This window comes from Xenopus laevis, chromosome 4S (genome assembly GCF_017654675.1).
Source record: "Xenopus laevis strain J_2021 chromosome 4S, Xenopus_laevis_v10.1, whole genome shotgun sequence".
Taxonomy (NCBI): Eukaryota; Metazoa; Chordata; class Amphibia; order Anura; family Pipidae; genus Xenopus; species Xenopus laevis.
The window spans coordinates 41,061,916-41,134,004 of NC_054378.1; the positions used below are offsets into that span (position 1 = coordinate 41,061,916).

Sequence of the window (72,089 nt, forward strand, 5' to 3'; positions counted from 1 at the left end):
CCTTATGCAACAAAGAGCAGGAGTCAATCTAAACCCATCTGACCCCATCTCCTGCCTAAATAAGTTGGGTTGCCATTGGTGCCTTAGTATAAGTCATTCTAACCGGAACATGTATTTTTAAGGAATGTTTATATCGACTAGTTCTGATACCAAAGCAAATGAATTCACATTTTCTTTTTTTATTATAATTTTTTATCTCTGCAAACACATTTATATGATTTTACATTTTGATATAAGGCAATACAGGTATGGGATCCGGTATCCAGAAAGCACAGAATTATGGAAAGGCAGTCTCCCATAGACTCCATTTTATCAAAATAATCCATTTTTAAAATAATAAAAAATAGCTTGTAATTGATCCAGCTTTTTGGGTTTATTTAATATTTACATGATTTTCTAATAGACTTAAGATATGAAGACCCAAATTACAGAAATATCTGTTATCCTGAAACCCCCAGGCCCCCAGCATTCTGGATAACAGGTCTGATACCTGTTATCATAACTATAGGTATGTTATGGCTTTTTTATTGTTGGCATAAAATGCATTAAGCCAACACAAAATTCTTCCACTTGCCCACTTGTGCCACAACCCCTTGCTCTCTTGTTCTGGCAAATGATTTGTCGCCAAATCAATATCCTAAGTGGAATTACAGACTTCTGGAAAAAAGCATTATTAGCATTTATTTTAAGGTCCAAATAAACTGGAGATCACAGTCTGACATCTTCCCTTGAAAAACCTTATCAAACATTTTGTTCTGCTCTTCAGTGAAATGTTGTTGCCAGTCTCCCACAACACCTGTAACAGAGAATATTACAGTAATGTTTCCACAAAGCATCCTTCAAAACATAAATTGTATGGCAGGGGTTGTTCACCTTCCATACATTTAAAGGGGTTGTTCACCTTCTTATCAGTTCAGTTGTTTTCAGATTTTTCACCAGAAATACAGACTTTTTTCAATTACTTTCCATTTTTTATTTTTTACTGTTAACGAACACAGGAATTCTGCTCATTGAAACTAATGTATCAATTTAGAATAAAGTCGGCGACCCCACCTCCCAAAGCTGCTTCAGCTTTAAATAAATTAACTATAAACTAATAATAAATAAGAATAGCTACTAAATAAATAATAGAAACACATTTGCAAACAGAAATTAGAAAGTAATTGAAAAAAGTATTTATTTCTGCTAAACTATCTGAAACCATCTGAATTGAAAGGTGAACAACCCCTTTAACCTAGTTTGTAACAAATCTATATAAGATACATCTGATCTCTCATTAGCTCTCTATGGAAAGAAAATATAGGGTTATACACCAGGTTTGCTCAGCTTTAGTAGGGTAGTAATTCATAGTAACAATCAGCAGATAGCATATTTAGTCTAAGAACAAGCATTTAATTGTGGCTTTTGTGTTATTTAGCTTTTTATTGAGCAGCTCTCCAGTTTGCAATATCAGCAGCCTGGTTGTTAGGTCTAAATTACTCTGCCAACCATGCATTGATTTGAATAAGAGACTGGAATATGAATAGGAGAGGGCCTGAATAGAAAGATAAGTACTAAAAGTAGCAATAGCAAATATATTTGTAGCCTTACAGAGCATTTGTTTTTAGATGGTTTTAGTGAACCCCATTGAAAAGTTGAAAAAAGTCAGAAGACAAATAAGGCAAATAATTCAAAAACTATAAAAAAGAAACAATGGAGGCCAAATTAAAGTGAAATTTTACTTAGAATTAGCCATTTCATAATATACTAAAAGTTAACTTAAAGAAGACCCACCCCTTCAATATCGTTTGCTGTACCTGGGCAGTCATTGTGCCTTTTCTTACATACGGTGGTTCATTTCTTAATTCACAGGCCCTCCTTTCCCCCTAAATTTGACCTGTGTTCCACTACTGTTCTTCCCTCCAGTGCTGGGCTAGGACAGCCGGGCGCCCGAGGATGCCTAGCCAACACCCACGTGCGCATGCAAACAGTTCAAGGAAACTCATATTTCTCTGCTTATGATCAGTTCCCATACCACACTGAATGCTTCAGAGCCAGCACAGGTGTTGTTATTCTTCCCTCCCTGAACATCTCAGCCATGAGCAGCACCCTTCCTGTGTCCCTACCAAAACACCTTATCTGTTATCTGCTCTCTTGTTATTCTCCCTATCATACAACCCATGATATGCCTGGATTCCTAATATTTGTAGGATACAAAGGTCAATTTCCACCATCAGAAATAGTATCCTGCTCTTTCACATTTCTGCCTGAAAAGCTCAGATTGGACCAGCTTGCTTCTTCTGTACTCCACTGAGCCCTGTTGTCAACAACTGCTCTCCAGCCTGGTGTCCCTGCTATAACCCCTTCCTTATCTGTTACCTGCTCTCTTCTGGTTTATATTCAAAGTCTGCCCTCCATATCCAAACAGCTTCATTAACTGGTTGCCTCCCTGGCAGTACAATTCATGAAATGGAAAAAATATCTATACCAGAACGTCCATTGTTACACTACAAGATAGCTGCAGGACAGCAAGCAAGTAGTTAGCAGGTAAATTCTCTCTCTCATAGCCCTATAGTGTTGCCCATAAACTGGTGACTTAAAGGATATCAGCAATATGGTGGTTGAAAGGAGAGGCTGTGTCCATGCTGGATTTTGCTTGAGGATGCTAATGTTACTATCAGTATTTGATGTGAATTGAAACATAAGTCTGATGCTAATGCCAATTTAATGGCAGTAAGGAAAGGTAGTCAAACTTGACTCCCAGTGATACTGTGGGTTTAGTGAAAGATCTAGATAACCCCATATTGGATATGAGTATGAGTGTACTTACACTGAGGGTATCTCACAAAACTAGCAGTCAGCAATAGTAATCAAGCTTTTAGACATAATCTACCTTTTCTCATAAATTTGCTCTGGGTATGGTCCATAATCTCACTAGGAATAAGGGTGTAATTCACCATGGAATTTTGACTCATGACAGCAAACTTGCAGTGCAGCTCAACCTTGTCTACTTCCTTGGAGTACATGGGAGTTCCCAGGAAATGACACAGCTTCTTAATGGATCTTCTCAAGTCCTGCATAAAGAAGAAAATAAAATGAGTAGTGAAGCAGAAACGTAGAAAGTCTTGGAAAAGCTTTAAAAATGTTTTGTTTTACATTACACCCCACGCAGTAGAAATCTCTTAAAGACCTTATTATGAGATAAGCAGGGGGTGGTGCAGATAAACTCCTGGGCCACATTTTCTGTATAAAAAATAATAGTTTCTAGTGTTGAGGAAAACATGTAATCCTGAAGAAAATAAACCTTTTTGCTCAAGTATTTATGGAATGAAATGAATACACAGAAAAGCAGGCTGGGCAGGATTGTCTTTCCACTTTGGGTCTGTAAGATTATGGACTATATAGGAGGCAATTGAGCACCATTAAGTAAATTTATCAACATTTACTCATAGTAATGGTTTATTCTTGATAATAAATGTCATAGAACATTTATTTTTTCTGTGTGCACTCTTTTTCATATGCTTGGCTAAAGTCACAAGTTATAACATATCTGAGTTCCCAGAGAGATGGAAACTGATAGGGAGTATAAGGATCCATCTGCACATACCATATCTGTTTAATGCATGCAAAAATATCTGGAAAAAAATATAAGGGCAAAACATTACATGAATGTTACAGCAAACACATAACTACCACCATACCTTCTGCATGTCTTCATATGTTATGTAGAAGAAATCCAGGGTCTGGCTGATGCTGTGCCAGCCCTTCACATGTTCAAACCAAGAGCCATAATATACTGTGGGGCAAATCAGAGAAAATCAAAGCTACTTCATATACCACATACTGCACAAGTTTATACTACTTGCAAAAAATTACAAAAGCTATACCCTATGTAGTAAATTGTATGCATACATATATGAAAACTCTAGAAACTCCCATGTTTTTGTTACATTTTTATGTCTTCTTTTAGGGATGCACCAAATCCACAATTTTAGGATTCAGCTGAATAACAAATCCACCACAAAAGATTTGTCCAAATCCCAAAACAACTCCAAACCTCAAATGAATAATCTGAGGCTTTATAAATGCATGTTTTTATTATTAATTATTAATAATACTAATGATAGCAACCCAAGTTTGCAAATGCAAATTGGCAAAGTCACAGAAAAAATGTCAGCAATCTACAATCTAAAGTCTGGATCCTGCAAAACAAAAGCTTGGATTTGCCTGTATCCCAAGCTGAATCTGGGATTTGTTGCATCCCTAGTCTCTGTATTGTACTGCCATTACATTACATTTTTGCATGTATGACAAGTAAGGCATATCTTCCAGCTGAATAAGTTAAAGGGGCTGTCATTTTTAGAGAGAATGTATTCAAAAGATTTGAGAAGTAAGAAAGGTTTGAGAAATTGAGAATCATTCCAGATAAATAAGTTAAAGGTTTTTATAGAGAAAAGGTATTCAAAATGTATTCAAAAGAAATTGAGAATTATAGATCACTATATCTAATGTAGTACCATTTCCCACCTGCTTTCAATGCCATATTCTTCCACGGATAGCATGAGAACACAATGCAAATCGGCACAAAAACATTGATGTTTTTGATGAAAAACTTTTCAATAAAGCATCTCTAAGAAATGACATACATTTAAAACATTTTAATTGAAGCTCTGCCAAATATATCTGGTCTTGGGCAAAACTGAAATGAGAAAAACTGACCCTAACACAGCCAGCCCAAATCCCTCCAGCCTCCCTGTGACTCAGATCCACAGCTTATGTCATAAAGGTGTTGTCACCAAGCACCACCACCAGCAAAACAAATCCCTCCAGTAGATCTTCTTGTAATCAAAACTCACCCAACCCTGAGATCCATGGATTGTGGGCAAACCTGAACACCACATGAATATTAGTGAGTTTTAAGAAACAAAAATAGTAGCAGTTTGTTATTGTAATAACAAAAATAACAGAAAGACCAGGAAGAGCTTGTGACTGTGTTTATGTTTTCTGCCTTAGTACAACATTAACATTTGTATCTCTAACCTTTTCCCTCTAGAAACTGATCCAGGAATTCTGGAAAGGGTTGAGGGTTTGGTAGGAATCTGGCCATCTTATGGAAGAAGTAGTAGGAAACAGCCACATCTTTGGGATTCCTTGCAACATAAATTACCTGAATGAAAGCAGAGAACAAATATTGGAGAATCTCCTGCATTGCAATCACTGATGAATTCTTAAAGACCATTAACATTTCTAACATAACCAGGATCTCATGAAGGTAAGGTGCTGATTGTGTCAGCATGATTGGAGCTATGAAGTGTTTTTAAAACCTTCCAGGGAGATCCTTCATGAAATCTTTGCTGATTTTGATAAACAGATTATGCTGATTGGAGCAACCAATTCCAGGGTATTTATTCCAGAAAGATCTTGGTTACAAGTCATTCTGAATTGAGAAAGCCATTCAGATGACTAGAGAAACATCTTCAAGAAAACACAGCAAGTCCAGTTGATTTGACCTTGATTTGACTTAGTAATACAAAATTCTACAACTAGTATAGATATTGGTATGTATATATATATATATATATATATATATATATATATATATATATATATATATATATATATATATATAGTCCTGCAGTGTGACAGCACTCCAAGGAATTACAAACAAAAAGAAGTTGATGCAAAGGAGGTTTTATTAAATCCGACGTTTCAGCTCCATCTTGGAGCTTTCATCAGGGAAAGAAACAGAACATAGTGTCCAGGGGAGAGTTTTAAAACCGCCGTTTTGGCGCCAAAAGCTGTTGCTAGGCAACCAAAATAACAACATAGGTATGTGCGGGGAAAATGTAGCTCAATGTTCCCCATTATAGACCTATTCCTGAATCGCATTGTGCCCACTTTCCCAAGTTCATACATCCGCCTGTTCTTTAGTGCAGCATTCTGACACAGAAACAGCGCTACTGAGTGGGCGTGTCCAACGCCCCGTCCATGGTACTGTAGAGGTGGGCGGTTACTATGACCCGAGGTCTAGTGGGCGGAACGGCCGGTGCTCTGTTTTCATACACGCCCCCCATTGCCTAGCGCAAAGCACCTAGCAACGCTAGGAGTTTTCCTGTCTGCGTAATCTGCAGACAGGTTGCGCCGCCTCTCTGTCCAGCACCTGTAAGCTAGACGCTAAGCGTTGCTAGGTGCTTTGCGCTAGGCAATGGGGGGCGTGTATGAAAACAGAGCACCGGCCGTTCCGCCCACTAGACCTCGGGTCATAGTAACCGCCCACCTCTACAGTACCATGGACGGGGCATTGGACACGCCCACTCAGTAGCGCTGTTTCTGTGTCAGAATGCTGCACTAAAGAACAGGCGGATGTATGAACTTGGGAAAGTGGGCACAATGCGATTCAGGAATAGGTCTATAATGGGGAACATTGAGCTACATTTTCCCCGCACATACCTATGTTGTTATTTTGGTTGCCTAGCAACAGCTTTTGGCGCCAAAACGGCGGTTTTAAAACTCTCCCCTGGACACTATGTTCTGTTTCTTTCCCTGATGAAAGCTCCAAGATGGAGCTGAAACGTCGGATTTAATAAAACCTCCTTTGCATCAACTTCTTTTTGTTTGTAATTCCTTGGAGTGCTGTCACACTGCAGGACTATACATTGATTTTTTCGACTAGCACCCAGGTTAAGTTTTTGGCTGAAGGTGTGCGTCCATACGAACTGTATATATATATATATATATATATATATACTGTAGTATGAGTATATATGAGAGTGTGGGTTGGAGGGGTTGGCGTTCGTGTGCGTGTATGTATGTATTTACACTAGACTTCAAACAAAACTTAACAGCTGTTATATTCTCTGACAGTTTCTCTTTAAGCTGTATTTGATTTAATTTTTGCTTCTCTTCAGCATGAAATTTAAAATGTGTTATTTAGTTGTTGGAGAGCATAGTTCCCAGCAACTAGAAAGCAATATTCTTTTCAAGTTAAGTGTATTTTGTAGTTAATGTCACTATATGGCAGCAAACCCTATAATTGACAATAGATGGGAATGCCAGTGGAAAGTTTCTAGGATTGGAAGACCCAAAGTTACAGAATATTAACATGGCAGTTGGTATAGAGGAAGAGCTTTTTTGATGACTACCATGACTACGAATGCACTGAATACACTTTCAGCCAAATAGAAAATCCACCAAGAAAGATTTTGCTAAATCTCGAACCAAATCCAAACCATAATTTGCATGTGCAAATAAGCAAAAACCAAGTAAAAAAATATAGCGACTAAAATAAAGTTACAAAAATAAAATTCAATGCTGTTGTCACATGGTCTAAACCCAAGTAATTTTACTTGTCCAAATTTTTTAGCAGGGCAAAACTATAGTGCGTAAAAAATAAAACTGCCACCTTCTGTTGTTGATTGATTTTAAAGCTCCAGATTTTGTTCAGCTCAGGTTAGAAAACTGAGCTGTAAGCAGCTGGGAATTGTACATGTTCCAAAAAAGTACAGAACATGGGGGAAATACACTGCTGGAAAGCACCTTCAATAGCCTCTAGCAGCTCTTCCATGGGTGGCAGAAAGCCACACATTAAATAACCAGGTAAACAAAAACAGTAACAGAACAGAAATTACACTCCCAGAGATGGCAACTATAGTACTATAATAGCGTCCGCTTGGGTTCCTGCGGCACACTTCCAAAAAATGTGGTGAATGTGCACAGCGATTCAACATAGGGAAATATTTACTGTTTGTGTGCAATATTTAAAAAAAGGGAATGCCTTCGAATTACTGGAGTCCAGGCAACGGGGTCCAAAATCAAGGGAAATCCATAGGAGCTGACAGGTTTGCATGTCTGAACTTTATGGAAACTTACTTTTGCTTTAGACTTTTGCAATGCCGGTGCAAGCACATCACTGGGAAGGTGGGTGGTAATGATTCTGGGGCCGTTCCCTTCTATAATTAAATCTTTAAAGTATATATGCTCAAGCCAGGGTGTACGCCTCCAGTTAGGAACAGTTATAGCAATTTCTTCATCCCCTCCACTGTAAATCAAAGTCAAAATCTCCTGCATCCAGGTGGTGCCTAAAATATACAAAGACAAATGCTACAGTAAGCATCATGATAAAATATGAATAACTATATGCACCTGCTCATGAAAATTATGTTTTAGTTGCCTTTTAAAAAGGAGAAGGAAAGGTTAAAACTAAGTAAGCTTTATCAGAAAGGACCCCCTGCAAAAAAAATTTCAGGGCCCCCTCTGCACAAGATAGTGGGAGAATTTCATGTATCATATCCCCAGGACTCATAGAAGGATGGCACAGTAGCAATTCCATGTATAAATATCCCAGTACTATAGAAGGATGGCACAGTAGCAATTTCACATATAAATACCCCAGAACTATAGAAGGATGGTAAAGTGTCAATTTCACATTTACATACCCCAGAACTATAGAAAGATGACACAGTTGCAATTTTACATATAAATACCCCAGAATTATAGAAGGATTGCAAAGTGCCAATTTCAAATACTAATACCCCAGAACTATAGAAGGATGGCATAGTCTCAATTTCACTTATAAACACCCCAGAACTATAGAAGGATGGTAAAGTGTCAATTTCACATATAAATACCCCAGAACTGCAAAAGGATAGCAAAGTTTAAATTTCACATATATATTCCCCAGAACTATAGAAGGATGGAAACGTGTCAATTTCACATATAAATACCCCAGAACTATAGAAGGATGGTAGTGTCAATTTCACATATAAATACCCCAGAACTATAGAAGGGTACCAAAGTGTCAATTTCCCATATGTCTCTGTAAAGGCTATGAGCAAACTTATGAGCTGTTACTGCAGAAGTTAGACCATGCCCAATAGAAACAGCTAAGCATCTATTTTAGCTCTTCTTCTAAACCTCTTCCTATAAACCTCATTGTTCTGAAAAAAAGCCACTGATGCAATTTCATTTATAATGCCCATAAAACACTTGAATGAATGCAATTTCATGTATACCCCCAGAACTCATATCAAGATAGCACGGTAGCAATTCTATGTATAAATACCCCCAGAACTTATATCAAGATGACACTGTGGAGGATGCATACATAATAACCTCAGCACATATATTAAAATAAATATCACATTTTCAATGGGTTAAAAATTAGAAAGGTTAATGACAGCAATGAAATAGTTCAAGAAAAGTCCAAGTCCTTACCAGGTATCTCCCTGTGCTGAGACGGAAGGAGGGGGTGGCATTGAGCCACCAATTTGCCTTTTACCAAGTCCTTAACCCATACAGAGCCAGTGTGGGCGCGAAATTCAAATTAGTCAGTGCAGCGAGTCTATCACTGCTTGGCGCTTCTGCTGTTCTTGTTCCTGCCCCCGCTCTTCCCCCTCCTCTCCCCCCCCCCTTGCTCTATCCGATGCAGCCTGGAGTCCTGGACACTGGAAGTTCAAAAGCAGGAGACTCTCTGACTGAAGATGTGATCGGTGCCAGACCACCATCATCAATAACTGTGTGCGCTCTTAAATAAAAAAAAATGTGTGCGGTACAAAACATTTACCTTGCTTCCCACGCTGCACACAGTGATTGATGATGATAGTCTGGCACCGATCTTCAGTCAGAGAGTCTCCTGCTGTTGAACTTCCAGTGTGGGGTTAGGAAGTGGTACAAAAACTCACAGCTTGTAGTAGCTACCTTCATGTTTCGGGGCCCCGGGGGGCACAGGTCCGATTGGACGAAATTGGCCTAAGTCCGTTCCCTGCCTGTTGCGCATATTACTGAGGAAGCAGGCCCTGCCAGGCCCCCGCGACTACGGGGTCTGCTCCCATGGTAGTTACGCCACTGCACCAGTAAATCCTCAAAGTAATGCTGCTCAGAATCCTCAAAAGAAACACTGCATTTCTTTCCTTCTATTGTGTACACATGGGCTTCTGTGTCAGACTTCCTGTTTTTAGCATAAACCTCCAGGGCAGGGCTTGAACATGCTCAGTTTGCTCCTCTCCCTCCTCATCTCCCTGATGTAATATAATCCCAGAGCTATGAGCGAGCAGGGAGAGACTCAGGCAGGAAGTGATGTCACACCAAGCTAATATGACAGCTGCTATTCTAAACAAACAGAGACAGTGTCTAGAGCTGTTTATTCTGGTATGGTAACACATTCTACAGAATAAATACAGTGTTATAGCTTGCACTATTGTGGCTAATATATTGGCAATAAACTCTTTCTGTAGCTTTCCTTCATTTTTAATGGGTTTTTGTAAATGGTATACACAGCGTCATACTAAGGGCCCACTGGAGAACCTGACCTCTAGGGCATTATAAGGTTACCCTTTGCTGCACATGAATGATTTATAATGTATATATAGCCAGTTTGTTGAGGTGAAAATTATCCCATATAGTTTTATTGGAATGAAGTCTGAGCTATAAGCTAGGACGCAAGGATTCTGGGAAGGATGAGTGATGGTATTAATTAATTTATGAACACCTATTTGTTTTGGAATTTTCAGTTTGGGATTTTAATAACTATTTAGTTGTTAAGGTACAATTTACCCTAGCAACCAGGCAGTGGTTTTAATGTGAAACTGGAACATGAATAGGAGAAGACAATCAAAAAAAACAATAAAGTAACAATAAAATTATAGTTTCACAGAGGAATCGTTTTTTTTAACTGTCGGGGTCTGTTCTGTCATGTAAATTAGAAATAATTACCAATTAGCCATGTATTCAGAGCATTACATTTTATATTGAGTATATTGTAAGTATGTAACTGACAGTAGTCCAAAGCATGCACTGCAAATCAACACAGTAGGGGGCACATTTACTATTGGTCGAATATCGAGGGTTAATTAACCCGAATTTACAGCATTTACTTTGATCGAATGATCGAAAGAAAAATTGTTCCATCGAACGATTAAATCCTTTGAATCGAACAATTTTAATCCATCGATCGAACGATTTTTTCTTCGATCATAAATTACTTAGAAAGCCTATGGGGACCTTCCCCATAGGCTAACATTGGTGCTCGGTAGGTTTTAGGCGGTGAAGTAGGTAGTCAAAGTTTTTTTTAAAGAGACAGTACTTCGACTATCGAATGGTCGAATAGTCGAACGATTTTTAGTTCGAATCGTTTGATTCAAAGTCGTAGTCGAAGGTCAAAGTAGCCAATTCGATTGTCAAAGTAGCCAAAAAAAAACTTTAAAAATAGAATTTTTTTTTTATTCTAATCCTTCTCACTAGAGCTAAGTAAATGTGCCCCTAGAACATGGGGAGCTACCAGAGGCATGTTTGGAGGCACGAATCTTCACTGCTAAAAAATGGTCTACTAAAACAGCATGTACTATTTATATAAAATCTTTCATAATGCATTTACTGCTTCTATTCTAATTTTCAGAAAAGAAAGTGTACCAGTGGCAGCCACATCACAAACAGGCACTCTATCAAAAATGCAATTTGTCCTCTTTAAGGTATGAGATTTCTCTAAAAGGAGGGAGTTCTTTCTGAAGGTATATTTTTTAGACAAAATGAACATGTTTTATTTGGATTGTTTTAAGATACAGTAACCTTGTGCATGACTATGCTGTCAATCACATACAGAAACACACGAATGGACCTGCCTGTGGGTATGTTTGGGGAAAAACTCTGCTCTTTTGTGTCATTTACTGCTGTATAAACATTGAATAGTATGGTATTTTAGGGGAATACCTGTTTGACCATAAAACTATATGTATGTTTACGCTTGGATTACATAGGCAGGAATTTTTTATCTACCCTGTTCTTATTTTTTTTAATAAAAAAAATACGAGGCAGATAAAATAAGATTAGCTTGTTTTATTCTTTTGCAAATTTGCTTGTTACCTGAGCTTCAGTCTGCTGCTCTGTTCACTGTAAACATAGGGATGACAGAATTCTACGGTTGCCATCTGGTCAGTTAAAATTATGCTTAATGCCAATGAAATAAATAGCAAAGAAATATAAAAAAAATATTGGAAGGCCTCTGGTTCCTAAAAGTTAGCCAGGGTAAATGTTACTGCTATGTTTTTAAATATCCATGCCCAGACCTAATTGGAGCTGACCAAATTTTGACTAACAAACAGGGGTCTGAGCACTAAAAGTCTCAAGACCCGCTATAGTACAACTGCTCCAACATCACTGATTCAAGGCATTTTGAACACTCACTCTGGTAGTGATGCAACTCAAACTCTAAAAATTTGTGTCAAAACACTAGCACATTTTTGCATCCGTTATGCAATAGTGGCAGGTGCATCTTGAGTACAGCTACAATTACTCTGCATTATGTGTTTAAAAAAACATGGTGATTTTAGTAAGTAAGGTTGAAAAACGACATACGTCCACCAAGTTCAACCTTTTAACTTTTTTTTAACCTGCCTAACTGCCAGTTGATCCAGAGGAAGGAAAAAAATTCATCTGAAGCCTCTCCAATTTGCCTCAGAGGAGGTAAACAATTCCTTCCTGACTCCAAAATGGCAATCGGACTAGTCCCTGGATCAACTTGTACTATGAGCTATCTCCCATAACCCTGTATTCCCTCACTTGCTAAAAAGCCATCCAACCCCTTCTTAAAGCTATCTAATGTATCAGCCTGTACAACTGATTCATGGAGAGAATTCCACATCTTCACAGCTCTCACTGTAAAAAACCCCTTCTGAATATTTAGGTGAAACTTCTTTTCTTCACAAAACCTTGTGTCAGCTGAAAAGACCTACTGATAAATAAAGAATTATAAATATTATTATATGATCCCCTTCTTGCTTTTAAACAGGTGACCAGTATATGCTACCTGGTAATTGGTTGCTATTGGTTACTGCACAGGCAAATTTTGTGTCTTTTATGACATAGACTCACTAATTACATTATAGTAAGTTGGCTAATGTAGTGCTGATAAGCAAGATTCTCAATCTTAGTCTAGCCTCTTTGGCAAGCTATGTTGCAAACTAAGTGTTTCCTTCCCTTTTTGATAAAATAAATGAGAAGTATTGCTTTACCGTTATTGGCTAAAGAAATATACAACACATTTCATTTGCTGCGGTTTCTGACTTTTAGAACTAAGCAGCTATCTGATTAGAGTACTTTGGTAAAGCAAATCTGACCGATAATTTCTGTACTACCAAATCCTATATAATATTTTTATGAGGTTAATGATTAATGATGGTTAATGATCTTTAAGGGATTTAGAAAGGGGGGGGTGACATCAGGAGGTTTGTTCACCTGGGACCCACTTGCTGGATGGAGTGAATGGGGCTAGAGAGCCTTAGATAGAAACCCATAGTAGGAAAAGAAGATTGGACTACCTAATATTAGGCTAGAGCATGTAATGTAGAACCACTGTGAACATATTATGCAGGTTGTACTGTGAATAGTACTCTGGACAATTGCTAGTGAGCATTTTATCAACAATAAAATTGCAAGATTAGCTCTTGCATGCTGACAGCTTCTCTCTATGGGGCAAATTCACTAAGATTCGTAGTTGCGCCAGGCGTAACTTTGCCGCACTTCGCCAGGCGTAGTTTCGCCAGCGCTTCGCAAATTCACTAAAATCCGAAGTTGCGCTCTGGGGTAGCGTAAGGTTGCGAAGTTGCGCTAGCGTTGATTCGCTAAGCGAAGCGAAGTTACTCTAGCGATGGTTAATTTGCATACGGCGCCAAATTCAAATTTCAATGGAGGAATACATATCAGCACTACAAATGCCTAGAAAACCTTCAAAACATCAAATAAAAATTTTATTTTGCCCTACACATGTTCCCACTGTATAGGTTAGTTGCCATGAGTCAGGAAATGTAGGGGGGAAGGAGGGGAGCCCCAAAAAAATTTGCGATCTTTTTCAGCCTATCACCCATAATGTAGAAAACACGCCAGCTTTTTTTTGGACTTAGAAAAAATTTTGACTTTTTTTGAAGCAATCCCTATCTACTCTATTGCGCTTCGCCTGGTCTGAGGTGGCGAAGGAAGTCTAGCGTAAAAGGTAGCGTTCAGTACACTGCGCGCGTTAGTGAATTTGCGTAGTTACGTCCGTAGCGATAATTCGCCAGGCGTAAGGGTGCAAAGTAACACTAGCGAATCTACGCCAGCGTTCGTTATTGAATTTGCGCAGTAACGAAAATGCCAAACGCTAGCGAAGTAACGCTAGCGTTCGGCGCTTCGGCGCTTATTGAATTTGCCCCTATGAGTTATTTCATCTTGATGGAGGCCATTTCTTTTGACTGCATTTCCATGTTGGATGACCGCTCGGGGCAAATTCACTAAGCGCCGAAGCGCCGAACGCTAGCGTTACTTCGCTAGCGTTTGTCATTTTCGTTACTGCGCAAATTCACTAACGAAGTGTTACTTCGCACCCTTACGCCTGGCGAAGTTTCGCTAGCGACGTAACTACGCAAATTCACTAACGCGCGCAGTGTACTGAACGCTACCTTTTACGCTAGACTTCCTTCGCCACCTCAGACCTGGCGAAGCACAATAGAGTAGATAGGGATTGTTTCAAAAAAAGTCAAAATTTTTTCTAAGTCCCAAAAAACGCTGGCATGTTTTCTACATTATGGGTGATAGGCTGAAAAAGATCGAAAAATTTTTGGGGGCTCCCCTCCTTCCCCCCTACATTTCCTGACTCATGGCAACTTTCCTAGGCAGTGGGCACATGTGTAGGGCAAAATAAAAATTTTATTTGCTGATTTGAAGGTTTTCTAGGCATTTGTAGTGCTGATATGTATTCCTCCCTTGAAATTTGAATTTGGCACCGTATGCAAATTAGCCTTCGCTAGCGTAACTTCGCTTTACTTAGCGAATCAACGCTAGCGCAACTTCGCAACCTTACGCTACCCCTGAGCGCAACTTCGGATTTTAGTGAATTTGCGAAGCGCTGGCGAAACTACGCCTGGCGAAGTGCGGCAAAGTGCGGCGAAGTTACGCCTGGCGCAACTACGAATCTTAGTGAATTTGCCCCCTAGTGTGCACCAGAACTTAATCATCTAAACTGCTCATTATGATACCTAACAAACAATCATACCATTGAACAAAATAGGATAATAAATATTATTTTTAATTAATATATAACAATATGAGCAGTGGATGACATGATAACCAGACAATAAAGCTCATCTAAATTACTGTGTGATTATCAGTCCATGAAGTAGGAACACTAAACAGCATTAAAGAAAACTGAAAACCATATTTCGACTGCAGGTCAATGTACAGTACGTAATAAACCAGAAAGCTTTGGAACCAGGCCTACTTTTCTGTACTGCATGCCAGTTTAAAATAAGCTGTCTATATTATTCTTTCTTGCCACAATCTTTAGGATCCTTTTTATACCGTGCCAATTGCTTAGAAAGTCTTGGAGTGACTGATACGAATGATAAATGATCTCTGCAAAATGTTGCAAAATATGTAGGTTCAATATAAACGATGAATTAAGAGGAAGATTATAATAATAGTATAAGACAATAATTATAACAATGACACACCCCACGAGAAACAGGCCCTGTCTGAACAGGTTTAGAATTTTGCAATTTGTTTGGCTTTACTATTTGATTTATCTCATTATAGTGCTAGTGTGTTAGGCAGGCTTCATTGAAATGGTGGGTCATCAGGGATGGAGGAAGATTTGTACGAAGGAAGCAGTTTTTGGCAAAAGTTTGTTTTGATCCCCATTGAGAACATAAAGTTGCTAAGGTTACAGTGTACAGCACAAATGTGAGGATTTTGCCACTGCATCATTCCAGCTCACACAAAACACCCATTAGTTTCCACATAGACCTCAAAAATGTCAGCATTTCAGTTTTTCCAAATCGTTTTGTGTGACATATCAGTCCCTACTCTACAGGTGGCGTGTTTTTACTGGTAACCTTCCTCATTGATTGGTACAATGATTTTATTTCCTCTTTGTAAAATACACTTGTTTATACAGAATGCAATGTGGCTGGTTCTTATTTTGGAAAGAAACAAGGAAATATAGCCTTGGGTTTATTTTTAACATTATAGGCTACTTTTGTTTTATCGTGTCTGATGCCAAATATGGTCTGGATTAAGGACAGATCTTGTTTCTGAGCAGCAGTATATAGGATATACTGTATAAAGTGCAGTACAAATTAGATGGTCAACTCAGGTGCTACAGAGGAGCTAATTTGGTTAATAAGAACGTACTTGAATAATTTTAACAGAGCAACAAAACCATCTGGAATGCAATATTTAGGCTTTATGTCAAAGTAGCAGCAGCTGCTGTCATGTTTGGGGAACAAGGGGCCCAACTAGGCTGAATACTGAAGATGAAGAAGAAGATGTGGCTGTACAGAAAAGTGCAATTAGGGCATGTCTACTGTTCTGTCTAATAAACAGTACTTGTGCCCTAAATCCAAAGTATTATACTATATAATTGGCTGCATTTATCCAGGTTGCATTGTAACGTAAGTTTAATCTGGATAACTGAACAGCCACTGTGTTGTTTTTATTAAACTCCATATTGTTTCACCCCAATATATATATATATATATATATATATATATATATATATATATATATATATATATATATATATATATATATATATATATATATATATATATATATATATATATATATATATATATATACTGTATTAGCACTTTATATCATGAGAAAAAATTATTCTATAAAAACACAAATCTGTGAATTATGAAGTTACACTATAAGTACAAGAGAGCTAAAGGTACATACAGTCATATGAAAAAAAATTGGGAACCCCAAATTCTTTGGAGTTTTGTTTATCATTGGCTGAGCTTTCAAAGTAGCAACTTCCTTTTAATATATAACTTTATTATTTTTCTTGTGTCTTTTTGTAAAACTGGTTGAACTGGAACGACCAGAACTATCAAGTTGTAGCTGGCACTTGGCTGTGTGTATCTGCCTTAAATTAAACCTTTTTTTAAACAGTTTTTATAATATTTCTGAAAGGGTTGGGGGTACAGAAAATAAAGGGGAAGGAAGCTTTAATATGATGCGGTCAGTGATATTTTAATTTTGGTAACAGCAGGACAAGATGCGACCCTGAGATTCTGATTCTTTTCCCCATAGAATGCTGTCTTTGCAGAGATTCTCTAAGTGCTAAGCAAGATGGCAACGGAATACCTAGTATAAAACCTTATATTCTTTACAAAGGCTTGTTAAAAATGGTTGCAAAAGTGCTCATAGGTTGTACACAATACTTTTTTGCAGTATTTTGTTCCTCTTTATGTTTTAAGTGCTCATTTAAGTAACAAGCAGAGTGATATCAGAATAATATCAGAGTAATGTTTTTTTTTATTTTGCTAAGGAGAGTCTAAGGGGGTTATTTACTAAAATTCAAATTTATCTCATATTTTATTTAAAAAAAACAATGACCAAACTCCCATGCCTGATTTTAGCTTATCTATTAATAAAAAAAACTTGATTAAAATTGAGTGAAACCCCGCATTGCTCAAATTTTTTTCTGGCCTTTTCCCCAGTTGCTTAAATCGAAAAAGTCAGATTTTCTGGCGAAAACCCCCAAAGACTCAAATAACTTCAACTTGAGATTGGTGCCTCTTCCATTGACTTATACAGGACCTTGACAGGTCTGAGATGGCAGATTTTCGGATTCAGTCTTTTTGCAGCATTATATATATATAAATATATTCAGTGTTGTTAGTGGAGTACCGCAGGGCTCTGTACTTGGTCCTTTGCTTTTCAACTTGTTTATTAATGACCTGGAGGTGGGCACTGAAAGTACTGTTTCTATTCTTGCAGATGATACTAAATTGTGCAGAACTATAGGTTCCATGCAGGATGCTGCCACTTTGCAGAGTGATTTGTCTAAGTTGGGAAACTGGGCAGCAAAATGGAAAATGAGGTTCAATGTTGATAAATGCAAGGTTATGCACTTTGGCAAAAATAATATAAATGCAAGTTATACACTAAATGGCAGTGTGTTTGGAGTTTCCTTAAATGAGAAGGATCTAGGGGTCTTTGTCTAATTCTGGGCAGTGTCATTCTGTGGCTACTAAAGCAAATAAAGTTCTGTCTTGCATAAAAAAGGGCATTAACTCAAGGGAGTATGCAGTGCAGTTTTGGACTCCAGTCTTTAAGAGGGATATAAATGAGCTGGAGAGAGTGCAGAGACGTGCAACTAAACTGGTTAGAGGGATGGAAGACTAAAATTATGAGGGTAGACTGTCACGGTTGGGGTTGTTTTCTCTGGAAAAAAGGCACTTGTGAGGGGACATGATTACACTTTACAAGTACATTAGAGGACATTATAGACAAATAGCAGGGGACCTTTTTACCCATAAAGTGGATCACCGTACCAGACGCCACCCCTTTAGACTAGAAGAAAAGAACTTTCATTTGAAGCAACGTAGGGGGTTCTTCACAGTCAGGACAGTGAGGTTGTGGAATGCACTGCCGGGTGATGTTGTGATGGCTGATTCAGTTAATGCCTTTAAGAATGGCTTGGATGATTTTTTGGACAGACTTAATATCAAAGGCTATTGTGATACTAAAATCTGTAGTTAGTATAGGTATGGGTATATAGAATTTATGTGTAAGTAGGGAGGGGTGTGTGTATGGATGGTGGGTTTTCATTTGGAAGGGTTGAACTTGATGGACTTTGTGTTTTTTTAACCCAATTTAACTATGTAACTATATATATATGCAGTATAAAAAAGCTTGAAAAATTTGAGTTTTTTTTCTTTCATGAAAAATTGTAGCGCCACAAACAGTTGATGGATGAATGCAATTTATGCAAACCTCATCTACTATTATATTGTATTACTTTGAAACTGCAGTAAAAAGGCAGCTACTCTTTTTTGCAAGGGGGGGCAAATTATATCTGCCTTCTGCTTTCTATATATAAGATCTCCCATAAATGACATAGCTACCATATACCTTGTGTTTTATATGGAAGTAGACCAGTAAACATGGGTTAATGTTAAATAACGCAGTCATTAGACCTGATTTCCAGCAATGTGGATGAACGGAACTTTTCCTATAATTTTGATAATAAGAGAGTGCTGTGCATGTTTTTTTCAAAATAGTCTGGGCTTTGTCCATGTCATGTCAAAAATTACTTGGTAGTTAATCATTTAGCCTATGGGCCCATCAGTTAGTAGCTTTTAAAGAAGAACCAAACCATTAATTATAAAAACCCCTACCCTACATAGACCTCAATCCCTGTTCCCCCCCAGCCAAGTTGTTACCCCCGGTAAATGCCCCTACCACATTACTTACCCCTCGGTGTAGATTCTGTGCAGCAGAGGTCACAGGCGCCATCTTCTTCTCTTCAGTAATCTTCGGGAGGAGAGCATGCGCAGTTGGAGCTTTCCGAAGATTACCGAAGAGAAGATGTTGTCTGTGAACTCTGCACAGAATCTGCACCAAGTGGTAAGTAAAGAGGTAGGGGCTTTTACCAGGGGTAACACCTAGGCTGGGGGGAGCAGGCAAGGGGGTCTATGTAGTGTAGGGGGTACTAGATTTTTTAATTATGGGTTTGGTTCTCCTTTAAGTCAGTCCATGTATGGGACAGGTTTCAGATTGTAGTGCATTTTTACACAAAAATCCACCTTGTGTGCTCAGGCTTGTGTATTACAACTTTTGCCAATGCTTATAATATGGGACTGAATCAGCTGTTTCTCCGCCAGTGGAAAATCGCTGGTGAAGAAACTGTTAATGTAACATTAGACTTAAACTACCCAAACAAAAAAATTCCCCTCCGCCCCTTGCCAAAATATCAGTCTAATCTGCCTTACGTGTACCCCAAAATCATGTGCTTTCCTATTTGACCAATGAGAATGTGCAGTTCCATACTATCAACAACTCTTCAGCCAAGTGTGGCAAAGGCCAAAATGTGTATCTAGGATTTTTTCAAAGGTGTTGAGCTTCAATCTGCCAACAAATTCTACCAATATCACAGGCCTCCTAACAAATCAATGTGATTGCACTATTCCATAATAATACAGACCTACTCAGTAGAGCACTGTTGCAAAGGGGAAAACATATATAGTACCTAGGTTTTAAAAGGTTCTGAGGTTAGTTATGATAGCAATTTGCCTCTAATGAGGCCCATCGCTAGTTATGACCACTAACATTGCATTCAATAGAATTGAAGAACAATCCCAGCAGTGCAAATGTTTTGCAATGTACAGTATTTTGAAAAATTAAGACATGTTGCTGTAGTTCAAAGGTTTGTACTGGACCCCTCCTTATTGCTCCCAAATATGTATGTGCCCAGTGAGCATCCTTATTTATTTCCCCCTTAAGCAGCATTGTGAGCAGGTCTCTTCATTTTATTTGTAGCCATAAATATTTCAATATTATTGGTCACCCAGATGCCAGGGATAGGGTATAGTCACAACCCCTGAAGCTATATCCCTGACTGTAGACTTATATGAATAAGAATCCTTGCATCTCTCTGTCTTGAAACATATTTAATTTCTACAGAAGTACACTTGTCTGTTAGCTTGGGGCAGGAGGGGCATGCACAGATTGCCCTCTTTTTCTCACTAATTAAACCATGCTTATCGCATAAAATAGGGATACCGACTCTCTCCCTCAGCTCCACCTCTGGATTTTTCCTTGGCATTTTTCTGTTCAGAATATGGCCATTCATAATAGTTGAAGGATATATTTCTGGTGTGTATACTGCTTGTGGGATATATTACTTATAGAGAAGTGGGAAATTACATTTTAGCATGTCTGTAATTTCCTCTATGTGGTATATTTGTCTCACAATCAGTATGCAATAGCCTTCAGTAGTATATAAAAAAGAAGCCGCAAGTAATAACCTGCAGCATGTCTTAAACGCTGTAATTACTCCATCAGTGTATTTGCACCAGAGGCAATATATAATTATATCTAGCAGTAGCAGATCCACGGTACTAGACTATCCACTAGGATAGACAGGCACAAAATTGGCCCTGAGGCAGTAACTAATAGCAACTAATAAGATGTCTGATTTTAAACAGCTGACCAGTAAATGCAATAGTTGCTATAAATGACTAGACCTGTAGCAAATTTTACATGTCTTGTTATATAACCCCTATATGTTTTATAAGCTATATTTCATGGATTGTACAAGAGTTGATGCCCTGTTTATTACCCATGGCCCCTCAAATGTTGCTGGACTACATCTCCAAGAGTTCTGCCACATACTGTACATTCATGCTGGAATTTGTAATCTAGCATCATCTGGGGACTCAAGTTTAATACTCTCCCCCATGTGAAATCTTTTCCATTTACAAAAATATAGGATATGTTGGCATCCCCTCCCTTCTGATTCATTCATTGTGTGTGCTTCCTTTGCACCCATATAAAGGCGTATTTCCTATCCAGATGAAAACAGTACTGTACCTGATTTGGGATAAGTCACAATGACAATATCCTCTTCTTTGAACTGAAAGTCCTGAGCATACTGCAAGGACTGCTGGGTGTGTAAGTGTCCAGGCAACAAGATCCCTGCAATACTTTCTGTGACATCCATTCTGTCCATCAGTTCTCACTGCTTCCCGTGGCACGTCACAGTGGGAACACCAGTTTAGTTCCTTCACAGGTGCGAATGGCAGTCAGGTTATCCCACAATTCTGCTCTACAAGTTCTTACAGTGACTGTGATCACAATCTAACCTGCAAGTTAGTACAGGAAACTTGGAGGGGAAGCACCCATTTCCTCTGGTTACTAACGCCTGCAAGTGTAAGCAGCCTGAAAAGGGGCTCTTACAAACCTCACACTTAAACCATATAATCTCCTCCCATCATGCCCTTGGCTTGAAAGTGGGAGTGATTATTGCCCCCCCCCCATTTAGTTTTTACAAGTGCAAAATTTCTTATCTTTAGAATTAAAGAGGAAGTTCAGAATTAACTTTTTTACATACAAAACACATTCTTCAGTTTTCTTCAGTTTCTTCATATTTGCTAGCAATTCTTAGCAAATTAACTAGGTTTTGTTTTCATTGGCATGTGCTTTCAGTCTAGAACAGGATTTTCTGTAAGGTAAGGTAAATTTTAGCTGCAGCCCCTAGAGGGAAAACCCACCCACCCAGTGGCATAAAGTTATATAACATTAAAATAACATTTCCAGGTCCCCAACTTGTGTTAAATACCCTAAAGGCTGAGTTTGGTCCTCTGCAGTTTATTTCTGTCCATTGCGTTGAGGAGCCACAAGCAATGAGAGTTAGTGCTAAAGTTTGCTTGTGCTTTTCTAACCCCATATTTTAGTATGGACAAGGACAGTTCAGTATTGTATCACAGAACGTCTTTGGGTTAGGATGTGACATGTAGCCAGGGCAGGAACTAGGGATAGGCAGAAGAGGCACCTGTCTAGGGTCTAAAGCTTGGGGGGCACTGGGCAGGTACCTGCCTGCCTCTAGTCTTTCTCTAGATTTCTTGCTGCCACTGGCTCTCTTCAACTCTGCTCTCTTCCCCTTTGATGTAACTACGTGCATGGGCGCACACTGGAGGGGTAATATGACTGGCCAAGTTGTCTAGAGCACCCGTTTGGCTTGGCCCGCCTCTGCATGTAGTATTTATGTTCCACTCTCTCAACATTATCCTGAACACACCTGTAAGTACACAAATGCAGAAAGATCAATGTCAAGATAGGAACAAGAATATGCACACACCCAGCTGGTTGATGAAAACAAAATAAAAGCGCAGATTCTGAACTCATATTTTTCATCTGTCTACACAAATGAGGAACCAGTAAGTGAAGGTTTCCTTCTTAACAGTCCCAATTCTAGTAATACAACTAATGATGCATGGTTCACACATGAAGAAATTCAAAAGAGACTAGAACATGTTAAGATTAACAAAGGTCCAGGGCCAGATGGTATCCATCCCAGGGTAATTAGCGAGCTTAGCTCTGTGATTGCCAAACCTCTTAACTTAATTTTTCAGGATTCATTGAGATATAGGCCAGTTAGTCTGACGTCAGTGGTAGGAAAGCTTTTCGAAGGGTTAATAAAGGATAAGATACTGGACTTCATAGCAAATCATAATACTATGAGTTTGTGCCAGCATGGTTTTATGCGTAATAGATCTTGCCAGACTAACTTAATTTCTTTTTATGAGAATGTAAGTAGAGACCTCGATTCTGGGATGGCAGTGGATGTGATTTACTTAGACTTTGCTAAAGCATTAGATACAGTGCCACACAAAAGGTTATTGGTTAAATTAAGGAATGTTGGCCTGGAACATAGTATTTGTACCTGGATAGAGAACTGGCTAAAAGATTGGTGGTAAATGGAACATTTTCTAATTGGACCAGTGTTGTTAGTGGAGTACCGCAGGGCTCTGTACTAGGTCCCTTGCTTTTCAACTTGTTTATTAATGACCTGGAGGTGGGCATTGAAAGTACTGTTTCTATTTTTGCAGATGATACTAAATTGTGCAGAACTATAGGTTCCATGCAGGATGCTGCCACTTTGCAGAGTGATTTGTCTAAACTGGAAAACTGGGCAGCAAACTGGAAAATGAGGTTCAATGTTGATAAATGCAAGGTTATGCACGTTGGCAAAAATAATATAAATGCAAGTTATACACTAAATGGCAGTGTGTTGGGAGTTTCCTTAAATGAGAAGGATCTAGGGGTCTTTGTAGATAACACGTTGTCTAATTCTGGGCAGTGTCATTCTGTGGCTACTAAAGCAAATAAAGTTCTGTCTTGCATAAAAAAGGGCATTAACTCAAGGGATGAAAACATAATTATGCCTCTTTATAGGTCCCTGGTAAGGCCTCATCTGGAGTATGCAGTTCAGTTTTGGACTCCAGTCCTTAAGAGGGATATAAATGAGCTGGAGAGAGTGCAGAGACGTGCAACTAAATTGGTTAGAGGGACGGAAGACTTAAATTATGAGGGTAGACTGTCAAGGTTGGGGTTGTTTTCTCTGAAAAAAGGCGCTTGCGAGGGGACATGATTACACTTTACAAGTACATTAGAGGACATTATAGACAAATGGCAGGGGACCTTTTTACCCATAAAGTGGATCACCGTACCAGAGGCCACCCCTTTAGACTAGAAGAAAAGAACTTTCATTTGAAGCAACGTAGGGGGTTCTTCACAGTTAGGACAGTGAGGTTGTGGAATGCACTGCCGGGTGATGTTGTGATGGCTGATTCAGTTAATGCCTTTAAGAATGGCTTGGATGAATTTTTGGACAGACATAATATCAAAGGCTATTGTGATACTAACCTCTATAGTTAGTATAGGTATGGGTATATAGAATTTAATTAAAAGTAGGGATGGGTGTGTGTATGGATGCTGGGTTTTCATTTGGAGGGGTTGAACTTGATGGACTTTGTCTTTTTTCAACCCAATTTAACTATGTAACATGTACAGATGCAGCCCCTTTGGTTTGTCTGTTTGACACAGAATAACTAAACACAGATATCCCATTTATCTCATTTAACACAGAAAACTGCGTCACAACATCCCATCTAATTAAAGCATTCACCATTGTTCACAATGGTGCTTTGGTATGCTAATGGAAAGGTTAAATGCATTAAATGAGTTAAGATGACTTTAGATAACGCAGTTTCTTCAATTAACCCTGAGTCATGACGCATTTATCTCACAAATCCAAGTGGCTTCATCTGTAACAGCACTAAGCAACTGACTAAGCTAAACTTTTCCCATCAAGCTCTATCTTAGTGGCAAGATATCAACATTTGTACTACAGTAACTAAAATCATAAAATACATGATGATAGAATAAAAGATTTGGAACACAGCTAGAGCATGCGCTGGAATACCAGATGTATGCGCTTTCAAGCTTACTTGGGTTGTAAATCTTTTTATGTTTCCAGTTTTGGCTCTGATTCAAATAATGTATGATTATTCTAGGTAGTTTCCTTACCACTATGCTAAATTACTTTTGGTCAAAGTGCTCTCCGCATTAGGGACTGACCAGAAAGCGTGTGTGCACTCTCTACACTCGAAGAGCCAATTTGCAATGTGTTCTAACTTTTTGTAGTTTTTGAGTTATTTAGCATTTTAATTCATCACATCTCCAGTCTGCAGTTTCAGCAAGCTGATTGCTAGAGCCCAAATAACCCTAGCTACCATGCATTGATTTGAATATCTGGGATATGAGTAGGAGAGGGCCTGACTAGAAAGATGAGTAATGGAAAAAAAAATATTTGGGATAAAATCCCCAGTTCAAAGGGTATAATCATTCAAAACCAAAAAACCCCCTGGTACTTAATTATAGGCATTAATGATCCCCACCAGATCATGAAGATTTATACCCAAACTGGCCCCACCTTTTTGTTTGTAAAACCAAAAATCAAAATTGCCACATCATACTCAGATGTTAGAGCAAGTTTTTTCATATACATTGTTAGGGTTCTATTCCTTGGTCTGTCCATATCCAGCATTAAAGCAGAAGGAAAGCTACGGAGGCTTTTTATTGCCAATAGATTAGCTGCAATAGTGCAAGCTAGAATGCTATATTTATTCTGTAGAATGTTTTACCATACCTGAGTAAAAAGCTCTAGAAACTCTCTGTTTGTTTAGGATATGAGCTGCAGTATTAGCTTGGTGTTACATCACTTCCTGCCTGAGTCTCTCCCTGCTCTGGGCTCAGATTACAGTAGAGAAGGGGGGGAAGAGGAGCAAACTGAGCATGCTCTTGCCCAGGGCAATGAGGTTGAAGCTGAAGGCAGGAAGTCTGATACAGGTGCCCATGTGAACACAATAGAAGGAAAGAAATGCAGTGTTTCTTTTGACAGGGGACTCAGAGCAGCACTACTTTGGGGGTTTATTGGTATATTTAGGTGGACCTTTCTGATAAGGCTTAGTGTTAACCTTTCCTTCTCCTTTAAAGATAACTTAAATAGTACAATTTTTAACAGACATATGTTGTGAACCCTGTTAAAAGCTCTATAAAAGGTAAGTACCATACAAAAGCAATATTCGACAGGGTAGTTGCTCCAATTTCAATACAATTTATAATCTTTAAAAGTGATCTCAAGTACAAATAAATTGTTCAAAGTTTTCGGATTTTTGGGATAACTTTTTTGGTTTAGAAAAAAAATGAAATCTTGGTCCTTTAAAGAACATCAAGGACAGTAGCTGATGTTCACATAGGTTATAGCCTTTATTGAGGCTTGTCAGTGGGTCCATATTAACGACATCCCCTAAATTGTATGAAAAGCAGAAGGGCCCAGTATGCACTGGAAATTTGCTTTCAATGCCAGCCTGTAATGTATTCCATGATTGTTCATTAATAACAGGTGTGAAGTGAAAAACAGTAAATTGTTTTAGAAATTAATTTACCCTTTGAATGGAGAAGATACATATAGTTAAGTTGCGCTGGGTTAAAAAAAAGACCAAAGTCCATCAAGTGCGGGGTGCAATCTACAATCACTGATCCCCCCAGGCAAAATATGTCTTGCTCTCTGGAAGTTGTATGACATAACTGATCTTTGAGGTCCCTGATGATTTAATAGATCTGCTTTCTAAGATGTTAATGGACCCCTAATAGCCTGGGTTTCTTCTGCCTTCAAACTTATAAAACTGTCTCAGCTACAGCTCTCGTGGGGATTTTGACAGTGAATAGGCTACACTGGCAAGAAAGGAATACCTAAGCTCCTTGCAAAGAATGCATCAAATACTAAATACACAAAATGAGAACTCCTATATCTTCAACCCATTGTCAAGTATCAAGGCGAGTCTGAAGGTATGAGCCTCCCCCATGCTTCCCACTGAGTTGCGCCCTGAAAGTTGGTACAGGACTGTCCCAGATAAGGAATAGCAGAATAGAGTGCTAAGTGAGCCCACAGAATAACAGTTCGTAATAAGGACTCAGCACTTATCTGCAGTTGAAGAGACGAAGTCAGGAACAGGCCGGGTCATACACAGAGAACGATCAGGAAGCAGGTGCCAATTAAGGGAAATCCAGCAGAGTAGTCAGGGAAGCCAAGGTCGAGATCAGGAATAACAAACACAGGAATCCAGGGATAATCAGAAGAATAGTCAGGAACAAGCCGTAGTCGTAATCAGAATAATCATCAGTAGTAAATACGCTTAGTGTCAGTAGAGACGATCACCTCGCATTGAGCCTAGACCTGAGTGACCTTTTAACCCCAGGACGCACGTTTGCGTCAGAACACGCGCCTGCGTCAGAATGTGCGCTTGCGTCAAAACGCACGCCTGCGTCTGGACGTGCACGCGCATGTGAACGCGCGCCCACGCTAAAACACGCGCGCGCATTAGTAACAGGCGCCGGCGTGGGGACATTGGCCAGAGGAGACGTCGGTTCAACCTGAGCCTGACCTGTTGGGACCTGACACCCATTCTCCTATAGGCCTGTTTGGTTAAATTTATTTAAATCATTGAATTGCTTCCAGCATTTGGGGCTGACACCAGGTAAATAAATGCAAGATGGTACTTGAAACTTAAAAGCTTTCTAAAACAGTCTATAGCATGGGTGGGGATTAATTGTATGTGGTATTTATAGTAGTAAATACCTAAGTAAGGAGGAACGGAACTATGGGTAGGCAGAAGAAGCACGTGCTTAGGGCACTCACAATAGAGGATATGCTACACGCCCCCTCTCCAGTCAAACTGGTATCTATAATTTATCAGAATCTATTATTATGGGGGCCCAAACCATTCCACTCAGCATATGAATGGTGGGTCACCAAAATTCCCAAACTGACACAAGACGACTGGGAGGAAGCAACAGACCATTCATACGGTTGCGTAGTATAAGGTAGAGACAATCTAGTACAATACAAAACCTAGCACCATCTATATATAACCCCTGTCAGATATTAAACAATGGGGTGCTCTTCTTTTCTATAAATATATAAAGTAGTAACTGTTGGACTTACAGCTGGATACATACAGTGAAACCTCAATTTTAATGACCCTAATTTTAGGGTTCAGCATGTGGTTGATCAGATACTAATGACAAAATAAATGGTAGATGGAAGACCTTCAGGGATCTAGGCTCTAAGATCAAGGGAAGGTTTTCCAATGTAATTTATTCTGAAATTTTGTGTGTGCCGTGTGCAAGTTTAGGAAGGCAGCGGGAGCTTAGGGAGCTAAATGCCTGGCTCAAGTCTTGCAAATTTCAAAAGTAAAAGTAGTAACCTCCGCTGTATGCTGGCAAATGCACGGAGTTTGACAGGTAAAATGGGAGACCTAGGATTAATTGCATGTTTTAAAAATTATTGGTGGGATGAAACATTTGACTGGACTGTGAATTTAAATGGTTACACCCTTTTTAGGAGGGACAGAGGGATTAAAAAGGGTGGAGGAGTGTGTTTGTATGTAAAGCCTGAATTAAAACCATGCGCTAAAGAAATAACCATAGTTGGCACTGATGAGGGTGTAGATCACTCTGGGTAGAGACTGGGCAAAAGGTTACAAATAGAATTATCATTGGTGTATGCTATAAACCACCTTGTATAAGCGTCGAGTATAAAGCCGAGCTACTCTTGCAGATACAAGCGTCTTCACAGCTGGGTCAAGTTGTTGCTATGGGTGACTTCAATTATCCAGACATTGACTGGGGTATTTGGGTTGCTAAGACAGAAAAAGCTAGTAGGTTTGTAAATATGCTGAATGGCAACTTTTTATTCCAGCTTAAACCTACTAGGAATAACTCTCTTTTGGGTCTTGCAATAACTAATAATACTGATCTTATCTCTAGCATTTGTGTGGGTGAGCATTTAGGGAATAGTGATCATAACATGGTGCGTAGACACAAAACGCGTCAGACCTCAGACACTTGTGTGCATATCAAATGTTCAAATAAAATTTATACCTTCTTAACCTGGGATCCTGACTTTGGTGGCTTTTTCCTGTGAGGAGTGCTCTGTTGCAAAGATTCACTCCTTTGAGATTCTGTTGCAGAAGCAATTCTATAAGGGAGTAACTAAAACTCTAAATTTCAGACGTGCAAACTTTGACAGTATAAGGGCATCTCTGCAACATATTAAGTGGGAGATGCTTTTCACAGGGTTAAACACGGAACAAAAATGGGAAGTCTTTAAAATGCTGCTTAATAAATATACTTGTCAGTATATTCCCCTTGTAAGCAAGGAACATCGTTGCAAAGCAAAACCTTTTTGATTCAATAGAAGTGTTGGTGTTGAGGTGGGTAAGAAGATGTGTTTTTAAGGCTTTCAAGTTAGCTGGGACAGCCAAATCATTTATAAGATACAAGGAGGCCAATAAATAATGCAAAAGCAAAAAAAAAAAGGCAAGCTAAAATTGATATGGAAAAGGATATTGCAGCAAGCAGTAAAAATAATCTGGTAAATTGCTAATGTGGTGCAGCTATTCAGAAAGGATCCCGTTCTCAGCCTCAAAACTATAGGCCAGTTAGTCTGATGTCAGAGGTAGGAAAGCTTTTTGAAGGGTTAATAAAGGTTAAGATCCTGGACTTCATAATAAAAATCATAATACTATGAGTTTGTGCCAGCATGGTTTTATGCGTAATAGATCTTGCCAGACTAACTTAATTTCTTTTCTCTTGCCTAGATTGGGGGACACAGGCACCATGGGGATGAAGATCCTGTTGCTTGGAGAAAGGACACTAAAAGGTTAAAGTGGCTCCTCCTCCTCCTGCTCTGGGCTTCATCCCCGCCTCAATCCTCAGTTTTCTTTTAGTGTCCTCAGAAGGAGGATGGACACTTCGTGGCTGGGAGCAATGGTACAGATTTATTCAGTATCATGCCACTACTGGGGTCAGTGTTGCTCTTCCAGAACCCCTCCAGCCAAGGACTTCTGATCTGAAGATGCTCTATAGCCTTCCCACTCTACGGAGGCTGCAGGCTGGGGAGCTCCCCCCCACACTACCCTGGGCACTGGTTCCCGCTCTTCGGAGGCTGCACCAGTAGCCACGACGGAGGGTATACCTTTTATTGAGCATTCCTGGCTGGCACATGGAGGTAAGTCAATTCCCTCCTCCCTCCCCCCATTACATGCTGCCTGTCAGCTCTGCAGAAAGGCATTTAGTTTCACTTTCACTGCTATTCTCTCACAGAGATTTCCCTAGGCATTTAGTTTCACTTTCACTGCTATTCTCTGACAAAGATTTCCCTAGGCCAGGGATGTCCAAAAGGTAGATTGGGATCTACCAGTAGACCTTTAGCTGGTCATCAGTAGATCTCAAGACACTGTCAACACACAGTTTGTCTAAATCACCCTCCTGTTTCATGCTTTTTATTCAGATATTTATGTTAAGGTTACATAAAAAATGGATGTTAAAACATAACAATATACATTTTCTCATGAATCAATATTTAAGTAATAATTTCTATGGAACAGAATGCTAACAATGCTTTTATAGATGTAGATCATAATGGGACAACAGCACTAAAAGTAGACCCCGCATTGGTAACTCAGTGCCATTCCCAGCGACGTTTCGCGCCATGATCTGGCGCTTCGTCTATTTCATTGTGCACGAGTCGCTGCACACGCGCCTCACGGGCGCCATCTTACTAAGGTACTATACCAAACCCCGGGAAACCTCTCTGGTGGCCATTTTGGATCCGCATCTCTCTCCAGTACTGAGCGTTTCCAGCCTCACTGTCTCTCACAGAGAAGAACGAGGCACCATTCCTTCCTACCTTGGTGAATAGGTAGTTACGCTTCCCTTACTCTTTCTCTAGGGGATTAACACTTCCCTCTCTCTATGGGATCTACTGTGGGGTTTTTCACTACTTCCCTCTGTCTCCACAGATCGCACTCTAAGGGAGAGGTGGTTCACTCCTCTGGACTCCCCTAATATTCCCCAATATCTTTACTTACTGGGTGGCACTATCTACATAGTATAGCCATGACGGGCAGGGCAGATGACCAGTCCCTTCCCAAGCAGGCAACTGCATGTACCACCAATGCAATTTAGTATTTGGCATGGGCTACTTGCAGACCTAAATTTGCTAGTGTTTTGGCTGAGCCAATATGTGAAGCCTGTAAGACTGCAGCAGTCACTGCACAATTACAATCCCACACAGCCCTACCAGCCAGCTCTGCGACAGCTACGGCTAATCAAACGAGCTTGGATCTGAATTGGTGTGCGCTCTATCTCTAGCGGGTCTACAAAACCCAGCCAGAATTCCAGAGACTCTAAATAAGGTCCTACAGCACCTATCTACACAGCCTCACAGACCGGTCACTTAGCAGTCGGCCACAAAGCGACCTCCCCTTTCCCCACCTGTTTTGCCTGATGAACAGGAAGAGGCATCGGAAAGAGGGACAGATCCTATCCGCAGATGAATAGGATCAGGATACCCCTAGATCACAATGAGAGGTCGAGAGCCTGATTCAGGCACACCCCACCTTTAGCAGAGCGAACCAAAAAAAAAATTTAAAGAGGCAAAAGAAGTCTTCTTGTGTCTTTCCAGCCTATGAACAGCTGGGTGACATTGTTAAAGCACAATGGAAAACGCCAGACCATAGAGTCCAATTTTCCATCGCTTTACTCAAACTTATCCTTTTACTTTACAGACCTTGGTCTTCACCCCCAGCAGTGGACCCACCGGTCTCTAAATTGTCAAAGACCACCACCATTCCAGTAGCCGATGCGGCTTCCTTTAACGATCTATCGACAAACGTCTTGAGGGTTTCTGCAAGTCGATTTTTACAGCAGCAGGCGGAACTCTCCGACCTATTATTGCCACCCCATGGGTATCCAGGTCAATGGAAGTTTGGGTGGAACAGGTGGCCCAACCCATGTATCAGAAGACCCCTCCACAGACCTCTTTCTAGCTCCGATAGCGGACACAAATATATATAAATTTGCATAGCAGTCCTGGGCGCGGCTAAGCTCGTCACAAGGGCTTCGGCATAATCCATTGCAGCCAGACGTTTCCTTTGGCTAAAAAACTGGTCAACAGATCTTACCTTGAAGTGGTCTCTGCTTGGTCTCCCATTCTCGGAAAACAACTTTTTGGTGCTGAACAGAGACGGTAAATTCTCAAGCTACAGGAGCACTTTACTTTTGCAAGACAGACCCATGAGGACTACCTTCAAAAGGCAACCATTTTTTTCCGTCCCTTTCGCCACAATCAGAGACAGAGGTCCCAACATGAAAAGCAACAAGCTCCGACCCGCCCCAGATTCCAGTCAAGGCAGAGCACTTGGTCAGGAAGCAGAGCAGCACCTAAGCCCGCACAGGACAAAACAGCCTCCGCATGAGGAGGTGCCCACCCCTGAAAGCTAACCCCTTGGCGGACGCTTAAGTCACTTTCGGGAGGTGTGACGGCATAGAGTACTGGACCCCTGGGTCCTACAGATCATTTCTATCTCATAGAATTCGCTCAGCTACCTCCGGGGTGATTTTCCATCTCAAGGCTCCCTACCACAGAACCCAGGCACTCAGCGTGCCAAGGGGTTCCACACGCCCTGACTGCCTCCACGGTAGTAATGGCGGTCCCTCAGAGGTAAAAGGGGCTTCGGTTTCTACTTAAACCTGTTTATAGTACCCAAAAAGGATGGATCTTTTCACCTGGTGCTAGACCTAAAGGCACTAAACGACCATGTAAAGAAGCACCACTTCAAGATGGAATCCATCCAGTCAGTCCTAATGTCCCTGGACATAGAGGATTTCAGGGCGGTGATCGACCTCAAAGATGCATACCTGCATGTCCCCATACATCCCAACCACCACTGGTTCCTTCACTTTTCAGTGGCAGGAGAACATTGGCAATCCCTGGCACTCCCCTTCAGACTATCCTCCGCGCAAAGGCTATTCACAAAGGTCATGGCTGCGGCTCTAGAGGACCTGCGACTGCAGGGAGTGAGTGTCATACCATACCTGGACGACCAACTGGTAAAGGCCCGTTCCATGGCACTGGCCACAACGCATCTCCAGACACTAATGCTGTTAGGCTGGCAGATAAACTTCCAAAAATCTCGATTCATACCTTCTCAGAGTACAGAATATTTAGGGCTTGATCTAAATTCTTCATTGGGAAGAGCCTTCCTTCCCCAATCCAAGATCAACTCAATGCAGGGGCTCCTGTGAGCTCTGCAGAAAACGGATCAGGTACCTTTAAGGTTTCGATGAGAGTGCTAGGGACTATAGTGTCATCCTGCGATTCCATATGCGCAGCTCCACACCAGAGCCTTACAGAGCCTTATTCCAACACCAGAGGAGGAACTGAGTGAACCTAAACTGCAGGATTCCCCTATCAGAACTAGTTTGAACCTCTATCACTTGGTGGCTTTGACCAACAACACTTCCGTCAGGAAAACCCTTCCCCAATCACCAGTGTACAGTCATCACAACAGATGCCAGTCTACAAGGTTGGGGAGAAGTATTGGGAGACCTAACCGTACAGGGACGTTGGTCACAGAAAGAACTACTCCCCATCAACATCCTGGAATTAAGAGCAATCTCCTGTCATTGCTCCAATGGTCAGGCAGAATTCAAGATCTACCTGTAAGAATACAGTCAGGCAATGTGACAGCGTTGGCTTACATCAACCACCAAGGAGGCACAAGGAGTCAAGCTGCCCTCGCAGAGGCACAGCAAATTCTTCTGTGGGTGTAAAACACGGTACCAGCTATCTCCGCAGTTCATATCCCTGGAGTGGACAACTGGATAGCAAATTTTCTCAGCCGAGAGACCTTAGATCAGGAAGAGTGGAGCCTACACCCAGAGGCTTTTTCAACTGATTCTGGCAAGGTGGGGCACTCCGGAAGTAGACTTAATGGCATCCAGGTACAACAACCAGCTTACGAGGTTCTTCACAAGAAGCAATGACCCTCTGGCCCTAGCATTGGACACACTGGTGGTTCTGTGGCAGTTTCACCTAACATATGTCTTCCCACCACTGGCACTTCTGCCAAGGGTAATCAAGAAGAGTAGAAACAGTTCTAGTGGCACCCTACTGGCCACACCACACTTGGTTCGAAGAGCTCATAAGTTCATCAGTGGACATGATTTAAAAGAGAAAAAAGTACCCCACTAGCTTCAAAACTCGCTCAGCAGTCTCTAGTAGTTAAAACTACCTATTTAAAGTCTCAGTTGCATGCAATTTTACTAATTACTTTATATAAATCCCAAAAAAAATTGTGCTTGTGCTATGATAAAACTGATTAAAATCTAATGATTATGAATTCATTAAATAATTGTGATACAGTTCATTCTATTATATATACAGGAGTTAAGAGAATTAGGTACACATATACCCTTAGCTGTAGCCAATTCTTATTCCACGATAGTGTATATCCTTTTACTACAGGATATACAGTGGTGTGAAAAACTATTTGCCCCCTTCCTGATTTCTTATTCTTTTGCATGTTTGTCACACTTAAATGTTTCTGCTCATCAAAAACCGTTAACTATTAGTCAAAGATAACATAATTGAACACAAAATGCAGTTTTTAAATGAAGGTTTACGTTATTAAGGGAGAAAAAAAACTCCAAATCTACATGGGCCTGTGTGAAAAAGTGATTGCCCCCCTTGTTAAAAAATAACTTAACTGTGGTTTATCACACCTGAGTTCAATTTCTGTACTCACCCCCAGGCCTGATTACTGCCACACCTGTTGCAATCAAGAAATCACTTAAATAGGAGCTACCTGACACAGAGAAGTAGACCAAAAGCACCTCAAAAGCTAGACATCATGCCAAGATCCAAAGAAATTCAGGAACAAATGAGAACAAAAGTAATTGAGATCTGGTAAAGGTTCCACGGGCTCTTGTGAGCTTTAGTATCAGATAGATTAAGCAAAGAACCGAGCACTGGTTGAGGTTTGCAAACTCCCCACCCCCTCCACTACTTTGAAACCCAATTGACTTAAATATAAATAGTTTAAAGTTAAAAAGGACTCAGAACGCCGACGCGCGTTTCGCAATACTGGCTTTGTCAAGGCGTCTTGACAAAGCCAGTATTGCGAAACGCGCGTCGGCGTTCTGAGTCCTTTTTAACTTTAAACTATTTATATTTAAGTCAATTGGGTTTCAAAGTAGTGGAGGGGGTGGGGAGGTTGCAAACCTCAACCAGTGCTCGGTTCTTTGCTTAATCTATCTGATACTAAAGCTCACAAGAGCCCGTGGATTTTTGTTTTTTTAGGCCTATATAGTTTTCTTCCAGTCTAGGACTAGATTAAAATTTGAGACCACAGTCCCGGGTACTCTGCCTTCTTTGACTTTGTGGTGTCCCAGGGATAGAAATAATTAGGTAGTAGATTTGGGACAACTCCACCTCCTCCTCTTTTCCATTTCTGACTTATCTTCTGAACCTGAGCATTGTGTGTTTTTTTAATATTTATCCTATTTATTGCGGTCTCTATTTAATCAATTCTCTCAACTTTAATTTATTGCTAAGCACTATCGAGCACTTTCAATTTTATGAATTTTTGGTCAGTCCGGATGAAATTACTTTTCATTAATTATTAAGCACTTGCACTTTAAAGTTTTTTTAACTTAAAGTGATTGGTGGGGGTTACTATTAACTATTATATATCCTGTAGTAAAAGGATATACACTATCGTGGAATAAGAATTGGCTACAGCTAAGGGTATATGTGTACCTAATTCTCTTAACTCCTGTATATATAATAGAATGAACTGTATCACAATTATTTAATGAATTCATAATCATTGGATTTTAATCAGTTTTATCATAGCACAAGCACAATTTTTTTTGGGATTTATATAAAGTAATTAGTAAAATTGCATGCAACTGAGACTTTAAATAGGTAGTTTTAACTACTAGAGACTGCTGAGCGAGTTTTGAAGCTAGTGGGGTACTTTTTTCTCTTTTAAATCATTAACTTGTACTGACTAAGGTCAGACCTCCGCTTCTACCGCAGGATAAATTTATTTAACAAGGGATCACCTTTTTGTTTGATTGTTCATCAGTGGACATACCATTCCACCTTCCAGACAGAATGGATCTGTTATCTCAGGGACTGATCCATCCACCCGAGTTCACCATGGCTGGCTTTAACGGCATGACACTTGAAGCCATAATCCTAGCCAGATCAGGAGTTCCAAAAAAGGCCATACCGACCTTACTAAGGGCCAGAAAGCCTGTCTCCGCACGCATCTACCACAGGGTATGGAGGACATTCATATCCTGGTGTAAATCTAAAGCCAAAGACCCACAGTCCTGGGACGAAAGTAGCCTATTGTTATTCCTTCAGGAGGGTTTAGAAATAAGGGCTGGCACTCAGCTCACTGAATGTTCAGGTATCAGCCTTATCTATCCTTTTTCAGCAGCGGCTTGCAATGCTGCCCAACATCAAGACCTTCCTACAGGGAGCATTGAGGATGATACCTCCATACCGTCATACAATCCCTCCCTGGGATCTCAATATGGTACCTTCTGTATTGCAGGAGCAACCGTTCGAGCCATTGGATCAATTCCATTACCTCTGCTGACTCTTAAGGTAGTTTTCTATTAGCCATCACTTCGGCTAGACTAGTTTCAGAACTAGCAGCTCTATCCTGTCCTCCACCATTTCTGATTTTTTCCAAGGACAAGGCGGTGTTGAGACCTACCCTGGATTTCTTCCTAAGGAGTTCCATCTTAACCAGGACCTGGTGGTTCCTTCATTTTGTCCTGAACAAAAGACAAATTTGGAACAGTTACATACGTAGATGTGGTTCGTTCTCTCAGAACATACACCAGGGCTACCAAGAGTAGAAGGAAGCTAGACAACCTCTTTGTCTTACCAGAAGGACCACGGAAAAGCCTTAAGGCATCTTAGGCCACCAATGCAAGATGGATTAGGTCAACAATCTTGAAGGCCTATGAGGTACGAGGTAAAGCCACACCCTTCCGGGTTCAGCTCTTTCTACTTCTTCACTCAGCACTTCTTGGGTGGTTCGCCTCCAGGCTTCAGCAGAACAGGTCTGTAGGGCTGCAGTGTGGTCATCCACACACACCTCTTCCAAATTCTACAAGGTGCATACATTCGCCTCAGCCGAAGCGAGCTTCGGCAGGAAAGTGTTGCAGGTGGTTATTCCCTGAACACTAGGGGTAAAAAGTCCCGCCCTCATGGGTAGCTTTGGGACGTCCCCATGGTGCCTGTGTCCCCCAATCTAGGCAAGAGAAAAATAGATTTTTGTACTTAACGTTAAATCCTTTTCTCTTGTCCTACATTTGGGGACACAGGCCTTCCCTCCCTGTATTAGTTCGAGTTAATGTTAATCAGGTAATATCTTATACAATTTTTATTGTTCAAATACCAACATCAAAAAGCAGGTGGTTCATACCGTGCTTAGCTTGCATTGGGGAGGTGCTCCTTCTCTTCACATGGGCAAATGGTAGGGCTCGTCATCTCTTCTTCGGTCAGAAAACTGAGGATTGAGGAGGTAGGCGGGGATGAAGCCCAGAGCAGGAGGAGGAGCCACTTTAACCTTTTAGTGTCCTTTCTCCAAGCAACAGGATCTTCATCCCCATGGTGCCTGTGTCCCCCAATGTAGGACAAGAGAAAAGGATTTAACGGTTAGTACAAAAATCTATTTTTTATGAGAAGGTGAGCAGGGACCTCAATTCTGGGAGGGCAGTGGATGTGATTTACTTAGACTTTGCTAAAGGATTTGATACAGTGCCACACAGAAGGTTACTTGTTAAATTAAGGAACGTTGGCCAGGAACATAGTATTTGCACCTGGATAGAGAACTGGCTAAAAGATAGACTACAAAGAGTGGTGGTAAATAGAACATTTTCTAATTGGACCAGTGTTGTTAGTGGAGTACCGCAGGGCTCTGTACTAGGTCCCTTGCTTTTCAACTTGTTTATTATTGACCTGGAGGTGGGCATTGAAAGTACTGTTTCTATTTTTGCAGATGATACTAAATTGTGCAGAACTATAGGTTCCATGCAGGATGCTGCCACTTTGCAGAATGATTTGTCTAAGTTGGGAAACTGGGCAGCAAACTGGAAAATGTTGATAAATGCAAGGTTATGCACTTTCATAGTGTTTTATTGGCCAAGAGGCGTTGTGACGACTTCCACACATATACGGTATATAGTGAGAGAGAAGGGGTGGATCTTCCTCTTTGGCTTCTGCTTTCTGACCCAGCTGGATATTTCCAGGGAGCCTGGCTACACCAAGGCCCAGTAAAACTATTCTGCCCTAGAGGGACTAGTACCTCTATAGAGTAAATTCGGGGAGCAGAAAACCCTGTGAATGAGGCCCGCTAGAGATAGGATACTGTCTTTTATAGTACTATCTAGGAAAGTAAGATAGGTAGGTTAAGTAGCAAGAGGAGCTTGGCTACAACTGGGAAGGATAGCAAGGAGGTAGCTCTCCCCTTAGATCAGACTGGCCTGTAGTGTAGGGACACTAGGGAATTAGGGCTACAATATTTTATAATAATTATCCTGTAACTGTGGTTGAAAATCTTTATGAAACTAAGTTTCCTGGAGTAGTAGTACCATTACTTTTTTCTTACTCATATTGTATCTGCAACATTTAATTAGCTGCATTCATGTCCCTTACATTTTAAGGACATATATTAATACTTGATGCAGCCATCTTTGCTTCATATAATAAATGCTGATTACATTGTTTCTGGCAGGTAAGAGAGCTCGTTCAGGAGTATGTAGTTACCAAAACAAACTTCATCTTTTCAGAATAGAGAAGGGATGTTCCTATATGGTTATGTAATAAAAAGTGCAAACGTTGGACTTGGATAGGTCTAATAACCTATAGGGACTAATCAGCTGGTAGCTCCTGGTCAAACATATTGCCTTTTATTACATAATCCCAATGCATTTAAATCCTGTTGTGCAAGTAGCAGCAATGGGCAGCCATTTTCCTCTGTTGGGAAAACATGAATAATGGCTGTAATGTTGCTGTACCAAGGACATTGCAACAGATGGCTCAGGATTGTTCTGAAAGTATGTGGTGAGAAGGAAATGTGTTTTTTTTTATTTTTATTTGGCTTTGCCCTTGAAAGAATGGATTGCTGTTAGAAAGAATGCATGCAGGCCTAGGTTTTGCAGAAAGTGATTTGTGTTGTGCCATTGCTTTCATCCCCAAAATTTAACCTAACGCAGGTTGCCATCCCCGAGGCATAACATACTTTTCCAAGGGTCAGCCCACAGTATAGGGAACCTCTGGTTGACCTATGTGCTATTTCAGTGTATTCTGGATGATAAAGTTCAGAAAATAAATTGTAAACGGAAAGTGAATAAAAACAACAATGGTTTCCTTATAGATGAGTTTGTTGTGTAAGGGTTCCTAGAAGCTGGTTCACTGCAGCATATCTACACATGAATGATATGCATGAGATGGTAAAATAATAAAGCAGTATAAAAAAAACACTGCCCATTATATTCTGGTAATGGCAGAGATTGATGGTATAAGGGAAATAGCAATGATAGTGGTGGACAGTATTTGGTTCCAGTATTAACTTTAGTAATATGAGAAATTGTAATTCTATAAGGGAGCTAAATTCAACTAACAGAAGAGCTTATTCAGCTCAATACTACCACACTGTGGCTAAATAATCAGCATCCATTGGCATCACTTCTTACTGTATAGTCATTAAAGGAAAAATGCCAATTTTATAGGTAGTCTTTCTTCTAACTATTTGGCCAATTTCATGGTCATTCTCTCTTTATGGGAACAAAGAGGCTTAAAAATTGAAGACTAGAATATTGTATGTAGAGAAAAGAGACTAGGAGAATAAAGAGGTTGAGTGAGGAGAGGAGAAATAATAGTTCAGAAAGTGGTCCCATGGTCTAAGGTTTTCTTGTGGGCCCCTGAATAAAAACTAAAAAGTCTGTACCCTTGTCTAAAAACAAAAAGGGTTATTTACAAAGATCCAGAAGTGAAAGAGCACTTTGGGGGGCAAAAGCATCCCCCTTAATGATTATGCATAGAGAGCTTCTGTGCAGATTTTGGCTGCACTGAGAACATCACACCGGATTAAAAATAGCAGGGCAGTCCTGTCCCTACCACCCGTGGCTGGCACAGGACAGGGTGCAAAGTGCATTTGTTTGATGCTGGCACTTTTTAAGTTTGCATGGTGCAGTTCAGTTACTTGTGTGAGGGGGTGCTCAATTTTTTTGTGGGGGCAGCCCTGCAAGGTTACTCCACTGTCAGGTAATCTCCTGTAAACTGCATGTCAGTATATTTCAACTCCCTTTAGTGCTATGGTGTGTGATTTGACCATAATGTATGCTCTGATGCATATAATGTAATGACAAAATGACACAATGGTCCTTATGCACAACACTCAGGCCTCTATCTCTTTGCCAAGTGACTCGTGCTGCGTTTTTGGCCTCATTATTTTTATTGGAATCTTTGCTGTCTGCACAGTCTCTCTGCTTTATGTCGATGTTGTTTCTGCCTCCTAATTTGGATTTGATGCCTGAATTATTTTGCCACTGGTTACAGTCCTGTCTAAACCCGACTACTCTTACTAAGGAACAGATACATATACAAATACATATACTTGCTCATAATCTATTAGAGCAGACTAGCCAGGCACATTGGCATTCCCCAAAATTGCCAGGAGCACTATCTATTAATGCACATGCAAGTTTGCGACCATTTAAGTACACCACACTTGGGGGATTGCAATTGTTCCTTTGAATCACTTAATTTTTGCTTCCATACATTCTGGGACAACCCCTGCATTCCTCTCAGACCTACTGCCTGGTCACAGCACCCACTTCCACTGCTGTATCCCTCCTTTTGGTCTTGCTGCTCTTGTCCATCACTAAAATACTCCATCACAATGAATTCCCAAACATTCTTAAAGTGGACCTGTCACCCAGACACAAAAATCTGTATAATAAAAGACCTTTTCAAATTAAACATGAAATCCAATTTTTATTTTTTATTAAAGCATTCATGGCTGTTGTAAGCTCATTTAAAAACCTCAGCTGTCAATCAAATATTGTCTGCCCCTCCTCTATGCCATAGCATAAAGGCGGGGCAGACAATTACTTTCACTTTCCATTCAGCACTTCCTAGATGTCACTGCTCTCCCCACATTCCCTACACCATTTAATTGTGTAGCCAGGGCATTGTGATGGACATCGGGTCCCCCATTCTGGTGCACAAACAAGATTCTCAGATGATGGAAGGCTTGTCTTAATAACAATGTCCACAAAATGGCTCCTGCCTGTTTGCTAGAATTATGAATTCCCAGACTGATGGAAACAAATAATTCAAATAATTTATATTGTGTAATTAAAGGACAAGGAAAGGCAAAAAAATAAAATCCCATTTTTACTATCTTTAATGAAAAAGAAACCTATCTCCAATATACTTTAATTAAAAAATGTGTACCGTTTTTATAAGAAACCTGACTGTATGCAGTGAAATTCTCCCTTCATTTACTGCTGTGGATAGGAATTGTCAGATTGTCCCTAACTGCTGAGCAGGGAAACAATCACACTTATGAACAGCCATGCAGAACTCAAGCAGCTTTGTTTATGACGATCCCTAAGCAGCCCAGACCACACTGAGCATGTGCAGGGTCAGGGTCAGGCCAAGATGTTTAACAAAGTTACAAGATGACAACCCCCTGTGGCCAAATTTGAAAGCATAAATCATTTCTTTGATTAGGCTTTGTGGTGCAGTAAGTTCATGCTTATGTTTAGTATACAAAATACAGCATTTCTAGCATTATTCTATTTTAGACTTTCCTTGTCCTTTAACGTTCATTTTGCTTGACTAATGTGATAAAATAGGATTCTTTATTTGGGTGAAGGGTCACAGATTGAATATCACAGAGGGGTTATTGAAACTTGCCTAGTTAGATCAGTAATCTGATGCATTGGGGTATATATTTATCATAGACTGAAACTGGAACTCGCCACAGTCAGCAAGAGAGAAATTCCATCACTCTCTATTCACACTTGTATGGGACATATTTATCTGCGGGGTGAAAGTTAGAGTTTACCCTTTGATAATTTAGCACAAAAAGCCCATATTAGTGAAAAGAGAACTGTGGAAATTCATTGTGGTGATTGTGGTGATTTTCTATATCGTCAGTTTCTTTTTAAATTACTGCTAGGGGGATCTCCCTTGAGCTACATATGTCTGAGAATCATTCTTTATGGGACTAATTCACTTTCTCAGCCACTGCAGGCTTCCAGGTAACCTTTCAGATGTGTCTTATAATTTGGCTGTTCAGGAGAATTAGTGACACAAGGAAATGCCTCCTAGTTTCATAGGAAAGCGACTCGGAAACCAGTTCCCATGATGAGCAGGGAGATTTGCTGATACCTTTCTCTGCGTTTTTATTTAAGTTTACACTTTGCTCCCCACTTGCTCAGAATAGCAAATGTACCAGAAGTGCAGCTGGGGCCTGGAAAACAACACATATAGCAACCGATGTGTTCACGTAAATCCATGGGTAACTGCAGAGCTCACTTGCATTGCTAACACAGATACAGGCTACTGAGATACTGTATATCAAGTGTGGCAGGTAAGTAAGACACTGATGGTGCTGCTCAGGCAGAACATGTACAGTGTAAGTAGGATATTTTCTGTGCATCTATGGTAATAGGAGCAATATGACATTTAGGGGCACATTTACTAAGCTCGAGTGAAGGATTCGAAGTAAAAAAAGTCGAATTTCGAAGTTTTTTTTTTGGGTACTACGACCTTCGACTATGACTTCGACTCGAACGGTTCGAACTAAAAATCGTTCGACTATTCAACCATTCAATAGTCAAAATACTGTCTCTTTAAAAAAAAACGTTGTCTACCTACTTCGCCACTTTAAAGGAACAGTTCAGTGTGAAAATAAAAACTGTGTAAATAGATAGGCTGTGCAAAATAAAAAATGTTTCTAATATAGTTAAAAATGTAATGCGAATACCGAACCAAATCCTAATTTGCATATGCAAATTTTTACTTCCCTGTTTTGTGACATTAGTCACACGCTTCCCTACCCACCCCTACTTTGCATATGCAAATTAGGATTTGGTTCGGCCTGGCAGAAGGATTTCGCCAAATCCTGCTGAAAAAGACAGAATCCTGGATTCGTTGCATCCCTAATCTTTTTAGATTACTTTGACTACATTAAGAAAGTTGCCAGATACTGTATAAGCATTATCATGGAGTGCCCAGGTAACATATTGCCAGTGCCAATATTTCCTCTAATTCCTTCATGGATATGCGTAATTATTTTCTGTGCACAAACTTCTGTACACAGTTTTTAAAACTATGAGCTCAGGCCAGAATTGCTACAAAATTTTGTGTTGAATCATGAATTGAGGCTTGTTCAAAATAATTATTTTTTGTTCCAAATAATAGCAGTGTGGAATTCAATTAGTGAGGTCCTTCATTCTGTGAAAAATCAGGTGTCAATTATGGCCCTTATTTAAGAAAGGAAAGCAGCAAATGTTGTACATGGTTATAGTGCATTTCTCTCTGAAAATCTAAATAAAATGGGTCGTTACAGACATTGTTCAGAAGAACAGTGTACTTTGATTAAAAATTTGATTGGAGAAGGGAAAACATATAAAGAAGTGTAGAAAATGATACGCTGCTTAGCTAAAATTATCTCAAATGCTTTAAAATGGCAACCAAAACCTGAAAGACATGGAAGAAAATGGACTACCATTGAATGGCTAGAAGAATAAAAATGGCAAAGACTAAGCCAAAGATCAGCTCCAAGAAAAAGACACGATGATACATTTGCCACATTGAATAACCTAAAAAGAAATGGCGTAACATTTTGGGGACTGATGAAAGCAAGATTGTTCTTTTTGGGTCTAGAGGCCACCGTTTCTCAAATGATCCCCAAACACTGAATTCAAGTCACAGTACACTGTGAAGCATGGTGGCACAAGCATCATGATACGAGGATGTTTCAATACATCAAAATACTTGAAGAGGTCATGTTGCCTTATGCTGAAGAGGAAGTGCCCTTGAAATGGGTGTTTTAACAAGACAACAACCCCAAACACATCAGGAAACAAGGAACATCTTGGTTCCAGAACAACAAGATTGATGTCATGAAGTGTCCAGCCAAATCCCCAGACCTTAATCTAATAGAAAACTTTTTGGGTGACATCAAAATGCTGTTTCTGAGGCAAAACCAAGAAAAGCAGAAGATTTGTGGAATGTAACAGGTGCCAGAAGTTGGTGGACTCCATGTAACACAGATGTGCAGCAGATCTCAGAAACACAGTGTATCTGTAGCTGAGAATGGTGTCACTCTCAAGTAAGCGGACATTTGTCTCCTATTTGACAGAATTTGGCTTTGTACTTCCTGTGTGAGTGACTAAGTGGGATAGAACAGGACATCGCTTCCACTAAATGACTCCCAAACGTTCCGCCACACCAGTGACTCACTTCACCGTATTAAGACTGATGTGACTAGTTCCACCGCATCATGAGACGGCGCTCGCTCATAGGAGCTCAACAGCAGAAGTTGATGGAAGTAAGAAATTGGAGCGAAATCAGAACGTCCCACTCCTGATCCACTCTACGGATCATGTGACGCTTTGGTCCCATTTAGCCCACGCCAGTCGCCAGCGATGTTATGACCGTAGCAGGCCCCGCCTCTTGCTGAGTGCGCTTGCGTCATTTACTGTACTATGTTTGGGCGAGTCTGAGTGGATTCATGCTAATCATTCCTACTCAGTTTTGTGCGCGTTCTCGTCTGAGAATAAGCGAAAGTGACGGCGGCGCTCGGCCCTGGGAGAATCATCTCCCCCTCCCAGCCCGGCGCACACAGGGAGGGCTGTGTCCGGGGGCCCCCGGGAAGTTCAGCCTGCTGCTCCACGCCTGTCACCTGTCACCATGGCGACCAACCTGTGGAAGGGCGGCGGGTTGATCGGGCTGGTGAAAGATGCCTTCCAGCCTCACCACAACCATTCGACTGCGCAGGGGGGGGGCCTGGGCCGGAAGACGGTGGAGAAATGTTGGAAACTCATGGATAAGGTGAGGGTTTTAGTCTTTATGATGTGACTACTGGTACAGGCTTCCCTAAACGTGCCCCCTCTCAGTCATACCATCTGTGCCTTTGAAACTGGGGATGATGGCTCATTACTTGTCCTGGTGAGGTCACGGAAGGGCTCATGTGTGTGTGGGGGGATGTGTAATATACAGTAGGGTCCCCACATAAGGTCTGTGTGTGCAGGGCCGGCCTTAGGCCTATTGGACCAGTTGGGCCCCAATCCTCTGGGGGCCCGGCACCAGGGGTGAGCACAGACAAGAATTAACCCAGAACATAACACTGCCTAGAACCCCCCAACTTCGTAGGTCCAGCCTGCCCCCAACTACACAGGTCCAGTCCATCCCCTATTCTGATAATCCGAGCACATCCCAACCTGACTGAGCCCGCTCCCAACAAGTATCGGTCCAACTTGCCCCAATCCTGATTGGTCCAGTCCACTCTGCTATTTCCTTCCTCTCTCTCTGTTATGCCCCTTTCTCTCTCTCTCACTCTTGCCCTGTGTGCCCCTATTTATTCCATTCTCTCTCTCTCTCTCTCTCTCTCTCTCTCTCTCTCTCTCTCTCTCTCTCTCTCTCTCTCTCTCTCTCTCTCTCTCTCTCTCTCTCTCACCCTGTGTGCCCCTATTTCTTCATTTCTCTTTCTCCCTTACCCTGTATGCTCCTATTTACTCTCGCTTTCTCACTCTTACCCTGTGTGCCCCTATGTGCTCCATTTTTGCTGTTCCTATGGGCTCTATTTGCTTTCAATCTTTTGTGCACTATGTGCCCCTGTTTCCTCCCTCTCTCTCTCTTCCCCTGTGTGCCCCTATTTCAATTCTATCTTGGTCCTGTATGCCCCTATTTTCTTATATACTTGGTGTATCAGTAGTCTGCAACACTTCGTCTGGGGGCCCTGCCAAAATGGTCCCAATTGGGCCCCACATTTGATAGGACCGGCCCTGTGTGTGTAATGTCGCCGCGAATACTGCGCGATATATCCCATGTGTTTATTGCCACTCCGGTCCCCGGCAGCATAACAGGCAACACTAATATTGTGACTTCCCTTGCTATTTCTCCTATTTTATTCCCTTCTATTGCCCCTTCTTTCTGCTTTCATTGGAGACTGTGTCCTACATCCTTTTATTTTACCTTTATTTCCCCTGCACTTCCTGCCCCAGCAGAGTTCCGATCTGCTTCCTGACCCTCTTACTTGCCAAGTTGCCCTGGCTGGATCTGGCTATTTAAGTCAAGAAGAGCGTAAGTACTAGTAGAAAAATGCGCAATTGCGCATCTGCGCTGTAGTAAGCGGCGCTCTGGCGTGGTGATGTCACTCAGGCAGAGGCAGGGAGCTGTGCGCCTGTGCTGGTCTGGCGCGTTGGAGAGAGAGGCTCAGGCAGTGCGGGCCTGCGGGGTGCGGCATAACCGGTTCTGAAACTGTGTGGTGGCGGCTAGGTGGTGTTACTGGAGAACAGAAAGAAAGAGGACAGGTACACACTGATCTGGGCTCTTTGGCACAACAGGTACAGACTTGGGGGTAAGGGAAATGCATTGTTTGGCAGACTTCGGAGGGGGCAATATTTTGGGTGCTGCTGGCTGGCACAGGTACAGATTGGGGGCAATATTTTGGCTGCTGCTGGCTGGCACAGGTACAGATTGGGGGCAATATTGGGTGCTGCAGGTTGGCACAGGTAGAGATTGGGTGCTGGTTTCTGGCACAGAGACAGATTGGGTGCAATATTTTGGGTGCTGCTGGCTGGCACAGGTACAGATTGGGGGCAATATTTTGGCTGTTGCTGGCTGACACAGGTATAGATTGGGGGCAATATTTTGGGTGCTGCTGGCTGGCACAGGTACAGATTGGGTGCAATATTTTGGGTGCCGCTGGCTGGCACAGGTACAGATTGGGGGCAATATTTTGGCTGTTGCTGGCTGGCACAGGTATAGATTGGGGGAAATATTTTGGGTTCTGCTTTCTGGCACAGGTACAGATTGGGTGCAGTATTTTGGGTGCCGCTGGCTGGCACAGGTACAGATTGGGGGCAATATTTTGGCTGTTGCTGGCTGGCACAGGTACAGATTGGGTGCTGCTTTCTGGCACAGGTACAGATTGGGTGCAATATTTTGGGTGTCGTTGGCTGGCACAGGTACAGATTGGGGGCAATATTTTGGGTGCTGCTGGCTGGCACAGGTACAGATTTGGGGCAATATTGGGTGCTGCTGCTTGGCACAGGTTCAGATTGGGGGCAATGTTTTGGGTGCTGCTGGCTGGCACATGTACAGATTGGGGGCAATATTGGGTGCTGCTGGTTGGCACAGGTACATATTGGGGGCAATGTTTTGGGTGCTGCTGGCTGGCACATGTACAGATTGGGGGCAATATTGGATGCTGCTGGCTAGCACAGGTACAGATTGGGGAGCGATATTTTGGGTGCTGCTGGCTGGCACAGGTACAGATTGGGGGCAATATTGGGTTCTGCTGGCTGGCACAGGTACAGATTGGGGGCAATGTTTTGGGTGCTGCTGGCTAGCACAGGTACAGATTGGGGGCAATATTGGGTGCTGCTGGCTGGCACAGGTACAGATTGGGGGCAATATTTTGGGTGCTGCTTGCACAGGTACAGATTGGGGGCAATATTGGGTGCTGCAGGCTGGCACAGGTACAGATTGGGTGCTGGTTTCTGGCACAGAGACAGATTGGGTGCAATATTTTGGGTGCTGCTGGCTGGCACAGGTACAGATTGGGGGCAATATTTTGGCTGTTGCTGGCTGGCACAGGTATAGATTGGGGGCAATATTTTGGGTGCTGCTGGCTGGCACAGGTACAGATTGGGGGCAATATTTTGGCTGTTGCTGGCTGGCACAGGTATAGATTGGGGGAAATATTTTGGGTTCTGCTTTCTGGCACAGGTACAGATTGGGTGCAGTATTTTGGGTGCCGCTGGCTGGCACAGGTACAGATTGGGGGCAATATTTTGGCTGTTGCTGGCTGGCACAGGTACAGATTGGGTGCTGCTTTCTGGCACAGGTACAGATTGGGTGCAATATTTTGGGTGTCGTTGGCTGGCACAGGTACAGATTGGGGGCAATATTTTGGGTGCTGCTGACTGGCACAGGTACAGATTTGGGGCAATATTGGGTGCTGCTGGTTGGCACAGGTTCAGATTGGGGGCAATGTTTTGGGTGCTGCTGGCTGGCACATGTACAGATTGGGGGCAATATTGGATGCTGCTGGCTAGCACAGGTACAGATTGGGGAGCGATATTTTGGGTGCTGCTGGCTGGCACAGGTACAGATTGGGGGCAATATTGGGTGCTGCTGGTTGGCACAGGTACAGATTGGGGGCAATGTTTTGGGTGCTGCTGGCTGGCACATGTACAGATTGGGGGCAATATTGGATGCTGCTGGCTAGCACAGGTACAGATTGGGGAGCGATATTTTGGGTGCTGCTGGCTGGCACAGGTACAGATTGGGGGCAATATTGGGTTCTGCTGGCTGGCACAGGTACAGATTGGGGGCAATGTTTTGGGTGCTGCTGGCTAGCACAGGTACAGATTGGGGGCAATATTGGGTGCTGCTGGCTGGCACAGGTACAGATTGGGGGCAATATTTTGGGTGCTGCTTGCACAGGTACAGATTGGGGGCAATATTTTGGGTGCTACTGGCTGGCACAGGTACAGATTGGGGGGTAATATTGGGTGCTGCTGGCACAGGTACAGATTGGGTGCTGCTGGCTGGCACAGGTACAGATTGGGGGCAATGTTTTGGGTGCTGCTGGCTGGCACAGGTACAGATTGGGGGCAATGTTTGGATGCTGCTGGCTGGCACAGGTACAGATTGGGTGCAATATTTTGAGTGCTGCTGGCTGGCACAGGTACAGATTGGGGGCAATGTTTTGGGTACTGCTGGCACAGGTACAGATTGGGGGCAATATTTTGGGTGCCACTGGCTGGCACAGGTACAGATTGTGGGCAATATTTTGGCTGTTGCTGGATGGCACAGGTATAGATTGGGGGCAATATTTTGGGTGCTGGTTTCTGGCACAGGTACAGATTGAGTGCAATATTTTGGGTGTTGTTGGCTGTCACAGGTACAGATTGGGGGCAATATTTTGGGTGCTGCTGGCTGGCACAGTTACAGATTGGGGGCAATATTGGGTGCTGCTGGCTGGCACAGGTACAGATTGGGGGCAATATTGGGTGCTGCTGGCTGGCACAGGTACAGATTGGGGGCAATATTTTGGGTGCTGCTGACTGGCACAGGTACAGATTGGGGGCAATATTGGGTGCTGCTGGCTGGCACAGGTACAGATTGGGGGCAATATTTTGGCTGTTGCTGGCTGGCACAGTTACAGATTGGGGGCAATATTGGGTGCTGCTGGCTGGCACAGGTACAGATTGGGGGCAATATTTTGGGTGCTGCTGTCTGGCACAGGTACAGATTGGGGGCAATATTGGGTGCTGCTGGCTGGCACAGGTACAGATTGGGGGCAATATTTTGGCTGTTGCTGGCTGGCACAGGTACAGATTGGGGGCAATATTTTGGCTGTTGCTGGCTGGCACAGGTACAGATTGGGGGCAATATTTTGGGTGCTGCTGGCTGGCACAGGTAGATTGGGGCAATATTGGGTGCTGCTGGCTTATTAAAAAAAACTGTAAGTGATTAGGTGGGAAATGATCCCACAGAACGGGGGGGGGCGCTTAAATCCTTAAGTGAGGGTGCCAAACTACCTCGGCCCTGTTCTACCCCCACGATAAGCAGACCAGGACCACTTCTAAACTGTATGGGCACCCTGTTGGCTGTATAGTGTAGGTTGGACAGCAACCCCTAAACACTTTCTGCATAATTAAATAAAATACATTTCAAAGCACTTTTGTTATGTGCATACATTACATCTGTTCAATGGTTTTAAAGTTCTTTGTAAATGTTACTGCCGTTGAAAGCATTGTCTGTATGACTAATGTAATAGAAGCAGCAGAAGGTGATGGAGAATTAACTTCTGTTGAAAGAGTCTGACCCAGAGTACACAGAGGGACAAAGAACAGATTTCTATTGCGATCACACGTACAAAATAATTTTACAGAGGCGCTAAGTGTGTATACTACTGCCAGAGGCTGTAACTCCTATGTGTATTGCCTGAAGAAGCGGGTCTGAGTCCGTGAAACGCGTTGTACTGATTGGAGTTCGTTAATAAATTATAAATTTATAAACTTTACAGTCGTTTTGTGTCTGCTTGGAGGAGGTAAGTCCACTACTGCCTCCTCAGATTACCAAGTTTTGGTTTTTAAATTTGTTTATATCCTTTTATTCTTTTGGCGCCTCTGTTCTTTTTATACAATACTATGTCCACCCTGGATGGAGGGTTGATACCCTTTTTCTATCTTCAGAGAGCAACTTCTTAATCCTGAGTGGGGTCAGGACAATCTCCCCACCTGCCTTTACAGTGGTTGCCTATTGGTAACCCTGGTTTGTGAGTATATGTTATCTACTTTTATTTCATTATCCCTTACCAATACATATTACACTATTGGGGCTCTTGGTGTTCCTTTTGTTTAAAATAATTTTAGTGTTTTTATAGTTATGTATTCTGGAAAGGTGCTTAGAATTTATTATTTCTATGCTTACAACAGTGCATTTTACTGATTCTTTATTCATGTTTACAATTAGTTTTACATTTTTACCTATTTGACTTATTATGGTAGTGAGTACTATCAGTACTACCAGTGATTGACTGATTATTGAAGTGTGTTTCAATGAAGTAGGACTGTTGCCCTCCATAGATTGTGTGAAAACAGCTTGGTTTTCAATTCAAATAAGAACTAATTTTTCTAGGGATTCACCGAATCCACAAATTTAGAATTCAGCCAAATCCTTTGTGAAAGATTAGTCCAAATACCAAACCAAATCTGAACCGTAATTTGCATGTAAAGAAGAGGAAAGAAAACCATGCACTAAGCACACAGCACATATTTAAAGGAGTAACATCAAAAAACTTTTTTTGAAAAATTTGTTCGTATACACATCAAAAAATAAACACAAAGACAAATAAAACTTTAAAATTGCAAAGCCTTTATTAAGAAATAACTTACTGAAACTCCACTTCTGCGTCTGTTCAGTTCGTTTTCTAAATAAAGCATTTACTTCTGTAATGTAATGTATACTGATTTATCGTGAGTGCTGTGATTTTGGGGAAGTATATATATATATATATATATATTTGTACAAAATGGAGTGGAGTGCAGACCAGTCCGTGACTTAGTCCAAATAGGACAAATTATATATCAAACAAAAAAGTCCAGACCACTTGCTTAATGAAACAAAAAAGACTTTTACCAAGCAAGAAATTGCAACGTTTCGAAGCTCCCGCTTCTTTATCAAGCATAAATGATTACAATGACATCACATCCTATATAGGGTCACAGGCATAAGTTCCGCCCACACACATATGTAGAATAATTAAGCATAACCCCATGGTATCACATAATATCACCCAGAATGAGCATAATCAAGCATTGCTGACATAATTCTAATAAACACCAGGTTATGCATCAAGTAACTAGTAACAATTAAGTAACAATAACATATATTAGTTTTCACTCAGATTATCAAAACAATGTAACAAATAGGATATGTATTATCAATCAGTCCCAAAGTTACCCCATCTCATTCAATGATTGTAATATACTTATATAAAGGCATACAGATCATATTCTCTATTGAGTCCCTTTGGATGTAGCGTTTGTAGTGTATGGATCCAAAATTTCTCCCTTTTCTGGAGTTGCTGGAGTCTGTTGCCCCCCCGGCGTGGGTTATGCTTAATTATTCTACATATGTGTGTGGGCGGAACTTATGCCTGTGACCCTATATAGGATGTGATGTCATTGTAATCATTTATGCTTGATAAAGAAGCGGGAGCTTCGAAACGTTGCAATTTCTTGCTTGGTAAAAGTCTTTTTTGTTTCATTAAGCAAGTGGTCTGGACTTTTTTGTTTGATATATATATATATATATATATATATATATACACACACACACACACACACACACACACACACACACACACACAAATACAACCCATTATCAATATATTTAAGACAGAGACATTTTGTGCATACTGCTACTGAAAAATGCCTTACCCTTTAAACAAAACAGGGATTGTTTGTCCATATATTGCAATATATTTACCTGGCCAACTACGTCGATTCATCCCATATATATATATATATATAAAACTATGCTATATTGACAGGGGACAGTTGACAAAAGGCCACTTATTCTTTTTCAATTCTTTCATACTGTATCTTATATTGGACCCTCTCCTCTACTATTTTATGAAGAAGATACTCATTCAGAATGTACGAATGTTACCCAAACGACTACTGACACCCTATCTGGTCCTGGGCATACAGAGCCACAGGTAAAACTCTTCTTGTGGGATCAAGTATGTGTCTGTTATGATTTTAGTCTTTTTCTTCTGGATGACAAGGCAGAGTTATTTTCCCTGAGATTAGGGTCACAATTAAATAAATAAGGCATGTCTTCTTTTCTTTGGCTGTTCACATTGTTCCCTTCAATTTTGTTTGTCAGTCGATTGAGGTAAACCCTCAGCCTATGAAAAACATGTTAGTTTGCCTACTAAGGTTCCTTTATATTTAGTCAGCCAAATACTCAATCATCTCTTTTTGCCCCTAAACAAAGCGAGGATTTAAAAAAAATTAAAATAAAAAACCCATAAAAGTGAATTCTAGCACACCAGTCTAGAGTTGCTCCACACCAATATTCAAACATCAGATTTAGACTAGGGAAGTGCACACAGATGTAATTATGCAAGGAGGAAAAGGTAACCCCTAAAAGCTTGTGCTGACATTTTCTGCTTTCCAATAAATGTTGTAGGTTGACTGCCCACACTAAATATGTCTGTGTGCCTTTCTCTCTAAGGCTGTGTTGTGTATACAACCATTAGACCTTATAGCTGGCTAGTCAAGCTGGTCTTACATGCCCAGATCTGGTTGGGCAATTTGGCCAAATTCTACCTTACCAGTCAACCATCTAGGCTGTATGATCTGTTGGGCAGAAAATGCTATGGAGGCTGCCTACATTTGTGTGTATGTGTTTAACCATTGTATACACAAAGGGGCATATTTATCAAGGATCAAATTTCGAAGTTAAAAAACTTCAAAATTCGACCATCGAATTTAAGTATTTCGATAGCCAAAGTATTTTTTCCAGTGAAAACAGGCGTATTCTATCGAAGTAAAGTCGTATTCGGATTTTACAAAAAAAAACTTTGACTTCTCAAAACTTGCCCAAAAGCCTCTAGGAGGTCCTTCATGGGCTAAACAGCAATTCGGCAGGTTTAAGGTGGTGAAGTGTCGAAGTTTTTTAAAAAGACAGTACTTCGTTTTTCGAGTGGTCGAATTTTCAACGTTTTTTCAATTCGAATCTAAATTTGATGGTCGAAGTACCCAAAAATTACTTCGAAATTCGAGGTTTTTTACTTCGAAAATTCACTTCGACCCTTGATAAATCTGCCCCAAAATATCCCAACTGGGAGAAGCAGCTGGTGCCTAGACTTTAAGTGGGTAAGTGAACAGTCTGTACAGGGTCCATATCACATCTTGATATGTTTTTACTGTATATGTAGTTGTATGCATCATTCCTCAAAAGCATGATAGTTTTACTTTCTAGGTCTCTTCCCATAATTGCATGCATTAACTTTCAATTTGTTGCTGTTTTTTTATGAGCCGCACATGTCATTTGGTCCCCATAAGCTACTGACTGGACATAGTTTTGCCCAATTTACTAGTTAAAGGAACAGTAACATCAAAAAATAAAAGTGTTTTAAATGAACTACAATATAATATAATGCTGCCCTGCATTGGTAAAAGTTATGTGTTTGCTTTAAAAAGACCACTATAGTTTATATCACACAAGCTGCTTGTGTAGCCATGGGGGCGGCCATTTAAGCTGAAAAAGAAGAAAAGGATACACAGCTGATAACAGATAAGCTCTGTAATAGGATACAATGGTATTTTACAGAGTGCATCTGTTATCTGCCTCCATGGCTACACAGCAGCTTGTTTATATAAACTATAGTAGTGTTTCTGAAGCAAACACATTCGTTTTACCATACATAATATTTTAATTACTTTAAATATTTTAATTACTTATTTAGTTATTGTTCCTTTAAGAGGCTATTTGAGTAATGTAATAAAATGGCAATATCTAACTAGTTCTAGTAACTAGCAGAAATCAGTTATATGTTTGTTTTCAAACAGCTGACCATTAAATACTACCTGATGATCAGTAGTTATGTGTACTTTAACCTGCACAAAACTTTGCACCTTTCATTAAATTGCCCTCTCTGTTTTTATTTATCTTGATGGGTGTTTATTACTTGAATTCCGTTATTATCTTGATGCGTTCTTTGTTGCGCAGGTGAAAGCAGATTCTGCCAAAACCCACAGTACTTCCACAGAGATACAGAAGAATGAGGAATGAGGAACAATGTTCTATCCATTGTGACAAGAAATGGTACTAACACTGCTGTTGATGGACAATTAAGGATTATAAAAACTGCGAAGAAATATTAACTACGGAGTCTGTGGCTTATACTGTACCACCAACCACATCTGTATCATGCATTCTTTATCTTCTCCTGTCTGATTTAAAGTGATATGATGTCAATTGTGACAAAGTATGATTATCACAACTGCTACCACATGGCATATCACCCTAATCACAGCTATAGTAGGGATGATTCTAGATTTATGGCACATTATTTTGTGTTATGTTTTGATGGAGGATTTATTATTCATGCACAGCAGAAAATGTGCACTTTCCGAATATAGCACATATAGGGCCAAATTCACTAACCGGCGAAAATTCGCCAGCGCTGGCTTCGCGCACATCGCAACACTTCGCCAGGCGTAAATTCGCATGGATAATGCTAATTCACAAAGATTCTAAGTTGCGCACAGGGTACCGAATGCTGGCGAAGTTGCACATGCGAAAATACGCTCAGCAGTTCGAAGTTACGCTAACGGCTAATTAGCATAAGGGCGTGCAGTTAAAGTACAATGGTCGTATATGCTGCAGCAAATACATTACACTACACAAGGCCAGGGAACCTTAATAAAATTATATAGAGGTCTTATATTGCCCTACACATGTGTCCACAGTTCAATTTAGGTGCCATATTTTATCAAATGTAAGGGGGATGGAGGGTACCCCCCAAAAAAAATTCGATCTTCTTCAGCCTATCACCCTTTAAAAAGGAATAGACGCCAGCGTTTTTTGGGATTTTCAACTTTTTTTTGAGGAACTCCTATCTACTCTATTGCACTTCGTCTGGCGATAGAGGAAACGGTCAGTAAAATCATAAACGAATTACGAAATTACGCCAGTAAATCTTTAGTGGCGTCAGCCACTTCGCCCTTTTGTAAATTTCTCCCATATACTTTTCATAGTGGCAACCTGATTTCATTACATGTTTCAGGCCAACATTCTCAAAAAATCTATAGGCTGCTGAGGGAAGCAGCCTATTGTCCTAAGTACTGTATGCATTATTGCATTTGTAATCATTATCAAATTGGGGATTGGTTAGGCACCAGTTGAGATGGTACAACTGCATTGGCCTACACTGGTTTCACATGTGATTCACCCTGGGACTGAGTGATTGGGTCAGCCTAGTTAGGACCACAGTCTTGAGTTCAATTGTTACCTATCTGTAAAAGGTTTTTATGTTCTCCCAGTGTCTGTGAGGGTTTCCACCAACTACTCTGGTTTCCTCCCACTCTCTAAAAACATACAGGCAGGTTACTTGGCGCCTGATAAAACTGACCCTCGAGTGTGTGTGAGTGAATGAGGGACCTTAAGCATCACTGATATGAATGTTGAACAAACTCTGAAAAGTGTTGCCTTAAAATATATATATATATATTTACACCAAAGATCTACCCATTTGCTGACCTCACTAAAAAGCTTTGTGCACTTTAACAAACATGATTAATGCATTCATGGAAAGAAAGATAAGGTATTGTGAACAAAGTGAAGCAAGACATCTCACAAAGTTAAATCAAATTTATTTCTCATTTTCTTAAAGTTTGATACAAAAGAACTATTAATTAACAATAGTTTGCTTAGCGCTATTCAGTGCATTACCCCTTGTAATCTCTTGCCCATGTGGCTTTAATTCTAAGTATTAAAACATTCTAAAAGTTTGAGCCAATTGAATTGACATGTTCTCTAAGGATATTCCTAAATCTTACAATTTTGTGATTTTTTTAAGCAACCTGGAATAATTAAGTTATGTTGGGGTCTCATGAGGACTTGATTCAGTTTTAGGGCATATGAGTGTAAAATGTATTAATGGTTCCTTGCTTCTTGAAATAAAGTAATATGTTAAGAAAATAAACAAAATCTGAATAAACGGGTGTATGAAATAAACTCTACTGTGTCCTTATGGCCTATATGTAAACTGGTAAGAATCTACTTTGCAAATTAACTTTCATAGGTGAGTTTGTGGCACTCCTTTATATGGGTCAGTAGGTTTTAGCTTTGTTTAGACCTATTCATGACAGCCCCAGTGTTCTTGGGGGATATGACCCAGGAGTGTATCACTGCTTTCTATAGGGACTTCGCTGCTGATAACAAGTACTTGGCTAAACAGCGTGCAAAGTACCAATTACCGAATCCTTCTCAAACAATTCAATTGAATATTCAACCAAATTAAAATCTAATTTTCATATATTGACATGAGTTAATAGTTCAGATTCGGTTCGTCTGAACAAATGATTTAGGCATACTAATTTCAGGTTCTGGGTTTTTCTGACTCCTAGGATACACTCTTATCCCAAACAGAATCCTAGATTCAATAAATGTTATTATTTTAAAGCAAAATGAAGGTGGGGCTTTATTTCAAAATTTACATGGGAGAAAGAACTGACAGCAGCCCCCCTCGTTCTGGTGGGTGAATGCCAATTTTGTTTGTTTATTGATACAATAATGATTTTTATCCTATAATACAGTAATTTTGCCTGGTCCTGTGTTTTCAGAAAGAGCCAGCAATTCACAATAAGAGGGTTCACAGTAAGAGGATTATTTATCAAAGACAGATTTCTTATGGTCAGACTTTTAAAGGGGAAAACCACCATTTTTTCGTAGAAAAAAAAAACCTATAACCTTTTTGTGATTTATTAAACCCTGATAGTGTTAAGAGTCCGAATAAAAAAGTACAGGTATGGGACCTGTTATCCAGAGTTCTCAGGACCTGGGGTTTTCCGGATAATGGATCTTTCCCTAATTTGGATCTTCATATCACGTAAACAATAAATACACCCAATAGGCTGGTTTTGCTTCCAAAAGGGATTAATTATATCTTAGTTTGTATTAAGTGCAAGGTACTGTTTTATTATCACAGAGAAAAAGGAAATCATTTTTAAAAAATTGGATTATTTGGATAAAATGGAGTCTATGGGAGACGGCCATTCTGATAATGGCTTTCCGGATAACAGTTCCCATACCTGCACAATTTTAGGGGAGAGTTTATGAAACAGTAAACTGTCACTTTCACCCCTTGATAAATATGTCTTTAAAAAGATTCTATTTATATATATGAGAGTGTGAAAATTCCCACTGGTGATCTCTGGCAAATACTATTTTTACCCTTTGCAAAATTATACCCCTTAAAAGCCTATTTCCACTCCAGAGGTTTTGCTCATGTGGACCAGAATCTTTCTCATTGTTTTTACCCAAGTGATTCTGTAAAAGTTCAGCTTCCAACATTGCCTTGCGAAGTTGCAAAACTGTTCCTCAGGCTTCAGGGGAAAAAAGTTTGTGAGAATAATGGCAAAAATCCAACCAGAAGAATTAATGCTGCACTACAAAACGTTCCATTATTTGTTTTCTTCTCCTTTTTCTTTCATTTGAAATTTTGCTTCTGTGGCATATCTATAAAAAAGAAATATAAAAATCTAAACCATAGGATGGAAATATGCAAATATGATTTGGCTATTCTGCTGCCTGTTTTCTCCCCCCTTGCCGTATCACACAGACTGGTGGATACGTGGTGGAACGGGACAGAGGACAGTACCTCACGCCGAGAGCGCGCGGAAGTGACGTCTTCCTCCTCAACAAGGTTCCTATACAGCGCATCTCTGTATAGGAACCTTGTTGAGGAGGAAGACGTCCTTCCCTGGCTTCAGCATGGGTGAGCCAGAGCTAAGGAAGCATGGACATCTTCACTCATATCGGGTCTACAGGAGGGCACACCCCGTGACGAACTCATTGACACGGCCCATTGCATCGCTGAAACCAATGCCTTCTAATTCGAAGCCTTCTAAATCTCACAGGCAACCGCGGGGAAGAGCACCTTTCTTCCCCAATCTAAGTCATGGGCAACATCAGCTCCTCGAAGGGGGCGATTTTTTCGTGGCCAAAACAACAGGACCACAAAGACATCAAATTCTTCCTTTTGGTCTTCCTTTCGCTCCAAACCATCGGACAAACCTCGCTCAGCATGGAGACCCAACAAGCCCCAGGGCAAGGTCACCCATGACAAACCATCTTCAGCATGACGAGGCACCCCCTCCGTGATCGCAGGAGCACATGGGGGTGGCTTCTGGTATTCCGGGAGGCGTGGATAAGCCACTCTTCAGATGCCTGGGTGGAAGAGATAATCACAGAAGGCTATCATCTCGACTTCACATCCTCCCCTCCCAGGAGATTCTTCATGTCAAAAGTCCCTTCCAATCCCAACAGAGCACAGGCATTCAAGCAATGTGTCAGTTCCCTTTGGGACCTAGGAGTGATTCAATCAGTACCTCTGCAAGAGAGATTTTAAGGGTATTACTCCAACCTATTCATAGTGCCAAAGAAGGACAACACTTTCAGACCGATTCTGGACCTCAAAATATTGAACCGTTTCATCAGATCGGTACGGTTCAAGATGGAAACCTTGTCCACGTCCCAATCTGGCCCCTTCACCACCAGTACCTCCTATTTGCCTTCGGCAATCAACATTTCCAGCTTGTGGCACTCCCGTTCGGGTTAACTTCAGCCCCCAGAGTGTTCACAAAACTGATGGCAGTCTCTGCAGCAGCACTGAAAATACAGGGGATATTGATAATACCTTATCTCGACGACCTGCTCCTCAAGGCGGATTCGCTGGCACAGGCACAACAGAATCTGAAGCAAGCGGTCACTCTGATCCAACAATTCAGATGGACCATCAATTGGCGCAAGTCACAGATCCAGCTATCACACAGGATGGTATTCCTAGGTCTCGAATTCGACACACTGTCTGGAACAGAAAGTATTTCTACCACTGCAGAAACAAATCAAGCTTCACAACCAGATTCAGCGTCTAGCACGGATCCCCCATCCAACCATACAACTGGCCATGAGGGTTCTGGGGTCCATGGTGGCAGCGATAGAAGCGGTACCCTTCTCTCAAATACATCTACGACCATTACAGTCAAAAATCCTACAAAGCTGGAGGATCGCTACATCAGATATGTCCGCTGTCCACTCAAAATAGAGATTCTCTCCGGTGGTGGCTAGTTCCAACGACATTATCGGCGGGTCAGTCCTGGGTGACCCCAGATTGGACAGTCATGAGCACAAACGCAAGCCTCTCCGGATGGGGAGCGACTTGGAACGGTAAGGCGGCACACGGCGTTTGGACTCTTCAAGAGTCACAGCTTAAAATAAACGTCCTCGAACTAAGGGCAATTCGTCAAGCGTTATACTACTGGGCGACTCCGCTGCAAAACCAGGCAGACAAAGTCCAATGCCACAGCAGTGGCCTACATCAACCGGCAAGCAGGCACACTAAGCCAGGGCACCCTCGCAGAAGCACAACTGATTATTCAGTGGGCAGAACAGAATTCAGTACAGCTGTCAGCAATCCACATTCCGGAAGTAGCCAATGTACAGGCGGACTTCCTCAGTCGTCACCAATTAGACCCAGGAGAATGGGAACTTCATCACGAGGTCTTTCAGGATTTGGTACATGTATGCGGCTGACCACAGATAGATCTCATTTCGTCCAGACGCAACCAAAAGGTTCCAAGGTTCTTCGCAGGCTGTCGAGACCCACTGGCAGACGGAATCGATGCGATGACGCAACCTTGGAACTTCAAACTGGCATACATCTTCCCTCCTCTTCCCATGATCCCAAGAGTGTTAAAAAAGATCAGGCGATCACAACTCTCCATGATTGTCGTAGCACCCTTTTGGCCACGAAGAACGTGGTTTCACGATCTACAAGAGCTGCCAGCCCAAGCAATTCCTCTGCCTCACAGAACAGACCTACTATGTCAAGGTCCAATCAGTCACCACAATCCCGGCCTGTTCAATTTGAGGGCCTGGCGGATGAGGAATCCATCTGGAGACGGAAGAGTTTTTCAGAAGAAGTAATAGCCACATTATTACAAGCCAGAAAACCGGTATCTTCCAAGGCCTATCATAGAGTCTGGAAGACATACTGGACGTGGTGTCAGGACCATGGGGTCCAAATTCAAAGAGGCTACCTTCCAGATATTCTCTCTTTTCTACAAAGGGGAATGGAGGTTCATTGACGGTTCAAGTTTCGGCACTTTCTCTACTTTTTTAGCGCAGACTGGCCATGGAGGATACACAACCAACTTGGATCTTTTACAGGAGCCAGACATAGAAATAGAGACAATAAGTGTGAGAGCAGTAGGAATGAAGATTTGGTGTTGATATTCTGCTTGTGCAAGTCTAGGCAAGGTAATGCATTCAATCTATCCATTTCTGTATTGATCTTACTGGCAGGTCAGGAGTTAATGGAGTGCTCGTTGGCCATTTTTTAGTGATCTTACTCGCTTGTCTGGGGCTAAGGAAGTGTTTGTTGGCCATTTCTGCAGTGATTATACTGGCATGTCTGGGGTTAGTATGCCGATTATCCATTTTCTGTATTATTACTGGCACATCTAGAGGCAACATGCTGATTTTCCATTTTTTATAGTTATTTTACTGGCATGTCTAAAGTTAATATGCCCGTTTTATATTTTATATAGTGATTCCACTCGTTCCTCTTGGATTAATACACCTGTATTCATTTTTGGTAGTAATTATACTGGCACATCTGGGGTATGTTTTGGTAAAATGGGTGTGGTATTTAGGGGTCAATGTGTAAGTGGCCGAAAAAATTTCACAGAACTGCACATGGCCGTCTTAAGAAATTAAGGGGCAGATTTATTGAGTCGAATAGTAAATATGAATTTGAATGGTCAGGGTCAAAGCTGTCAAATTCGACTAGGGAGTTATCCAAATTTAATTCGAGTTTTTTTAAAAATTCAAATTTGATTTTCGAGATTTATCATAGTCTGGCCCTTTAAGAATTCAAATTCAACTATTCTCCACCTAAAACTTGCTGAATTTCTGTTTAAGTTAATGGGAAAGTTGCAGGGATCAATTTGGAGATGTTTTTTGGAAACAAACGAATCGAATTTGATTCAAATTTTCGGGTTGTTTAAATTCGTACGAGTATAAAAAAAATTGATTTTAGTAATAAATTTCGACTAGTTGAATTTATGGGAGTTTATGGGAGATTTTAAAAACTCATATGAATTCCAAATTCGACTCATGATACATGTGGCTCTAAGTGAATTTTATATATGCAGTAGGGAGAGCCAGGTAAGCAGCATGGGAGAACTAGCAATGTTAGGTAATGCTTTCAATATACTCATTTTCTGCAGTGATCACCCTGGTATATTTGGGATTAATATGTTTTTGTTTGTTTATTGCAGTGATCTTACTGCTGTGTATAAATGTAATTAATGTGCTCATAAAGCAATTATACACTGATCCTACTGGCATGTATGGGTAATTACAATCCAACTTGGAGAGGGGGGTCCTAGGTTTCATTTTCACCTTAGGCCTCATATTTTGGCAAGACAGTCTTGCTCATCCATGTACATAGCAGGAGTGGGGTACAGTGAAGGCTGTGAGGGGGTTGCAAAGGCAGTAGTGGCAGCAGGTGCATTTATATGCTTGGCAGCCCAATGAGGTTCCTGTGTGAGAAACTGTGTGACATTGTGTTAGAATATGGCTCTGTGTCAGTGTGGAGGGGAGGCAAAATCTGCTTGTGTGTGTGTATATGTGACAGAGACTTAGAGGTATATTTACTAAAGGGTAAATTGTATTTTTTGGGGAAAATTTGATAAAATGACAAGTCATAACTACATCGCCTATTTACTAAAAGGCGAGTCAGACAATTCGACCCACCCACCCCAAAAAAAATATATATATTGTCGCAGCTGTGATTGATGGTAAGTGTATTGGAGGTATGTCCCTGGCTTGGTAGTAAACAGGCGGGGGATTAATGTTTCCTAATCCTTTAAGGCGGCCCGCTCTGAAGAATTGAGGCAGGAGCTGGCTGTAAAAGTCTGTACTGAATGGTTATTAGTCATGGTAGAAATCTGATTGATATGAGAATTAATTAATAATAAAACAGCTGCGGCCATTCTCCACCATGTACGTGTCCAGTGTTTTTTATTATTAGAATCTTTGGTGGTTGGTAAATAGGTATATGCTGGCTATAACTCCCATGCTACATTTGTTTTAGGGTGCACTCTAGGGATATTTCTCTATTCTCTTGATTTTGTTTCCTTGGATAACTATAAAATAAAAGTGGCCACTTCCAGGAATTTCACCAACATCACTAATAAATACAAATAAATACAAACATAGCAACCTTAATACACCCACTTGAATTTAGACTGCCATAAGCGTAAGTTAATGAAGTTTCACTAGGAAAAATAACGCTACAGAAAAATATCTAAGAAATGTTCGTGTTGAGAAATCTTCGCTGACAAAATTACGCCAGCACTCTTTTGCTAAGACAAAATGACATATTTTGATAAATACATGTAGTCATCACAAATAAGATCTGACATAGTTTCATAAAATATGGAGAAGTTTTCTGAAGCAAAAAATTGGAAGTAAGTAAATCTGCGCCTTATAGTAAGTTGGATTGCATGTGTGTGTGAGTGAACATTATTAGGGGGCATGGGGGGAAGGGGGGGCATGACTATTTGTGGCTGCTGCCATGGGCATCCACATATATGGGCAAGGGGGGGCACTGGCCCCCCCTGAACTTGTACTTCATGCCTATCTTGCCCATGTGCATCTGTAATGGCACAGCCCGGGACCCTAAGGGAGAAGGTACTTACCCCGCCACACGATCATCAGTGTCAGACTGGGATAACGGGCCAACCCAAAAATCTTAGACCAGGGGCCCACTCTCAGTACTATTATTCTTCCTCTCCTCGCTCAACCGCTATTCACCTCGTCTCTTTTCTTTACATAATATACTACTATCATCTATTATTCCATCTATTTAGTCTTTTTGTTCTCATAGAAATAAAGAATGACCATGAAATATGCCAAATGTTTGGCAGCATGAGGGCTCGCTGACACCTGGGCCCACCGGGAGTTCTCCTGGTATCACGGTGGGCCAGTCGACACTGACTCCTGGTGAAAACATTTTTATTATCATACCTCCTTTGTCTTTGTGTTGCCTGTGAAAATGTTATGTGCTGCTCAGACACCATATGACTTCAAGTATTTATATAACTTAAATGATACACTTTGTCCCAACTCACTGCAATGTTGCTTCATTCAGTAACTGCTTAGACATCCCACTATGCTGCACAATAAAAACCGCCTAGATAGTATCTCAAAAATTAGTATATTTCTTCTTTTTTTTTTTAAAGGTATTGTGTTGAGTTACAAACATGAAGTATAATGTGCAGCACTTTTGAGTAGTTAGGGGCCCCTGAAATGGTGAATTTTGGTGAAGAGAAATACCATATCATCTTGGGCATTCCTCTGGGCTTACCAGAACTCTGCTGTAATATGTAAGTGTATAGAATCCCTTTTGGTGTACTTATCTAGATGTGCCTGAAAGAATCCAAGTACAGGTATCTCATTCCCGTGCTCTGACATACACACAATAGGCTTAACTTGTTCGAAAGTGTAGCCACATTAACAATAGATATCACTTGCAAACAGAGATCAGAGCTAATGTACTATTCCATGTTCTGAAATAAATACCACAAGCAGTGCTGTTGGTTCCCTTTACTACTTGTAAAGATTTCATGATATTGAATATTTTAAGATACTAAATATATTAAATACATTTAATTTCAGATAATTTGTTTCTCTCCTAGGGCTGTATTTAAGTCCGATGCCCCCCTAGTCACCTGACCTAAACACGCCCCTTACACGGTGCGCATGACATCACTTCCGCTAACTAATTGCCTGCATGATCCCTTTATCTATAATACCCTCATTCATACTGTATTTATAAACTGCTGGTCTTGCTGTCATTTAACCACCGACAGTCTCAGTATTACCCTGTTGCATTATCAGCTTTTTACAGAGGGAATTGTGTAATGCAATTTTAGCTTGTATAACCTTCCTCCATACAGTACAGCTAGCTATGTTCAACCCTGTGTTCATTCCAGGAGTCTGATTCTCAACATTTGTTTTATGAAACCTCTATAGATTATACCTTCTTACACTATTAAATGGGTGTGATAAAGGCTGGGCAGTGTCAAGTCTATATAAATATCCCACCTAATCCAGCTGCAACCCAGTATAATTTGTCTTTATCATCTACTGAAAAGGTTAAATAAGTAGATTCCTCCATAATTCCAGGTAATTTTAGACAACTAAGGTAAAAGAGCATGAGATGATGATTCTAAAACAGACCTTGGTTGCAGATCTGCATGTAACTGGTTTTCTCTCTAAATATTCAATTTCCATGGCTTCCTTAAACCAACACAGACCATCAGGGCCCTTCTAAACTATGGAGCCGACCCTATTCCAAAGGCCCAAAGGGAGAAGTTGTCCGAAGGCCAGTTAGGGTGAGATTTGGGAAGGATGTGTATTGGCTCTCAGTATTACATAGGTTCCTAAAAGTCCTAAGGAGGATAGTAGGACTAACACAGTAGTTTTATGTTGTTTCCGTTTCATTTTTAGGAACCAAAGAGAAACATAACCAATGTGACCATTTCCTGCTCTATAAGAGCCTTATCCTAACTTCTCTCCCTCCCCCCTCTATATGTTATCCCTGACAAATCCCTAGCCCAATACCCACAATAAAGATAGACACAATGACTTTGTGGTTAATCTGTGTAATTCACAGCTTTATTAATAATTAGATAAACTGCGCTTTTTGATCGCAAGGAAGGCAAAAAACCTCTGAGAAGCGAATTTCCTTCACTAGAGGGAAAAATTCCTTCCTGACCCCTTAAAGGCGATCAGATTTGCTCCCACAATCAATGCGCCAAATTGAATCAAGGGAAGCGGGGGGGGGAATATGGTAAGATAAGGGACTGCAATGAAAGGATGAGAAAGAGAAGGGAATATGGCAGCATAAACAAGGGCACATTTAAGCCTCACGATGAATGCTGCATTCCTTTCCATTCCATTGGAGGGATGGAATAAAAAGGAATGCAGGGTCTACCAAGTGGCTTAAAGGAGTTGTTGTGTATAACACCATATTTTGGATAAAGGGGAGGAACCACTGGTGGAACTATAGTGGCTGAAAGCACCGCTGGTGAAAGTGCAGTGGATGAAAGGGGGGCATCACTGGTGGAATTGAGATGTGGAACAATCTAATAGCGTAAACAAGGAAAAACCTGGGAGGCAGAATGTATCTGCTCAAGTGATTTTATTGGTATTTAACACTACATGTTTCGAGCCTCCTGGCTCTTTGTCAAGCCAGGAGGCTCGAAACATGTAGTGTTAAATACCAATAAAATCACTTGAGCAGATACCTTCTGCCTCCCAGGTTTTTCCTTGTTTACGCTATTAGATTGTTCCAGATTGAACTGTACCTTGGTGGAGGTACACAACAAGGAAGAAACCGACTACTGCACGCACCAGGGTCAAGGTCAACAGTCACCTGTGTTTATAGTTGGAATTGAGATGTCCCATAGTTTCTGCTGTTTCCTGAGGATGTGGTGCCTAGACTGAGGTACATCTGTATTTGGTACCGAGGAAACTGCTGGTGGTGCTGGTATCATTTGCAGAGTTGTTCCGAGGACCACCTGTAAAACCAAAAAAGATAACTCAGACTACACATTCTTTTACCTTAGTAAGTGATATTCCTGTAAAATCCTTATCCAGAATGCTTGGGACCTGGGGTTTTCTGGATAACGGATCTTTCTGTAATTTGGATATTCATATCTCAAGTCTACTAGAAAATCATGTAAACATTAAATAAACCCAATAGGGTGAATTTGCTTCCAATAACTATATCTTAGTTTGAATCAAGTACATGAAACTGTTTTATTATTACAGAGAAAAAGGAAATCATTTAAAAAAAAATTGGATTAGTTCAATAAAATGAAGTCTATGGGAGATGGACTTTCTGTAATTCGGAGCTTCTTGGATAATGGGTTTCCGGATAACGGATCCCACACCTGTAATATTTAGGATCACATTAAGCACAAATCAGGTGATTAAGCAAAATGAAATGATTGACCAAGTGTGGGAAAGAAAAGGATGGATTATATACTGCACCTGAATATCTCTCATTGTTCTTAATCAGTATGGCCTTGTTGATCTTCTCTAGGTCTTTGTAGAGGTGTTTCAGGTGGGCCTTGATGTATCTGTAGTCCTGCCAGAACTCGTTCTTAAGGTGTAATTTCCACCATTTTGTTATCTTCACGCAGTCTTTGGCCATCCACAGATCGTAGAGTGCAAACCTGATGTCAAAGGTGATCTTGTCCCTGATGCACTCGAGATAAGGGCCCGCGAGTGGATCCTCAAAATCCCTGATCTCAAAGATGCCCAGATCAGGCGAGATCCACGGTGAGGGCTAGAAAAATGTAAGAAGCAAGAAAACATTGAGGTCAGGGCACACACTATGCTAAACCCTGTCAAATTTCTGTTTTGTTGTATTTAGGGATGCACCGAATCCAGGATTCAGTTCGGGATTCGGCCAGGATTCGGCCTTTTTCAGCAGGATTCGGATTCGGCCGAATCCTTCTGCCAGGCCGAACCGAATCCGAATCCTAATTTGCATATGCAAATTAGGGGCAGGGAGGGAAATTGCGTGACTTTTTGTCAGAAAACAAGGAAGTAAAAAATGTTTTCCCCTTCCCACCCCTAATTTGCATATGCAAATTAGGGTTCGGATTCGGTTCGGTATTCGGCCGAATCCTTCGTGAAGGATTCGGGGGTTCGGCCGAATCCAAAAAAGTGGATTCGGTGCATCCCTAGTTGTATTTACACAGAAGATATGACATGTTTAGCATTGGGTTAGCCCCTCCTTTAAACCCTTGGATACCTTTCTCAGCAGTCAGAAAATAAAATGAGGAAATTAGCTGTGAGCACCTTTACCTTTTTGTCAGAAAACAAGGAAGTAAAAAATGTTTTCCCCTTCCCACCCCTAATTTGCATATGCAAATTAGGGTTCGGATTCTGTTCGGTATTCGGCCGAATCCTTCGTGAAGGATTCGGGGGTTCGGCCGAATCCAAAAAAGTGGATTCGGTGCATCCCTAGTTGTATTTACACAGAAGATATGACATGTTTAGCATTGGGTTAGCCCCTCCTTTAAACCCTTGGATACCTTTCTCAGCAGTCAGAAAATAAAATGAGGAAATTAGCTGTGAGCACCTTTACCTTTTCAAAGCGCCACTGGTAGTAAAGCCGGCTACTTGCACTCATGCCCATCTTTGATGTTCCTGTAATATAAAATAGAGATTTGGGAAGGTTAGAGTTAACGTAAAGATGTAAGACCCCCAAATAAACACAATAAAGAGGTAAAAACAGCAGCATATTTACACCTTATTTAATAAGAACCCTTTTCATTCAGAAACTATGGTTTTAATATGGTTCCAATTAGAAACAAATGCTTACTTATGTATATAGAAAGCCCCTCCCCACCAGCTCCCCATGTCCCCATTTAAAGACAATACCATCCCATTTTATTTGGTCCACAAATCAGCCCATTATTTCTGTCAGGGCCCTACTTTCCTCTGGATCAGCAGTTACACAAAAAGGTAGACCTTGATGGACGTGTGTCTTTTTTCAGCCTCGTCTACTGTGTAATACATATTACAGGTGGGAACAGGGCCGCCATTAGAAATCACGGGGCCCCATACAACAAAATTTCCGTTGCCCCCTGGCCCCTGCCCACACTTGCGCCCGAGCCCCACGCCAGATACAACCCACTCCACATCACAGTTAAAAGACCACACAGACATCAGCGCTAAAAAAGTAACCCCCCCACACACAAGTTATAAAACGCAATTATAAGTTACAGAAAATAGTGCTAAAAATCAGCGCTAAAAAAGTAACCACCCCCCACACCCAAGTTATAAAACGCTATTATAAGTTAAAAAAAAATATTGGCGCCAGGGCCCCCCATAAAAGTTTTTTTTAAAAAGCATTGGTGACAGGGCCCCCCTTACAAGTTAAAAAAATTGGGGCCCCAAAAAATATTTAAAAAAAAAACATTGGTGGCAGGGGCCTATAGAATATTGTAATAATACATTGGTGGCCAGGGGATTTAAAAAAATTGGTGTTGAGTAAAATTGAACTCATGGCTTCAGGACTTCAACTTTGCCTCTTTTCGTGACTTCGGTCTTTTCGCCGCTTTGGCTGTTTTCGTGACTTCGGGTCCTTCGGCTGCTCGGCTTTTCGGCACTTCCACATTTCGGCTGTTCGGAACTTGAAAAATGGCCGCATGGCTCGGGCGCTCTCAAGAGGGCCCGGCTCTTTCAAAAGTGCAGCACTGCTGGGCCCCCCTTCATGCCTGGGACACTTGTCCCCCCCCTGATGGCGGCCCTGAGTGGAAAAATGCAGGATCCTTACCTTCCTCCAAATAACCCACAATGGGCAAGTTGTTCTTCTGCTCCTGATGAACGTTGATAGTCTTTAAAAAGACTTTTGTGTTTCTTCTTTATCTCCTTCTGCTCCTGGGAATCGCTGAGGATCGCTGAGAATCACTGGGAATCACTAGGAATCACTGGGAATCACTAGGAATCGCTCGTATTTCACTTTATGGGAAGAAAAAGAGAGAGAAGAGATTGTGAACTGAACCCTCTCTGCCATATATATCTGTATATACTGGATTTCCCTTAATAGTTCAATACTGCGCTACTAGTGATGGGCGAATTTGCGCCGTTTCGCTTCGCCGAAAAACTAGCGAATTTCGTTTTTGACGCCGGCGCCCGTTTTTGACGCAAATTTTCACGGGCGTTTCGCGAATTTATTCGCTGGCGGCAAATCGTGCAAATTCGCCGCAAATTTTCGCCTGGCGAAAAAATTCGCCCATCACTATGCGCTACTGAATATGGTTGTGCCTTATAAATAACCAGTAACACCAATCAGCAGCAACTTTAATAGAATAAAGGAGCTGATTGGGAGAGACAGAATTGATTGGTGCAATCAAGGGCCCTAGACACCCCTGCTAATCAAGGTTGGGTCCTGGTGACAAAATGCACAAACTAATAGTTAAATGAACACTTGGAATCATCCTCATTCATTTCTTTGCCAATTGCTTTCACCAGGGCTCAATTAAATTGGATTTAGAAATGAACGGGAGTGATCATTTGGGAGTAAGCATTTGGTTGGCCATACACTGAACTGGAAATCACATGGGATCAAATCATCCCAAATCCCCCTCTGTGCCATTACTGTAAAGCTGTGAGTTACTGGCAGGATGTAATAGGTGCAGAAGACACTGGTTCCCATTAGAGGCCCAGGTGAGTAATGGGCCCACTGGGGCTTTTCATAACCAGTCAAGCTCTGATCATTGCCCCTGCACCCATAACACAAGGCACCCTAATTCTAGACTTGTGCTACTTGTCTTTCTTCTCAGGTCCACCCTTACCCATCATCTACTCTAATGCTGAGGCCACTAGGATGAGTGATGAGTGGGACAGTTGGCCAATGGCAGTTGGAAAAATAGCAGTTGACAGTTACAGCTAAAGAGCAGCAGAGTAAATGGTCTAACACTTCAAAAGCTGTAACAAGTAAACAAGAAATACCAAACATACTATATTCTGTAACTACAAGTCAGCCACAGGGGGTGCTGGGAATTGTAGTTAAGGCACAGCTAGATAAGCACAGGTTTAGAGTCGGTGGGACAGCAAGTTCTCATGTTGTCTCACCACCCTTAGCAATGGCACACAGGCAGATTTTGGGTACTTTGGCACCCACAAGTTTTAGTAGTTTGGGAAGGGGCATTTTCAAGGCCCCATCATTGATTGTCCCCTTCCTTGTAGTTGTACCCCTTTGTACCCCCTGATGGCTTATAACCAAAAATGCCCCCCCTTTTTCCAATGAAATTGGAAAAGGTGGAACTGGAAAGACAAACTAACATCTCCAATGGACAATTTCATGACAAGCACCTTCCCAGACAATTATAATAGCAGGCAATAGTGGGGCAATTTTGGGAGCTTTGGCTCTAGACTAAAGTCTGGACTAGTATTTAAAAATGGCCCTGGCATTTGAGACACACATAGGCCCTCACAGCCCCCCAGCAGTCCAATAAATAGTGACTGTCTATGGCATCTTACAGCAGCCCCTTTGGCATTTGCCAAATCCCACAGATTGCCAGTCCGGGCCTGGCTCTAGTCCCCGCACTACTATAAATCATGGAAGCCACACTGCCCAAACTATCCCCTTGTATCATTGACTTTAGCCCCCCCCCTATAAAGTCTGTTCCACTTACCTCTGAATCCAGAAATGAAATACTGGTCACTTGTGCCTGAGCAGTTAAGTCACCTTCCCTGGCAGCTTTCAGCCAATCAGTGCTGAGCTGGGAGTGATGTCATCTTCAAGTAAGGCATGATATACCAGTAATTGGCAGCCAATCACATCAGCCACACACATGTGCATTTATAAAAATACAACAAACAGACATCTAACATAAGCAGTCATAGAACCAGGGCCACCATCAGAACTCACTGGTAGCTGACTGGACTCTCCCATGCCCAAGGAAGGAAGGAAGATCCTGCTGAGATCTCCTCTCTTAGCCCACCAGCTACAACTCTGCTACTGGTTCTGGCTTTGAATGCTGGGAATTGTAGTTTAGCAGTGGCTAGAGAGGTTATGGGATCACTGAGGCAGACAGTATTATTCTGTTGGGAATATGTTTTTTCACATTACTCTTTTGCAGCTCTTTATGTTTGAATTGGAATCATTTTCTTGTTTCAAATGTTCTACCTCCCTAGCATCCAGGCAGAGGCTTAAATAGACATAGAAAGGCATAGTATCCCTTGAAGCTTGCAGCCTATTGCCACAGCCTATTGTCACTTGTCTATAGAGACTGAGACTAGAGCTGCACCCAACAAATATGCTTTAGTAGGGTGCATCAGACCCAGCAAGGGCCTAAACATTCCCCCTACGCCATGCACCCTAACCTTTTTTAATTTGAAAAACTAAATTTATAGGCACCCGAGGGCCGCCCCCCAAAACCTGCCGCCTTAGGCACAGGCTCTCGGGTGTATTAATATAAATACGCCCCTGTCCTCTCCATGAGATAACACGGCTCCTACATCAGAAGCAGTTTCTGGAAACTGCAGATATTTTGTATGTACAATACTGTAGCAGGTGCTGAGGAAGGCATCCACCTTCTAATTAAATCTGACAAGGACAGTCAAAGTAAACTTTATTGTAATCTCAGCAGTACACGGATACACAGTGAGACGAGACGACGTGGCTCCAGCTAGTATATATCACAAAAAAGCACATAGAATACACAATAAATATTTAAACATTTGAAATGTGCAATATATTGGCAGAAACTGGATATATACATGTGTAAACCTTTAGAATTGTGCAAATAAATTAACAATTCACAAAGTTCAGTTCACAGTTCAGGTGTGTCTGGAATGTAGTGGGAGCGCAGGCAGTGAGTTGACGAGAAAAAAGCTTTCGCGCAGCCTGGTTGTTCGGGTTTTAATGCTGCGAATGTTTAATGCTGCGAATGCTGCAGTGTTTGCGTGCAGTGCTTCCTTTAATGAGGACTGAGAGAAAAACACATTGTTTGTTGCATAATATTTCCACACACACACACGCTCCCTCTCTCACACACACACGTAATAGAGGATATTCTGTTGCCAAACCTGGCTACCCTATACCAGCAATTACTATTCAGTCCTTAGAAAAAAACATACAGGGCCTTATGAGGCTTAGAAATGTTCATTCAGTGTATCTGTAGCTGAGAATGGTGTCACTCTCAAGTAAGCGGACATTTGTCTCCTATTTGACAGAATTTGGCTTTGTACTTCCTGTGTG

The 72,089-nt window shown here is 41.2% G+C and overlaps 1 protein-coding gene and 1 long non-coding RNA gene across 2 annotated transcripts; both read right to left on the reverse strand.

Annotated features, from left to right (window-relative positions):
• Positions 1-419: 419 nt before the first annotated feature.
• Positions 420-21,763, reverse strand: LOC108715412 (sulfotransferase 2B1). Its single transcript, XM_018260511.2, has 6 exons — positions 21,328-21,763; positions 7,849-8,057; positions 5,020-5,146; positions 3,681-3,775; positions 2,873-3,053; positions 420-796 (listed from the first exon to the last, which is right to left on the reverse strand). The coding sequence occupies exons 1-6, from the start codon at positions 21,464-21,466 to the stop codon at positions 681-683; spliced, it is 867 nt and encodes a 288-aa protein (XP_018116000.1). The 5' UTR covers positions 21,467-21,763; the 3' UTR covers positions 420-680.
• Positions 21,764-31,700: 9,937 nt separating this feature from the next.
• LOC121393238 lies at positions 31,701-53,086 on the reverse strand. Its single transcript, XR_005960880.1, has 3 exons — positions 53,074-53,086; positions 38,169-38,170; positions 31,701-31,871 (listed from the first exon to the last, which is right to left on the reverse strand). It is a non-coding gene; the product is annotated as an uncharacterized LOC121393238 (long non-coding RNA).
• Between the last annotated feature and the right edge of the window lie 19,003 nt (positions 53,087-72,089).

Coding starts and splice junctions, on each gene's coding strand:
- LOC108715412 (XM_018260511.2), bottom strand. CDS start 21,466: ATGGACAGAATGGATGTCACAGAAAGTATTGCAGGGATCTTGTTGCCT. Junction 8,058..21,327: donor TGTGACTTATCCCAAATCAG/GTACAGTACTGT, acceptor TGTATATTTTAG/GCACCACCTGGATGCAGGAG. Junction 5,147..7,848: donor TGCAAAAGTCTAAAGCAAAA/GTAAGTTTCCAT, acceptor GCTTTCATTCAG/GTAATTTATGTTGCAAGGAA.